Below are 58833 nucleotides of genomic sequence, written 5' to 3'. Positions count from 1 at the left end.
CCGCAATCCAGAACCCACTTATTTATCGCAAAGTGCCAACACGGCAATTTAACTTGAATACTGAGGTTTTAGTTTAGAAAAAAACAGTTGGCTCCGAGGCGTGCGTTACTCAGGAGTAAGCTTGGTGGTAGTCGGTGGCTTTGCTTTGAAGCAACCCATGCAACTCTTCCAACGGGTGAATCATGACCCTAGGAGGGTTTACTCAGAACAAGCCCCATTGCCAGCAACCGAGCTTATTCCCAGGTAGAGGATTGCGCTTTTGTTCTTCATATGAAATATCAGTGGGGTTTAACAGCGCTTAACAGGGTTACCTACACTGCTTCCCCAAAACTAGGTCTTAGGTTTAATGCTAATAATCGAGCCCAGCGGCCCAGGCCAGCCTGGATGTGTGTGGGGGGGCACTCTGTTTGTGTGTGTCCAAAGAGAGGGCTCTGAGTGCCACCTCTGGCACCTGTGCCATAGGTTCGCCACCACTGTCCTAGGAGCTGGCTAGACTTAACTTATGCTAAGTACTATTTCAGAATTGCTAGAGGTGACTATACCTTCCCAGGTCAGCCCATCATCTATGGCCCCATCTAACCACCTTTGCAGCACCTGAGCCTGGTCTTGGTGCAGGTAGACCTATGCTGCTGACTAAACAGCAGCCAAGTCATTTGACCAGGGGTATTTGGCAAGCACCAAGTTTGGTCCTGAGTGCAGAATTCAACATCCTGAGCTCGTCAGCATGTTCTCTCTCCCTTTTAAATCAAATGTCGCATCCTTGGGGCTGAGAAGGCAGAGCCATGCTTGGTGAGAACTCAGAATCTCATGAAGATGGGGCAGGCCCCCCTCAGGAGTCAAAGTACATTTTGCCAAGCTGGCACCTGAAGATTTCCTCAGTGCCAGATCATTCGTACAGATTGAATAATTCAGTTTTTTCAAGGGACTTGCGATTTTTGTGCATTTGTTCACTTTTAGCAGTCTCGGCTAAGGAAAGGAGTGTCATTCCTTGAGACAGTCAGCTTTCCCTCCAAGCTGTGGTGCTGCTTGTTGTATTATGCCTTTTCTGCTTTTTTTACTGCCAGATTAAGAATGTTTCTCCAAATAGGAATGATGCTGTTTTTAGCCATGGGATCAGGGACAGCCCACCATCCAATCAAAAAAGGCACTTTCATGCCAGCTTCCTGTCCCCTAGTGAAGCAATGGGGTTGAACACAAGAACCCCAGGAGTTTGTCAGGCTAGACGTGATTTGGAAGATCAAGCATTGCTCCCAACAGATTCTAGTGATAGTCCCATGAATCTACCTTATAATGAATCAGACCACGTGTCCATTAGAGTCAGTATTGTCTCCTAAGACTGGCAGCAGTTCTTGGGGTCCTTCATATCCTTACTGGTTATATTTTAAATGAAGATGCCAGAGATTCAACCTGGGAGATTCAGGTGTTCTCCCACTGAGCCTCACAACCCCTCCCCACTAGTCCCAGGCAGGTCCCTGATATATCTGTGCTCAGGCAGCAGGGGGGGGGGGGGCTTCTTTAAAGCAACATAGACCACTAGTTAATCTATCCTATACTCTTTTCCCCAAAAAGTGACAGTAAATATGTATATTAACCCACCATTTCCTGGACCTTCTTTGTAGTAGAATGCTCCACAGAGGCCCTGGTGCCTACCTAGTTCTTCTGGAACTCGGGCCTGGAGTTCTGGAGGCAGCATGGAAGACCATGTGCTTGCCCAGGGAGCTGGCACAGTCTTCCAGGTAATGGGAACTCTGTGAGATCAGTAATATTCTAAGCTTAAGAGCCTGCCCTACTTTAACAACTGATAGGGTATATACAGAGAAAGGGACAGAGGAATTGTGTTTATCTCTCATTTTTTTAACCCCTTGTTCTATCTGGTGCTGTGCTAAAAGTACACTTGTAAACATTTTCTTTTTAATAAATACTTTTTAACATTGGATGCTGGTAGCAGTTCTCTGTACCACATAGACGCCCACTGTCTTGGACATGCTATTTTAAATAGAGGACGCCAGGAGGAAGGCTGACAGTTAACAAGCAGCTATTCGTCCAGGGGTGCACCAGGCCATAACCCATCACTGTGGTACCCGGGAGGGGGGAGGGGGAGAAACAAAAGCTAGGCCTCAGAGTTGGAAAGGAAGCTGGGGAGCCCTAACCCTCCCCAGTGGAAAATTCCTACAGAGGTCAGGTGGTGGCAGCAGTTACCCTGGAGAAAGAGAGAGAGCCCCTCCCAAGAGAAGCTGACAGAGGGCTGGGTGGAATAGGGCCTATTGTCCGCTCTACTGGCAGCACTATCTCAGATAACTTAAAACGGATTTGCCAGAGATTGAATCTGGAACTTTATGCATGCAAAAAAGACGCTCTGTAAACGTACCAATGCCCTTCCCCAACTCCTTCCCACTGTTCCCTCAAGAACCAGACAGGATGGCAGATGGTTAAAAATACCCCCTCCGTTTTATTTGGAATTCTTTACTCTGCGCAGGTGATTGACAGGGCTTAAATACATTCTCAGCCAGAAACACTCATCTCCCGTCCTTACTCCTGCTAGGTAGGATGTTGCCCTCTACAGCAAGTCTGCAGCAGGGACAGGGTGGGCTGACTCAGTGCAGAAGGGTCCACCACAGCCCCTTTCTGACTACTTCGGCTGTGGAGCAGAAGCTACCAGGCTTCCGAGCAAGCCAGACTACATCTTTTTGGCTCCACCCTCACAGCCGCCTCTCTCTGGGGCCCCAGATCTCCCATTTCTACTTCTCCAACCTGAGAGCCACTTCCTGAAAATGGATCCACATGTTCTGGCCTGTCTCCTGGGCAGTGGCAGTGCAGTCTGATACAAACCAGCCTGGCTCCTGGCCAATGGAAGGCTCTGCTTCAAGACTGTTAACCTCAGCCACCTTTTTTGAACTCCACCCCGTATCTACCAAGTTTGACCTCTGATTAGTGGGATGACTTTCACTCAAAAATCCATGAGCCATCTTGACACCTCTTCCGTAATGCAACTTTCACCCCTCTCAGTATCTTGGAGTGGGCAAGGCTGCCCCCTAAAGGAACAGATTTTACCCCAGGAGCTCTTGGCCAGCTGTGAGGGAGCAGAGCTGTCCTCCTCCATGTTTCAAGCCCCATTGCGTTTTCGCTGTGCCTCTGCCCTCCTCCAGGGCTTCTCCTCATCTCCACTTGGGCCACACCCAGGTACACTGAAGAAACTACAGCACAATCCCATTCAGAAAGAGGAGGAGGGTACAGGAGGCAGCCTATTGGAGGTCAGAGGAAGTCATGGGCTGGCAAGGAAGCAGAGGAGGAGTGAGCTAGCAGGGTAGGCTTGGACAGCCTGTGAAAGGGTTGAGATTTGGCACAGCGGGTGGCAAGGGTAGTGTGGTAGTGTGGTCGGAGCAATGGGGACATTGGAAGAAGGGAGAAGGGGTCCTGCTCATCTTCAGTTCCAGGTGGCTCGGGTAAGACTCACAGATATGAATGGCAACAGAAGGGAGTATCAAAAATACAAAAGGGTCTCGTGGCCAGCTCTGGCCTGCTGCCCACCCCGAGCGAAGTCTGCTGGTTTCTTGGTTTGGCACAGGTTGATGCTGGAGGGGCCTGCAGCACAGACGTGGCTGGCGAGTGTGTGTGTGTGTGTGTGTATTCATGTGTCTGCACGTGTGTCTGTCCCACTGGCTTTATCAAGAACACTTAGTTTAAAATCTTTACAAAGGACCAAACACAGGCATCTCCGTTAGTGTTTAAAGAACTAAAGATCTGCTTTAAAAAACCTCTTTTGGAAAGAAACAACAGAAATTTTCTCCGCAACACGAAGAGTGTGGGGTAGGGGTCGGAGGGGTAGGGGACCAGACAGCACCTGTTGGACCCAGCACCAAGTCCAGGCTCTCCAGAACCCATCACCAGTACTTTGGGGGAGGGCCGTGCCAGACCACGCCTGCCTGGTGCTCCGCGGGCACGGTGCCAGCAACTCCAAGCAGCTGCCTCTCACGGTGACTCGGCTTGCGAGAGCAGTTCCCACGGCACTTTGATTGGTAAAACTCTAGTGATGACAAGTGAATGACAGCTGGATGACCATTTGGATGGTGCCTGTTAAAGCTCCGCCCCCCCTCCCCAAGCAGGGTCAACATGGCTCCAGAAGGCCCTCCAGGACAGAAAGCCTCAAAGGCTCCGGATCTCCTCCTGTGCAGGGTGTGGTCGGACTTGGGGGCAAAAGGTGGGGTGGCTCTTGGAGCACAGTTAGCCTCCTTTGTCCTGGCTGGGATGTACTCCGTTGGGCCTGGATGGGTCCCGCTACCCCTGCTGGGCACTAGGAGAGTCAAAGCACTTGATACAAATGAAATCCCCAAAGAGCGAGCCAGAGGAGCTTGCCACATCTGCCCCCGCAGCGCCAGGTCCAGTGAGCATGGCGTATGTGCATGGGACAGCGGGGCGCTTGGGCAGCTATACCCGCGTTGTGGAGTGTGAGTGTGGGAGCCCGGTATTGCTGAAGCTGCCAGCAAAGGTGTTGTAAGGGTGCAGGGTCTGCAAGCCCACCAGGGAGTTGGGGATCATGGTGATCGTGTTGGGCGTCATGAGTGGAATGTCGTCTGGTGAACGGCGCAGTGTGAGTGTGTAGTCGGGTAAGGCGGTGAGACGGAGGGCGTCGTGAGGCGGCACAGCCTCACAGTCCCCATGGTGCGTCTGGTTAGCCTGCAGTGACGGCATCTCCTCCTCTGGTGTGTGGCCAATGTCATTATTGGTGGTGGCATGCTGAGGGCTGGGCTGGCGGTGAGTGTCCTGTCGCCGTTTGTCCTTGCGGTAATACAGCGCGGCAAAGGCCAAAACGTTGAGGAAGAGAAGCGAGGCCCCCACTGCGATGGTGACGCTCAGCTCTGTCGAATAGTCACGGGGATTCTCGACGAGCAGTGTGCCCGCACCATCCTGCTCCGGATTCCACTTCTCCTGGGAGCCCTCGCTGGTGTAAGCAGTGGAGATGGCAGGCCGCTTGGTGCTCCAAGTCTTGCCATTGGGCCGCCGGGTGATGTGTGAGTTCTGGGTGGTGTCAGGTGGCGGCACCTTGGTCGTGGTAGATGTGTAATGAAACATGTCGTGCAGGTTGTACAGGTGTGGGACCAGGTGTTTCCAGAAGGCAACCTTGGTGGCCCGGTAGTGGTCCCGCACCCGTGGCTTGAGGCCAATGTGCAGGTAGAGCTGGTCACGGGGATTATACTTGGACCAAGCTACCTCTTCGAAGCGGTTGGCCTTTGTATGGATGAATTTGGTGTCTTGGGGCACAGGCTTGTTTGGGTCCCTGAGAGAAAGAGAAACAGAAAGAAAACCGTATGCAGCAATGTTTGATGGCCACTGTGGGGTAGGGATTAGAATACTAGAGACCCGTATTCAAAACCCCACTCTGGAATTTTGAAGCTTGCTGAGTTACCTTAGCACAATCATATACTCTTAGCCACATCTACCTTACAGGGTTGTGAGACTAAAATAGAGGAGTAAAAAATGATGTAAGCCCCTTTGGGTGCCCATTGGGAGAAAGGTGGTGTGTAAATGAAGCAAATATTTAACAACGTGGTCCTCCAGAGGGAAGAAGGCCGCATGGTCAGCGTAGCTTGAAGAAAAACAGAAACCAAGAATGCCATTTTTGCTGCAGCATATGTGTTTTTTAAAAAGCAAACTTGCAGATATAGATAATGTGAATGGTAGGCCCTATCCTCCTTCTGAATTACCTAGTGGATATACAGGAATCCAGTTCTGGGAACAGACATGGATGCCTGTGTGATGTCTCAAAGTTGCTTTTCTGGGACCACAATACTATATCTCATCAACAAATCATCTGACATGTATGCGGGGTGGGGAGGGGAGGAGACTCAGTTCTGCTGTGGCAAATCCATTTTAAAAGACTCGGCTAGATGTATGATTCTGCACAGGAGCTAGCAGTGGGGCGCTGCTGGAGTGCACAGCTTGTACACCATTAAAAAACCTTGCTATTCCAATTCCTACCCCTTCCTTTGTTGGATGCTGGATAGCACAATTAGCTAACAGAGCGTCAGGATCCTCAACTGGATAGCATCCCCTATGCAGTAGTTTAGACAGGTAGAATATAGAAGACCTGGGGGAACTGAACCTACCCTGTCTTGGCAAAGTTAGTCCAGTAGGTCATGACCACAGCACTCAGCATGACGTCATTCTTGGAGAAGTTGCAGGGAAAGAGGTCGGTGGGGCCAATCATGGGAATCCCAAAGACATAAGGCACCTCATCCCCATGGGCAGCGTCAGACCAAGCTGGTTTCATGATGCTCTGGCAGTGGTGATAAAAGGCATAGAAGTAAGTGGGGGAGCCATAGCGGGCGTGGAGATCAGCGGTCACCACTGATGGTTCCACCCACTGGTGGTCAGTGAAGAGAGCCACTAGTGTCTTGCGGCGTGTCTCAGGGTTGTCCCGGTCAGCCCAGTCAGTGTACATGAACTTGATGGTCTCGCGCAGAGTGTCTTTGCCCTCAGGGTAGCCGTACAGGTTGTCCACAAAGTTGGAAACAGAATAGTCAAAATCGCTGCCTGAGACCCCATTCTCTTGGTCTACTACTGACTCCACAAACTTGAGGCCCTCGCCCTGGTTGACACCAAGCATAATGTCATAGTTGAGAAACTCGCCTTGCTCCATCAGGATTTCTGGGTCATCTGGGATGACGTCCCCATCAATGACGGGCCCAAAGGCCACATGGTAGCGCGCTGGCTGGATGTCCTGCTCCACTAGTTCCTTGGCACTCTTCTTTCGCAAGCAGTCCACCATGTCCACGGTGTCCAGGACATTGCAGCCCACCTTGTCCGCCAACAAGCTGGTGTATTTCACAGGTTGGTAGTTGACGGCCCAGCTTGACAGGGCTGAGCCACTCTGAATAATGGCTCTCTGGAAAAGGCCTGCAGAGGAAACACAGGCAACAGCAGACATGAATAGTCCATCACACAGAATCTAATGAACTCTCCCATAGACTGAGGAAACCCTTGAGATACTCCATTTTCTTACCCACAGTGTGTGGGGATCATCAATCTTAGCCTCTGTAAGAAAGTTAAGATATTCAGGTTAGGCTGCCCGCAGACCTGTTTTCCTCATGACCTTTCTGAGAAACCTCCTGACAAAGCATTTTAATAACTCACCAGAAGAGGGAAAGAAGGGGACTGTATGGAAGAGCTAGACTGTCCCCTCTACGCAGAATCAGGCCTGTGTTGTCTTTGTTCTGGAAGCAGAGCATTCTGGGCCTGTGGCATTAGCATAAGCTTGCTCCAATGCCCATTAATCCATCACCAGTAGCTCCTATGCTTGGCAACGCTGAGTCCCATTCCTACCCAAGCCGCCTGCCTCTGTGAACAGTCCAGAGAGGAGAGGGCTGGCACAAATATAGTCCTTTCACACAAGCCTGTTCGAGGCAGGCAGCTAAAGGGTTAAGCCTGTGCCACTTAACCCTATGTATTCCAGTAAGAACAGTTCTTACTTCCTGCCCAGCTGGGCCCCTGCTCTGTGCCAATGTGGGCTTGGAGAGCAAGACATTCCCCAGTGGCACAAAGAAGCCTTTTTGCTGGAGGGAACATGAGAGGCAGGGGACGCTGGGTCTAGGAAGCAGGCCCACAAAGGCCTCGGGGCTGGCAGAGGAATGCTGGGCCCTGAGCCAATGCCTCTTCCAGGCGGCTTGCCCTTGGAATACAAAAAGGCCCCAGGAAATACAGCCACTGCAGCTGAGACAAGAGGAAGGGGGCAGGGGGCACTGTTCCCCCAGCTCCAAGAGGCCTGGGATCTTGGCCTCAGCTCCTTGCACTGATACCTGACACTCAGAATCAGGGCTATGTCTACCCATCCTGCCACCCCAAATAAAGGGGGAGACCTACTCTTTTCCAAGCTTGCAAGGAATATCTATTTCAGCTGCTTTCTGCAGAAAAGAAAAAAAAACTTTATCCAGCTGTGTCTTTGATTAATGTTAAGCAGTTCCCACCTATATTCCTTGTGAAAAGTGATGTGGGGGGGGGGGGGGAGAGAATTAAGTCAAGTTTTTCCTGTTTCCACTCTCGTCTCAGCCACACATTCACTTAAGCAAGCCATTTTCTCAGCCTTTCAACTTCAGTGTAGGGTTAATATCACCAGCCTATTTTACAGGGCTGTAGTAAAAACACCACAACAGTTGCATGAAGTGTTTTGAGCACTCACAACATTCCTGCATGTGACACATCGTCCTCCTACTCCAAGTTTCTTGGTGTTAAAAGTTAGCACCTCCTGAAGCAACGGACTCGGCAGTGAAGAGAATGAGCAGTGAACTGGGGAAGCCCCTTATCAATCTGTCTGTCATTCTATCTATGCCTCGTTTATGTTCCCTGCCTTGACTTATTCCTGCCCACTGCCCAGCATTTGAGCTCTTGTCTTTCTCCCCTACCTAGCCCTTGGCCCAAACGTACCCGCTTCAGCCACCTGCCAACTGTACATTTTTCAGCTGATGGCCCCGCACAAGCTTAAACCCCACCTATGGCCATGCCCCCACAGGAGGTCTCCAGGATCCTTCTGGAGCATGACAGGCCACCAATAGGCACACGACACCTGTCCACTATGACACCATCGGTTGGCAGACACCATAGATTGTCTTTGTCCTGCACCTTGGAAAAGCCAAGAAACATCCATCATCTGGACACAAGCATAGCCAACAAGGTATTATATTGTTCATTAGCGCTTAAAGTGGAGAACAGCACAAACATTCTGCCCTCCACTTCCTTGGTCATCCACCCATTCCAAAAGTATGTGGTGCTTCTCTCTTGGTGTTTGTTTGCTATGACTCATCTTGGGTTTTGGCCAGCTGGACTCACTCCTGACATCTTTGTGCCATCCCTGTATGCACATCTACAGTCACACATACAACTCTCTATTTCCGGTAAGCTTGCCTTTTCATGTTCAGGCTGTTAAAAATCTCCTTGCACAACCGCCAGGAGCTCAGGGGATCCGTCTGGATTGTCCTTTGCACCAGAATAGCGTGTGGGCACGTCTCTGAAATGGTTCCCTTGAACAACCACTAACTGTCTCTTGATCCCCATGTCTGGTTTGTGGTTATATGCAAAGGACCCACGTCAACAGTTCACTAAAAAGATGTTCTAGCGAAGGCCTTGTTTCCACCCCCACTGTGATGGAAAAGTACAGAACAGCATGATTTGCACTTTCATGTGAAATTCAGTATTGCACTTTTACCTTTTCCTGTGCACACTGGCTGCACTGGAGTGACATCTGTGTTGCCCAGTTTTGTTTTGACTTTCATATTCAGTACAAGGCATATTTTGGGTTCAGGTGCTTCGCCTTCACCACAAAAACCACACATTCCAAAATGATTTCATAGCCATCAAGTTGTGCAGCCTTCCGTCCTATCCAAAAGTTATGCTTGCCCAGGGACAGGTATAATTTCACTGCACTCTTGATACTCTGGATACTCTTGAAAACACAAGTGAAAATATATCTTCTGGATGTGAAAAAGGGCATAACCACACTAGTATAGCCAAACGCTTCTCTAAGCTGCTGCTGCAAGATTTCAAGGATTTCAAGTTTTCTTATGCCCCTCGGTAGCCTTCCCCAGTGCTTTACTATGCTTACGTTTGGAAAATACTTCCCAAGGTCCAACCTGTAACACAGCCTACTAGCAAAACAGTTCGTTGCAGAGAAATCTGCAATAGTCCCAACTTGCTGCTTCCACTGAGACCAAAGAGACAACCATTCTAGCAGACACAGGACCCCACACTGGCAGCTGATGCACAATGAAATTCTCCCTACTGCTCAGTAGCAAGCTATCCCAAGAAAATTTGATTGCTTAGGCAAGCTCTCTGTTCACATCCTACAAAGCGATAAGGAAAAAATATGAAGATGTGTGTTAAAATGGTCTGCATCTCCCCTCCCCCACAACCCTTTCTGCTTTCCCAGTACTGAACAATAAATGGTTGTTGTAGCTCTTGATGCAGCTATTTGGTATTTTCTTTACTAGCTGATTTTGCTTCAGTGCTCACAAAGGCCATTGTCCCAAACAGGCACAGGTTTGCACTCTCGGGTCTTCTTGGTCTTTGCAATGGTCAAGAGGGGCTGTTTTTGTTGGGGTAACACCAGAAGCCAGGGCCTATCTTCTGATGCATAGTGACGAAGAAAACACCCCAGCACTGTCATTTTTGTTCTGCTCCCCTCTGTGGTGGCATTCCCAGGCCACTGACAAACCCACAGCTGGCCCCCTTCTCTCAGGGCCTCTTCTCCAGGGCGTGACGCAGGGGCCCTGCGTATTTCCCCTCTGGAGGCTGCCACAGGGGATGCATATTCCTGCCAGGTTCATTCTCCAGCAAACAAAGGATTCATCCCCATCTTGAGCTACAAGCTGATAAAAAAAAAAAAAGGCTGCGCAAAAGTAGCAATAGAACAAGCAGAATCTCTCCTACTGCACAGTGATTAACCGGCATCTATAGGGCAGCTCTAGGGCCAGGCCTCCACTCTGCAGGCAGAAATCCAGTTGCAGCTTTAATACATTAGAGCAACAGAGAGAGAGAGAGAGGCTGCAGTTCTGGGTGGGTTGAGCATATGCGATGTCTGAGCAAGGGCTCCCACCTTCTCCCAGCACACAAATACGCCACTCCCTCCCCAAGCATTCTAGATGACCCTTGATTAATGTAGCCATCTGCCCTTGCTGCATACTCATCTCATTAATTCAGCTCCCATTTATCTATTCCACCAACACACACAAACATACCCGCACACCTCCAAAGATCCCCTGTAGCGAGAGAGAGAGACATTCTTCGGTACAGAAACGAGAATGCGCTTGTCCTCCCACTTGCAAGCCTGCTGTCAAGTGTAAGACATAAGACTGCCTTGCAGTGAGTCAATCTAGTGAGCCCAGCAGAGGAAGCTCTGTGTCAGCTCTGCCACCCAAGAGCCTCTTCATGGGCATGAATTGAACCTGGGTCCTGGTGCATGCAAAGAAGCAATGGCAGTTCTGTGATTTTACCAGCACTCCTTGGAACAACCAACTTCACTGGGCAAGGGCATTATACAAAGGCAGCTGAAGGGACTGCTCGCAAGCAAGAGGGGGGCGGATTTGTCTTTGGAATTTTGAGAGCAGCTGAAAGGCAGCTCAAGGGAAGGAGAGGGGACAACTGGAGCATGCAATATCCCACAGACGGAGGGATGGGGTCATGGGGGAGAACTTTCCCCATCATTTCACAGGTCCCCAACTTCTGCTCTACTGCTAGGCTATGGACCCTGCCCACAAAACCTCCTCTTCCATGGAAATGGTTAGCATCCTGCGTCCTATTCATTCATCTTCAGTCATAATCCGTTTGAAGCATTTCAGAGAAGCATACAATTACCCAAGGCAATCAGAAAGAAGGGAAGCCTTGCTGGAGAGGGAAAGGAATCTTTTGCTCTATTTCCCTATGGCTACCGATCCTCCAATCTCAAATAAGTCAATGGCCCTTTGCGCGCTTACAGTTTGCGGCATGGCTGTGTGCTTCACGGCGGGGTCTCACTGTGTTTCCTCATTTACACACGAGGAGGTGACCCGCAGCTTCCCCTGAGCCTAGCCACCATATCCCCTCCACCCTGCCAGACTGAAGTATAAGCTGCTTCAGGTTTAGTCAATTTCAACCCTGGGAAAATGCCCTTGAATGGTCAGGGGCATTATGGAGAAATAAGTTGCTTTCCCCTAAAGAGGATAAACACTCAGTCTTTACTATGTTAAATTAAACAAAACTAAGCAAAATATTGGGGGGGGGGGGCATCACCAATGAGGTCACTGACACTGTCCATTAGGGGCCAGTTTTGCTTGTACACAATCCAGTGGCAGTTGTACTGAGACAGCGTCAGCAAGGAGAAAATTGGGTTTAGCTGGTTCCCACACTGTGTCTGATGACCCAGTTTTGAGTTCAGTTTGCCTGTTTTGGGTAGCATCAGCCTCACCATGTCGAGTGAGCCAGGAGTTCCTACTATATATATACATAAAATAATTAAGCAAGTAAGAACATAAGAACATGAGAAGAGTGCTGCTAGATCAGACCAGCAAACCATCTTGTCTCACGCAATGGCTAACTAGTTGCTCCAGAGGGCCAACAACTGGGCACAGAGACTGAGGCGTCCCCTGATGTTGCTTCCTGGCACTGGGGATCAGGGGTTGACTACCTTTGAATGTGGGGGTTCCCTTTAGCCACGATGGCTGCTAACCACTGATAGGCTTATCCTCCATTAAGCTATCTAAGCCCCTTTTAAAGCTATCTATGCCTACCTCTTCTGACCACAAATTCCAAATGTTAATCAATCGTTCAGAAAATAAGTATTTCCTTTGTTCGCACCTGGAAGGCGAACTTCCAGCTCCAATTACAAGGACACTTGGAATGGATGGATGTGCCTTTCTGCTTGGCAGGTGCAAAGAACCCAGAAGGATCTCACAGTTGGCTTGTCCTGCAGCTAGTATCTTTTGTTTGAAAAAACGCCTTTACATCAGATTTAACCCCTCTTGGCCTTTTGCCATTTCATGGGCTATCAAGTTGCTTTTCATCAATGCAACTGACTTTCCCCCTTAGGCCAATTTTACAGCTGCCAGCATTGTGCCCTGGGCCGTGTATAGCTGACCCCATTTGCCTAACTTGGCCTGTGGGGGTCTATCTTGTGGTCTCCGAGCCTTGAGAGTTCCTCCTGAGAGAGAGACTCAGATGACAGACCTGGACACAGACTTTGTATTTTCCCCTGCCATCAGGACCCCAGCCTCTTTATACCCTTCACTGGTGCTTCCCCACCCCAACTTCCACCCCGAGGTCCTGGCCCTTCCTCCTGTGTGCCTTCCTCCTTGACTACTCTTTGCCTGCTGGGCAATACGTTGGGATAGGGGTGGCAGTCAAGCAGCAAGGCCCCCAGATGCGCACACCCCTTAGCTCCTTGCTGTCACCGTGCGCCTCCTCTTCCCGCGTCCATGACATGAAGTCCATGTTGACGTACTGTGGCCCTGGCCGGTGTTGCAGGGCACATCTGAAAGGTAAGAGAAATAGGTACCATCGTAAGATCCTGGTGTGATCTTTTATTCATGCCATCCATTGGAAGGGGGCGTCGTCTGTCACCAGAGTAAACAGATAGGCTTCAAGGTAGAATCCTAGCACCCCACAGCTCACTTGATGGCCAGGGCCTCTTTCTCTCCTGTCATGTAATTTCACTTGGCTGGCTGCCTGGCTCCTTACATAGGAGTGGGGCCCAGTGGGAGACAAGGGTTCCACCAGGCTTGCTTGAGTTTTTGGAGTATGGGGTCTCTTGCCTGTGATTCTCTTGCTGTTCTGGGTCCCAATCCCAGAGGTCCTGGGACTCAGCAGCCAGGAATCCCTCCAAGAAGTTGGTGGCTTCCTTGAGATCTCCTGGTTGCCCATACTTCACCCAAGAAGCCTGAATCTGGGTGGGCAGTGTGTGTAGGCAGTGTTCCAGTGCAACTTGCTCCACAATTCTCTTTTTGGCATCAGTTGTGGGATACAGCCACGTCTCAGCCAGGTCCCACCAGGTGGTCACACAGGTTTTCGGTCTGGCTGTCTTCTGGAATGTGGTGCTGCAGAACTGTTGGTGGTAGGTCTTGGGGGAGACAGAGTAATGATCTAATATGGCAGCCTTCAGGTGTTGTAATTGGCCGCTTCCTCTTTTGGCAATGCCTTAACATCCCCCAACTGGTATGGTGGCCTGAGCATCCCTGAACATATATAGTTTGATGGCAAAGGCCCACGGTGTCTGAGGCCAGCCTACCTGCCCCTGCTGTTCTTTTGAAAGCTTCCAGGAAGCCATCAATGTTGTTGAAAGGTCTCAGCTTGGTTAACAAGAAGTAGGGTAATTAACTGAGGCTGGGCGACCAACTGCTGCTCCCATGGGTCCTACTGCCCAATGGGTTACACTCCAAGGATTGGTGTAGTTCTTACATCAGAGTCCGTCTGAGCATCGTGCTGCTGCTGTGCCACCTGCTGCAATAGCTTCTCTTGATGTCTGACAAGCCATTGGCCAAACTGAGTCCAGTCCATTGGAGCCATCATGGTTGGCCGGGGTTGCTGGATTCTCTGGTGCTGGGGGCCCTTTCCGCTGCAAGGTCACCACTCACCTGGTTGGTTATCTCCTCCTCTGGTCTGTCTCCCTCACTGATGCGCTAGATGCAAGGGCTGGGCCTAGGGTGGTAGGCCATAACACTGATCAGTGTAGGCTCCACTCCAAAGGCCCTGGCAGGTGAGGGAGGGGCTGGTTTAACGGGCCACCACTACCAACATTCTCCATCAGAACATTGCGCTGAACCCCATCTGCCAGCCTCGGCCTGCAGGGTCTGTCCTGTGGCCTCAGTTAGAACCTTGAGAGTTTCTTCTGAGAGAGAGAGAGAGGTCCCTATGACTGCTGCCTGCCCTGACAAGGATTTCGGCTGGCCAGTCTTGGTAACCTCCCCAGCCATTAGACCCAGCTTCTTTGTAACCTCCCCCTGGTGCTTCCTTGCCCCCAACTTTCACCCCAAATCCTGCCCCCTGCCCTGGCCCTTTCTCTTATCATGGGGCTCTTACAACAGTGTTCTTCCCTGGCTGCTCTTTGCCTGCCAGAAACCTGGGTGGCATTAGGACCCTGGGACCTGACAAACCACGGCTCCTGCCTCTTCCTCCTGTGTTGGCAGCTTCAGCTGTGGCTCATCAGGTGGTTTGCTCTTCAGGTGCTTCTTTGGCTGAGGTCCTGCAGCAGCATCAGAGGCCCTCCTGCAGCTCCAGCCTGTCCTGGTGGCTCTCCATGGGGACAGTAATCCCCAGGGCTCCCGTCTTTCCTGGGTTGTTCCCCAGAGCATCCAGCAGCCTGTTGTGGAAGGTAGGGTCCTGCCCATCCCAGGGCTGGGTGGCTCATTGGGATGGGGGTGGGAGTCTGGTGGCAGGGCCCAGAACACCCAGTTCTTTAAACTGTGCTTCTGTTCTTCCAGTCACAGTTGTGGGCCCAAGAGTTTCTTATGTCCCCTTCAAGTAATTCCTGATGAGAATTTGATCCTGTCCAACCTCTCACGTCACTCTTGTGCCTGGTTTTTGTTCTTCTCTTCTTCTTCTTTTTTTTGCTATGTAAAAAGCCATTTCACCATCCATCAATCCTTTCCTGGACCATTCAGGCCAGAGAGGAGCTATTTTCCCATAGAATTTTGGCTCCAGTACTCCTAAGAATTGTCCTTGTTAAAGACATGCAAACTTTTTTTACACACATCTCAGGCATGGGTTGCAACTGAATCCAGCAAGGCAGAAGTTGTGGTATTTGGAAGTGCTGATGTTCTAGAGGGAATTGAAAGTAATATTAACTGATGATGAGGAAAGCTTTGGGGCTCTTTTGAATCTCTCATTATTATTTGATGAAGTAGATTGGGATAGTGATACAGAATACCTTCCTTCAGTTACATCTTATCTGTAAGTTATCTTCTCTCCTAGACACAGTCAGTGTACCTGTATTAATCCCTGTTGCTATAAACCTGGACTACAGTTATGTGTTCTCGAAGGGGCTGCCTTTGAGGACAATTTGGATGCTTTAGCTAGGGCAGGCTGCTTGTGGGTGCTAGACTTCATGAGGATTTTACACTGGTATTATAGATAACTGCTGGGTATCCTTTTGCTTCAGTTAAGTGCTAGTTTTTAACCACAAAGGATATCAACTCTGACCAACATGTAAAGGACCAACTCTCCTGGTACCAGCCTATATATGTACCTATATGTGTAAGGACCATCTCTCCTGGTACCAGTCATATTAGACCTTTCTACCAATCATTTTTACTTATCCCCTTGACCACACTTTCACACCACATTGCTGCCACTGTCATTGCACTATAACTATCACTTGCAACAGGATTTTTCCATGTGGATAAGACAATTCACTAAACAAAATGGCTGCCGCAGTAAGCAGTACTAATCACAACATGGCTGCCACAGGAGACAGAGCCAACCACAAAATGCCAGGGAGAGTTATGTATAACTATCATAATAACTGTTCAGCATTTAAGGCAGAAGCTCTGTCTGACAGAATGACTTTTAATCTACCCAACTGATCTGCTCCCCAGTGGCCAATCAAACTCCCTGCTGGGTGCTAGCCCCACCTTGGCCCTGCCCACTTACTACAAAAAACTTGACAAGCGCAAAGAAAGGTGCTGGCAACCATCATGTCATCTGTGGGTACCATGCAGGAGACTCCTGGGTAGACAATACTAATTTGACTCAGTATAAGGCATCTGGATAACAACAGGCTCTGCACACAAATCTTCAAAGCTTTAATTTTATAGTATAAGACAACTTCACGCGTACAATTTTTAAAATAAATTCTCAGTCCCTCTCTTGCCCCTTCTCCGCTTTCATACTGGAGTCTTTTAATTTTAGAAGTTACATTAAAAACAAAGTATGGGTGATTTTGCATCACTGCACCTCCTTCAATAAGATTCCTTGTTAATTTCCTCTGCTATTTGGAAGATAAACTCAGACCCTTCGTGATGCCAGAACACAGTTAATTCACAGTACTTCATTATCTCCTCCCACCCCGGGGAACACTTTTCACCAATTTTTCACCAGCAGGATGGGTGCAGGTGCGAGGAAGTCAGCCAACAAACTTCATTAAAAATAAAACAAAACCTTAAATCCTGAAATTCCAGGAGGACAACAGGCATTCAAATGGTAAATGCACACAGATAAATGCCAGCTCTCTTCATGTGTTTCCACAACCTGACTTTCAATTTGAAATGAGTAGAGAAGCCCAGGGATTGGGGGAGGGGTGGTGGTGGTGTAGCCTCTGACCAGCCACGCCACCATCCTGGTAGAGAGAGTACTGGAAGAATGTGGGGAGGGTTGCCCTCTTACCTTCCGAGTGGTGCGACAGGGTGAGCAGGCTAACACAGGAGGCGCCAATGCCTGAGCCAAAGACAGTGATACGCAAGGGGTCACCACCAAAGAAGACAATGTTTTCACTGATCCAACGCAGTGCCTGGATCTGGTCAAGCAGCCCGTAGTTGCCCTTGGCAGCCTGGTCCCCAGTACTCAGGAACCCTGTGGGCAAGCAGAGGGTGATTGTGAGAGGGTCCATCAGCTTTCAGATGACTCAGGCCCATTCTCCTCCTCTCTCTTCCCACACAAGCCATAGAGATAGGGCCCCATAAGATCTGATAGCAGTTGTTTAAAATGCCCTTTTGGAATACAGATCACCTAGTTGGAACCCTAAAATACAGAAAGGACTGAGGCACATGGGGTTCCCTCAGAAGATTGGTGAAGTCCTTTTCAGGTCCAAGATGATGAAAAGGTCCCAGCCAGGTTCAGGTGGACCATTAGAGCCAGCTGTGAGTGAAGAAGGGGCCCCAAGTCTTTGTTATGGAGCTTAATATATAAGCCACACCACTGGCTGTGTTGGCCATTTTCTGTGCCTGCCCAGCCATTTGTGGCAACTGGGTCGTCCTGATTGACCACTGTTAAGTACAAACTGCCATCTTGCTCAGCCTATAAACAACAGGTTTGCAGTAGGCCAGCCACTTAAAGCATCCACCTGCAAGCAGGAGGCATAATGTATGCTGGACCCTCAGCTGGAAAACAGACTCCATAGGGACACTTCCCACACACTACGGGAGTTCTGAGATACTTGATAATGTCTGATGCCTCATGCATTTTGAATTTATGCTTTGTTCCAAGCTTCTCTCAACAACATTTAGCGGAAGAGCATATCAATTTTTAAAAGCATAAACAAGAAACTCAGGCCAGCCCTGTCCTCCTTCCTTGTGATGTTCCAGCCCCAGCACAGAAGGGGTGGGGGGAATTCAAGCACTTTTGGAGTTGGGCCATTTCCTTTACAGTCCAGACTGACAACAATATAGCAAATTGCCTCCAATCACAGCTAGGAGCATTCTGGCACTCAAGAAGCCAGAATAGGCACAGTCTCCATTCTGGAACTGAGGAAACATACCCTGCACAAGATCCAAATAGTGAGGAAATAAACAATACTTCAGGACAGAACAGCCTGAGAACCCTGCAGCAAAGCAGACAGACCCTATCTGGGGTAGGAAAAGGTCATCCTCCCGACCAGCTCTAGGAAGCTGTGGAGTTTTGTCCCAGAGGGCTGGCGGTGCTGCCCCATGGGGCTTGCCTGTCTGTTTCCAGAGTGTGGCTGCACTCTTGTGGGGACACGGAATACTCCCATTGGTACATCTCATTAGTGGCACTCGCCAGGCAGAACAGGAGGAGGAGATGGGTAAACACGGTTATTCAATATTTAACTTCAGATCAATATTTGCTCTCCACTGAGCCAGGATGTGCTAATGAAACAGAATTCTCAAGCAGGGACCAGAGCTATGCTGCTCAGCTTAGCTTCAGTAAGGGGGAGAATTATGCTGGAGATAAGGCATAAGTAGGTAAGAGTCAGGCCGGAAGGATTTTTACTGAGAAAATGATCACAGAAAGATGAGACGGGGGGATTAAAACCCACGAGCCAGCATGGGAAATTTTTTGACAGGCACAGAAATGTCTTGGTATGTCAGCAAAGGCCAGAGTCAAGAAAACAGAGAGGGCCGATGTTCACATCTCATGGCATTCTCACAAATAATTATTTGGAACACATGGAGGGCCCATAAAGACAGCACAGGGGGTTGACTGGTGTGGAGGTGGAAATGGAGAGTCAAGCTCACTTTCGTGTACAGAAGAGCAGAATTTTTTTTCATTGTCTCTCTCTCCAAGCTCCTATTTATAGCAGAGTCTGCTCCAAACATAGAAAGGGAACATGACACTGAACAAACAACTGCATCTGGTCCTCCAGAGGAACTCCTCCTAGATCCAGGTATTTTGAACAGAGTTCCAACTGTGTGATGGCTACGAGGTGGACCACACACTTTATGGCCAGCCAAGGTCTCCTTCTCTGCTCACAGAGCTGTGGATCAAAGCAGGTCCAGTACTTGCTCCGCATCCATCTCATGCCACTGTAGGGTTACCAGACGCCAGCTGAAACTTGGAGATCCTCTGGAACGACAATTCATCTCCAGACTGCAGAGATCAGTCCCCTGAAGAAAACGCTTGCTTTGGAGGACTGTCTATGGGATTACACCCTCCAAATCCTGCCATCCCCAGACACCACCCCCAAATCTTCATTAATTTCCCATACTGGAGTTGACAACCCTATCCCACAGTCTAGCAGCAACTCTGACCGCACAACCCCCATCCTGATAGGTCTCTCTGGCTCCATACCCAGCACTCCAACACGGTAGTTGAGGGTGATGACGATGACGTTGCCGTAGCTGGCCAGCACACTGCCGTCAATCATGTTGCCTGTCCCTTCCATGTACGAGCCACCATGGATGTACACCATTACCGGTTTGGCTCCGCTGTCTCGGATGTCTGCAAGGGGGAGAAGCTAGAGAGAGGACTCTGACAGAACTTTGTGGGTGCTTCCAGCCCACTGGGGCCATTTGTGGGCAGTTCCTAGTAAAGGGTGGGGAAAGTGGTCTGGTCCAGTTCCATTCGTAGCACGCACACACGCACGCACCCCCACACAGAACCCAGCCAACAGAGACCCAATGCCATTGTTCAGTCTGGGGATTTCCAACCTTTCAGGGGTAGGCACAGCTCCCTCCCAACACAGCAAGGCAGCCAATGGGAGAAGACCCTGAGGGCTTGTAAGTGTTATGGGCCAGTCAACACCAACCTTCCAAGCCAGGCCCAGTGAAAGAACACAGCTGCTCAACAGAGACTGCAGACTCTGGGCCAAGATGGAAGTTTTTGCAATTATGTCTCCTGAGTGGAGGTGTGAAGTGGCTGGAGAAATTGAATAGGGGGATCCACCTCATGTTCTGCACCTCTGGAAGGCTGCTCAGTCTTGAGATGCTTATGCCAACCACAGACACATAAGAGGAGGGTGGAGAGAGCAAAATATGGGGGATGCAGAGACACTGCCCCCTTTTGTTGAGGAGGAAGGGATGCACTGGGAGGATATGAACAGACAGGTATGCAATAGATCTTGAAGGTGGAAGGAAAGGGCTGAAGGAGTTGGGCTACCTTCTTCTGCCCAGCAAAACTCCTCTTCTGACCAGATCTCTGCCAGCAGCGGGGCTGGTTTGCACCAGCTAGATTCTGTCTTGCTCAATCTTCATGTCTCTTTCTTTCTCTCCCCTTCCTCTTAGCAGGTGCTGCCCTTGTTGTGGCACTGAATACCCACCTGGGCAGCCTGAACTGGAGGAGGGAGGCTTCTGTGAGCCTCCACCACCCCAAGGAAGAGCCCCTGCACCACAGGAATAAGTCGGCCCACTCCAGCAGCACTGACTAGCCATCCCTTGCCTGTGTTTTCAAAGTTGCCAAGGTGGGCCAGAGTCACTAGATCCCCCTGTAGAACTTTGCCCTGAAAAGCAGTGAGGAAAGCAGCCAGGTCCACAGGGCATCTCAGAGATGGACTTTTTGTCAGTTAGATGAAGGTGCTATCACATTTCTCATGTTAACTAGGAAAGTCCAGTAAAGCCTTGAAGAAGAAGTTGGGCAGCCTAAAGAGCCCATGTGAGTGTACCCAGACACCCATTCCTGACAAAGTCGTGGTGTTAGCAGAGCAGCAGTGGTGTACATTTCTCCGTGCAAGCAAGCACGCTGGCTTAATTACACTCCTCAGTATTTAAAGAGCAGAAAAGTCTCCAGTAAGGTCACAGCTCAAAGGGGTTGGGGGGGTGGGGATCTGTTTTGCCCAGAAAGGCCAGGTGCTGGGATGTAGCAGGCAGTGGTGAAATAATGTCATAGCCCGCTCATCACTGCTCCTGACCACCTGCAATACCTGAGGAATCCAACCTCTTTCTCTATTTTGCCTGCTAAACTGAGATGTACTTTGTTTTTCACATACAAGAATGACAAAACTCTGAGGAATCCCACTGCTTCCAGCATATATGCTGCGTGTAATGTGAAGCGGGGGGGGGGGGATGAAAGATGCAAGCTCAGTGGCCTCTCATCCTTCTACACCACTGCATTAAGGGACTGCTTTGAACAACCACGTCTTCTGACCCCTCTGTGGTGCTCTTAACTTTTCTTCCCTAGTCTGTGGGATTCTGGGAAGGGGGAGGCAGAAGGAGTCCTGCACTGACCTCTCAGCCCCCAGCTGCCTGCGTGCCTTGACAAGTGTGGGGAATACCTTGGGATTTGCTCCCGGGATGAACTGGCTGTCCTGCTGCTCCCTGATGGAAGTGAATCCATCTTCAGGAAGACCTAGGAGAGACACCTGCAGAACAGCTAGCACTTGCAAAGGCTTCTCCAGGCATTTCGTGCATCCACGGTTTCTCAAACTGGGTCTGGATGGCATTTGCCTAAGGTGCTTAAAGAACTCCAATAAGAAGTTGTTGATCTCCTAGCAAATATATGCAACTAAATATAAGCCTTCTTGAAGATCCTGAAACACTGGAAATCAGCAAATTTGAAATCATTTTTTAAAAGTGGGGCTTCAAGGGATATTGGGAATTTATAAACTAGTTACCTGAATGTACTGATGAAGGCTTTCACGGCCGGATTCAACTGGTTGTGGTGGGTTTTCTGGGCTGCGTGGCCGTGGTCTGGTGGATCCACACAGCCCATGGTCTCGTTTTCCACACAGCCCAGAAAACCCACCACAACTAGTTACCTTAATGTTTGTCCCAGGTAAACTGGTGCAAACCATTTGCAACAACCGAATTATCAAGTATTCACCAGAACAAGAGGATAGAAGCCAATTATGCTGCAGATAATTAGGAAAGAGACTCAACACAAAGTCTGTATTGTGATGCCACTGAGGAGATCTATGAAGCAGAAGGTGCATTTGGAACATTTGGGAATATCTCAGGTTTCCCGCATCCGAAAAAAAATATCGTAGAATTGGACGCAATGCAGAAAAGGGAGATCAAAATATTTATAAAGAAAAGTTCCAAAATCTGAAGTATTTCAGTTCATATATTTAAGAAGGGATGATGAAAGGAGAGCTTTAGAGAGCTCTGCAATTATGCATTATGTCATGAAAGTGGACGCAGAGACTATTTTCTCTTTCTCCCAGAAACAAAAGAAAGAACATCACACAACACATAACTAATTTATGGAATCCAGTACTAGAAGATGTGGATGTGACCATTAGCATCGATAGGCTTTTTAAAAAGGATTAGACAAATTAATGGAAGATATTCTGTTGACTTTTAGATATGTTTGATAAATGGATCTTCCATGTTCAGAGGCAGTTGGCCAGTTGCTGCAGAGCAACAGAAGGGAAGGGTTTTATTGTCTTCTGTCTCTGTGGGCCTTATGGAAACACCTCAGTTTCTACTTGGAAAACAGCAAACTCAATGAATGTTTCACTGATCCAACAAGGCTCTTCTTCTGTTCTGCACTGCTTTTCAGATTAGCATGATGAGGCTTTTTATACACCCTCCCCGAGGCAGCTGATCAACCACTTTGCAAAATCCTGGCTGGAGCTCCCTTATTATGCAAAAATGATGTCAATCCAGACAGCCACTTATCTCTGATGATACTGATGGGTGGCTGGGAACAACTTCCTATGTGTTCTTGGAAGAGCAAGTCAGCACATAAGTGGGCTGCTGCATCCTCGCAAAAGGAGTACCAAATCCATGATACGTTCTTACTGTCTGAGGACCGTGCCCCCAGACTCCTGCCCTGACCAGGAGAGGGCCCACAAGGCCCAGGAGAAGCCCCAGGAGGAAGACTTACCCAGTCCCTGGGGGTGCATAGGGCGGCAGACTGCGCTGGAATGTGGCAGAGGAAGGCATCCTTCTGCATGGCTGTGAGATGTGCCAAGGATGTTGGAGTGGTCAAAGACAACCCCAGGGCTTCCCCCTAGCTTTTGAGTTACTGCTAAACCCTCTGGACGTTACTGAATTGCAAAACATACTGGGGCAGTACATTTTGCAGTGGCAGTGGACAGTCGTGGCAGTGTGAGGGGGCTCACATGGAGGAGCTCCACACTGGGCCAGTGGCTGCCGGATCTCCAAAGGCTGCACAGTGGGAGAGAGGAGGCCTGGAAGGTGAGTCAAACCATGCCCAGGGATGGCATGATGCTGCACTGGAAGCCCAGACCCTCAGAAAGGGACCTGGTGCAAGTCCAGAAACCCTACTGAGGCCTTTGCCTTCCTGGGGCAGTAACAGGGAGGAAATGGGGGCCCAGTCTGGCCAGAAAGGAAGAGGAGGATGCTCCAATGTAGCTACAGCCCGACTCAGGACCTGTTAGCTTTGGGAAATGGCCACTGCTGCACCCAGATGCCCTGTCTGAGGCTGGAGGAAGAGTTCCCCAGACCCTGGGGAGGGGTGCCCGGTGGTGCTGGGGCCAGGGTTAGACATATAGTAGTTTTCTCTGGCAGGTTAACGGACTAATATAATCACAAATAAATCTGAACTATTCCACATGCAACTTCATTCTCCTAACAGACTGACCATTGCCCCAGGACATTTTGCAATTCAGTAACGTCTGGAGGGTTTAGCAGTAACTCAGAAGCTAGGGGGAAGCCTCGGGACTGTCTTTGACCTCTCCAACACCCTCGGCACAGCTCACAGCCATGCAGAAGGATGCCTTCATCTGCCACATTCCAGGGCAGTCCAATCATTTGTACTGGCACACCTATTCTAGCACTGCACTTGGACTGCAGCCCCAGAGAGTTGCCTGTTCTCTTTACCAGACAGCACTTCTTATCCTAGAGGTGGCTTCTGATGACCTATCATACCTGCCTGTAAGAGAAAAATGGGTGCCTGCTTGCCTGCCCCACCTCTTGCGAACAGCAATGTGGGGTCAGTGCAGTTGTCCCTTCTGCAAGCAGCTGACAGCAGGCACTGACTGGCCAATTCTGCCTCCAAAAGTGAACACTCTGAGGGGTTCAGGGTGCTCATTCTAGGGAGAGGTCAGGAAGCACAGCACAGTACAACATCTGCCCCCCCCCCCTCCAGAGTTCAGCCTAATTCCCAAGAGTGGCCAAGAGAGAGAGAGAAAGAGAGCATGAGCAAACAAGAAAGGCAGTGAGAGAGACACATCACTGGCAGCAGGTTCTGGGTGCTCCTTTCCTGGGCCTAGGCAGTCCCCCTCCCACATGCATGCCCCCTGCAAACCAGCAGGCCCCTTGACCTTTGGAAGCCCAAACCCACCCTGGGTGGTGGTGGTGGTGGCGGCAGTAGCAGAAAATCTAGAAGGGGAAGCTTCTTTTGTCCAAATAGTTCCTTTCTGATGGCTGGTGGGGAAGAAGACTGGAGGGAAAGACCAACCCATGTGCCCTTGCCTTGCTTTACTGCCTGTTCCCCGTGCTACCAAAGAACCCAGCCCATCCCTCAAGCGAGACAAGGCCAGCAAGCCCCTAAGTGATCATATCACAGCTTCGTGCCCCCTTCCCCCACACCCATGGAAGAGAAGGACGAGGCTCAACGAGGGTCACCGTCCCCTTCCCATGCAGCCGCTCGATAGCACAAGGAGACAGAAAGACACAAAGAGCTGGGGACTTCCTGTGATGGCAGCAAATGGAGAGCGCACATGAGAGAGCGTGAAAGAGCAGGTTCATGCAGAAACAGCCACCTGGCGCACACAAATACCTTCGTCTTCATCCCCGTCATTATCCGCTAAGTCCTCGCCCTGTTTCTTAGCACTGGAGCCTGGGGACCAAACACGAGGAGACAGAACAAAAAAAGAAAGAGAAGGAAGGAAAACAAAAACAGGAAGAAAAAAAAGAAAACAAAAGAGAATTCAAAAATAGCATGATTGCAGAAAAGGTGGGCACGTTACCTGGGCAGTGTTCGGGATCCGCTAAGTATAAATTTGCCCCACTGACCTCCAAAAGCAGCACGGGGCAGGGGGGAGAACTGTCCACAGCAGCTTCCCTTCCCCCATTTCTGGGGGTGAGTTAGGATAAGGGGGGAAAGGGGGCCTTTCTGTTGCAGGGTGCCCACCTGGACAGCAGATAGTGGAAGACAGAATCCAGAGGGCTGTCCAGCAGCCAACCTGCTGCGCTCCTCTTCCTGTAGAGGAAATACCAGGACTGGCAGAGGAGGTTAGGATGGCACCTTGACAATGCCAAGGCGACAGTTTCCAAGAAACTGATGCTATGGAGCTAGCCAATCGTCTTTTGGAAGCAGCATGGAGTGGTGATTTGTGCCAATGGGACATGCTGCCTTGTGGCCAGACTGGGGAGATACCAGACTGGGGAGATACCTGCACTCAGAGTGACTGTTTACTTGCACACACAAGGGGAAGAAAAGACCCTAGCCTGCCCATCGCTGCAGGGTTTGGAAACTGTACATGCACAAGTCCAGTCTCTATGTGTGAATCTCTCTGGGGTGTGCATGTGTGTATGCACCTCAGCGTGAACATGCTTACATGCATGTGACAATAGTGGGCAATCCCAGAAAGGGACAGAGAATCCAGCATCCCATCTCTCTAGGGCCTCTCTGTCCATCTCTTTGTTATGCACAATTTGGGTGTTTGTAATGCTAGGATCAGATAGCACTTGGATGTGGAGGCCGAGGGCACATGAAATTTGCCATCAGGGAATGACAGTCCAAAAGGAACAGCAATGGGCAAGCCACCTCTCCAGACTGGCATCTGGCAAGTTAGGGGAGCTGATGCGCACAATGCTAAGAGTGGCTTTTAGGCTTGACTGCCTCTCTTCTGAATATTCTTCATGTGCTCTAAAAAGCTGTAAGAAGCAATTGCACAATCTAATCAGCACAGCCTCTTCATTCAGTTTTTTTAATTTTAAAGCAGGGGTACATGTGGAGGGGAAAGTTCACAGAGCAATTCCCTAGCTTCCTTCTCCTGGGCTAGCTCAAACTTTCTGGACAAAGACGGTCAAGGTGGCTCTGCCTTAATTGGCAGTCCTTACTGGAAGCAGCTGGGAGCGGACCCCTAGTTGTTTTCATCTGGTAGCAACTGCCTGCTAGAAAAAATATAAACTGAAGGACATCCAGCAAAGAGCTGTTATGGCAGACAAGCCATCAACAAGTACAGCCCAGAACTAGCCTACTGCTGTCACCTTCCAGGGACCAGGGAACTCCCTCTTTCCACCAGGAAGATGGACAGAAGGCAGTGCAAAGCCTTGACCTCTAAGTTTAAACATCCCTACAAGAACAAAGGCCAGCATCCTCCCCCTCCCCCACCACCACCAGGTCATGGTGACTTCAGCCTCACTGTCTTGGTTGAAGAAGGCCACCAATGCTGACCTGCCTATAGGCTTTGAAACAAACTACTATGATACTTCAGGCTGCAGACAGTTAGGGCCATAAACAGGCTAGTGGTGCTACGCTACCTTTCTTTTTCCAGAAAGCTATAATAGAAGGGCTGTCCATCTGCCCCCAAAGCTAGCATGATTCATCCCTGCAAGGGAACCTGTGCAGGAGGGGTCACTAGGCAGGCGCTAAGACTCCACAAAGTCAGACGGAAAGAGATAGGGTGAGAACAAAGCCTTGCCTGGACCAAACAAAGCTCTCCTGTCTCTGCTCGCTCAGATTCCAGGCCTGCATGGTAACCATGGATACCAAGGCAGACTCTGTATTTCCCATTCAAAAGCACAGAGCCCCCCCCCCCCGCCCGCCCTCCCACAGGGCCCTCTGTCCTGCCATTGCTGGGGACAACATCACCCTCTTCCTGCCTCTGCTCCCTACACCCATTCCAGGTTGGAATTGCAGAGGCAGCAGAGCAATCTATCGGAGGTGACAACAGTATGTTTCCCTCCACCATCCCTCCTCAACTCTCCATGCCTACCCACAAGCTGTGCCAGCAACATGGATCTGTGCGGTAGCTCCAGAAGAAACCAAGGAAATGCTGGAATTAGTTCTCAAGCTTGCCGTGCAGAGAAAAAGAGAGAGCGCGCGAGAGAGACAGCCTTGCCAGGGGACTGGCATTTTGATAGGCAAACACGGCTGCAGCGCTGATGTCTCCCAAGACTCAGCCACTCAGAGCCAGCCTGACATGAGGAAAGACCAGGGGGAGCCAGCAGCTGCACTACAGAAACACGCATGCAGGGCCCAGGCCTGTACAGCTTCAGATAGGTGTATTGACACCACCAGCACTTTTTAGTGTATTTCAAGTAGAGAAATATGAAACATTAGAAGGGTCAGAGGAAGCTGTTTTGTCTCTGCCTGGGTCCAGGGCCTGGAGAACTGATAATTCTCTTGACATCCAAAATCATCTGTGTGTATACTGAAGGGTGTATACCCTCTTTGGACCAGGCAGAAAGAAACAGTGCAATGTCAAAGTCCCTTGCCCTTCCCAAATGCAAATGCTTCTTTGGCAGAGAAGCTGACCAATTGATTGCAGTTAATATAACATGGCCACACCCCTCCCACATAGCCAGATGAAGGGTGTATTTGTGTTTGAATGCAAGTCATGTAGAAGGTGACTCCTAAGCTCTCCTGGATACTCTAGTTTTGGCACACATTGGTGGGTAAGTGCAACCAGAAGGCTTTTTAACTGGCACAGGATTTCTTTGTTGTTTTTTTCCAGCTTGTAGACTGATAAGCAAGACATGCAAATCTTTAAAGAAAAAAAAATCTTTCCAGAACAGAACACATGAGAACAAAGAGTACAGGAAGCGAACTGGGCATCTGGGACAATCCTCTAGCCACCAGAAGGTTTCTGCCAGGCCCCACAATTGGAAAAGTTTGTTAGCCGAGATGCATCACATTTTTATCTTTTTCTATCAGGAACTCCCTCCTGTGTTTTATCTTAAAAACTATCCTATGGTTGGTGTTGAGTATGTGAGTGTTTCAAGATCACCCAAATGAAGAGTTGAGACTGCTCCACCTGTCCTTGGTCTGGTGCTAAGTTCTGAATTGGCAACAAAGGTGCTCACTGTCTAACCCAAAAAGGGATGAGTACAAGCCCTCCCTCCTTCACTAAAGTCTTCACTTCATGCCTATTTTGTTACCCAGCCTGAGCCTTGGCATAGTATGAAGTAAGTAAGTAAATAAATAAATAAATGTGAAGGAAACCTACCTCTTTTGTTTCTCTGTCTCTCTGTGTATGTGTGAATACACACCTGCCCTCAAGGAAATGAGGAAGTAAAGTACTCTCTTGTGATACTCACAGATTTCACTGGTGAAGCACATCTCTCCTCGTGTGTGTGTGTGTGTGTGTGTGTATTTGTGTGCCTCTCCCTCCCTTTCATACCCACCATTTTGAAAGAACCTGAACAGGCAAACAAGTTGTCCTGGGACAACTTGGTTCTTGGCCTTAGCCTGCCAAGTAATAAGGACAACTTACGCAATTGTAAAACAAGATGTTATGTGGAGCCACACTATCTCTCTGAAGAATGCACAATTACTGTTGTCTTGGGAAAAACAAACCCAACCACCCTACTTGGAGGCATCTAACTATTCCTTGAAGAATTGAGCTTCCAGTAGGAATGCTTAGTTTAAAAATGTGCCCTGTTTTACACCTCTACAGATAAAGGAAACCATCATTGTTCCCCCAAGATAAAGAGGGACTGCATTACTTTGGCTTCCTTTACAACCTTTTAAAAATCCCATTAGTAATTTCCAAGCCAAGACTCTCCCTCCTGATCCTATCTCAGTGGGCATCAATGAGTAAACACTCCCATAGTACAAATAAGTCATCATACACGAATGAGTTGTGTCCCTCTCTCTGGTCAAAGTGTTCTTATGACTAGACCAATCATTAAAATATCAATTAGTAGTGCAGAGTAATGGCCACATCATCTCTTGGATCTCAGCTGGGATGGAAGATGTTTCTGCAAAGGAGCATCTCCGCAGATGCACCTGGGCATATTGGTAGCTGCCAAAGTCACCATGCCCAGCAAGAGATCACTTAGCTTATCATTCTACTATGAAATCTCTAGCTTCCATGCTAAGTGCCATAAGACCAGCCTTGTCCATAAATGGGGTATTTCTGTGCATAATTAAGCATGTTGTACATTTAAGGATCTGGAAAAGGAGAGTTTAATTATTCTACAAACTTGTTTCCTACACCTGCAAGTCCAAGAATAATAATACTCATGCGAATTAGGTTCAGGATCAACTCTGTGCTTTAAGGTTGTACCTGTCTAGTCACAACCAATGGGAACATCTGCAGGACTTAAACTGTGAGCCTCCATCCTGACTTGGTTGAAGGGTAATGGAAATATCCTGATAGTATTTTTTACCCAAGCATTCTCCATCTGGAAGCTGGCACTCCATCATTAAAGTTAAGTTGAGTGCTTGCCAAGTAGGAAGGAACAGGGTGCGCAAGCTATTCTGGAGCTCTGTGGGTACATGCTGATTTGGCAGGCGTTCGAGGGACCAGAGATCACTCTAACGGTCGGCACTGGAAGCCTCTCAACACTTCTCTTCACTGTAGGCAGGGTGGGGCCTAAACAGCCCTGAGAGCAGGGTGAAGTCATTGAAGCAGCTAGTTGTTGGCACCATGCAAGTGGGAGTGGCCTGCCCAAAGGTCACATGCCAAGGCTCCCAGGAATGGGCCCCCACAGGGCAGTCTCAGTGCTCAGAGAGAACCCCTGTGGATAGGTAAGGGAGAAAGTGACTGGGAAAGCAAAGCAAAGGGCCCAGAGAAGAGAGCCCAGAAAAGGGGGAGCCAGAGGAAGATGCTTATAGAAGCTCAGAACTGGCTGGTGATGGATCCATGCTGAACATCTATAGCAGGAATGAGGAAAAAACCATCCAAAGGGACCCCAGAAGCAAGGTGGACAAGACGGAGGGTCTCTCAGAGTTGTGCATGGAAGATAGAAAAGGTAGGTGGGTGCAGCTCAGTGCAGAGATGTGTCAGGGGCACATAAACATACTGAAGGAACTTGAACCAACAGCTCTATGCAGAAGCAATGCCACTAGACAGAGATAATAAAGGACAAAAATGTATCATAAGGCTACAGCTTAATGCTGACAATGCCTCCAACTGGAGTGCAAGAACAACAGACTTTTTACATATATATATATTTCATTACAAACTTACATGGGAATGTATTGTCGAAGGCTTTCACGGCCGGATTCAACTGGTTCTGGTGGGTTTTCCGGCTTTGTGGCCATCGTCTCGTGGATCTTGTTCCTAATGTTTCACCTGTATCTGTGGCTGGCACCTTCAGAGGTGTATCACAGAGTGTTAGGAACAAGATCCACCAGACCACGGCCACACAGCCTGGAAAATCCACCAGAACCAGTTACATGGAAATGTACACAAGTTTACAAGTATGTAACAAAGCAGCCATCTATACAAGAACAAGCTAGCTGGAAATCTAGACTCAATGCCAACCTCATAATGAAACTTCAAGGCTCATTCTGTAAAAATGATAACAAAAATGCAGATAAATAGAAAAGTCCACAAGGAAACCCCCAGCCCAAAATATAAAATGTTTATACTTACAAACTGAATGGTACTAAGAAACACAACTTATTACAATGACATGCAATAATCTAAAAAAAAACCCCACCAGTATGTACAAGTACAATCAATTTATAACCAAAACTTATAATGTAAACAAACAACAATAAATTTAAAAAGTTTATAAAGAATACCAAAAGAGACTGGGTTCTGCTAGCTTGATTCCCACTTCTCCCAAAGTGTTTAAAGGAGCCAGAATACAAGGCGAATTATGCAATCCACAAAGAGGAGAGAGAGAACAGCCAGGTGCAATCATTCCCCCATTACAAAAATGGTCTTCTTAGACAATTAAACCTGGAAACTTTCAAGAGAAATTGGAAAAAAGTTAACGATTATTTCATTCGAATGGATAGTAGAAAATATTCAGTGTTAAATATATGTTGAATATCTTTTCTTTTCTTTTCTTTTTAGATACAATAATAATGAGATGCTCAAGATATTATCTCCATGTATTTATTAGTAAGGAAAATTATGCAAACTTGTCAGAAAATTGTTCCAGCCCGTAAACTAAGCATGGAGACTGTCACAGTAATCTAGATGAAAGTCGACTATACAATATGGAACCCACTGGAGCAGCTTAATTTTTTGGCTAATTGCTTGTTTAGGTATCCAATGCTGCTGGGGAATATGGAACAAACAATCACACAAGTGTATGTTGGACAGTTAAGTGCATCTGATATGTTTTCCTTTCCTTTTCTTCCTCTGTATTATGGTCTTTTTTTCCTTTTTTATACACAAGTTATGAAATGGAATGTACAGAAATGGAAATAAACATTTTCTTTAAGCAAAAAAACCACACAAAACAAAAATGGTCAAAAGTCAATTGACTGATTCAAACCGGAAGGGTGGAGTGTATTCAAATAAAATATAAAAAACTCTTGAGGCAATGTAATTTGCAATCCACATCCTCCTCCACAACAGAGATAAGGGCTAAAACTCCAAAGCGTAGTGAATTCCAAGGATGATTCATAGGCAAAAAATGGTCAACAAGGAAAGTGTCCTTAATTCCATTCCTGATATGAGAAGAGTGTTCAAATATACTTAATTTCAATTTCTCCATGTTATACCAATATAATATTTTTTACAAGTGCAGACTATAAAATATACAGAATTTACAGGATTGCAGTTGGAGAAACTAGCCAAATCTTTGAAATAATTAGCCTCAAGGAAAGACACACTCCTCATTTCAATTGCTAAAGAACAGGCAGCACAGTTGCCGCATTTAAAGTGACTTCACACTGATAAGAGTTTTTTCAATTGCTTGCTAGAGTCTGAGTGGATCAGAATATCTCCCAAATTCCAGGTTCTTCTAAATGTTATTGAAGGGGGAACAGGACAACCAGGGAGATCTTGGAGAAGTGGCCAATACCTAAGAATAATATTTTAATACCTGAACTTAATTCAGTAAACTCAAAAGTAGATACAATCCTAGCTGTATTAGTGCGAGCATTTGGAGTAAACAACGCTTCCCCAGATGCACTGTCAGATCTCATTCTTGCTTTATGGATGATAGACCATATCACATTGCCTATTCAGTAGTTTAACCTCTATTGTTTTAACTGCCCTCTTATCATCTTTCTTAGATGAGGAGTTCCATATAGACCAGAGAAACAAACCATAAGGAAGGTTGTTTTTTAAAATGCCACGGGTGGAAGGAGATATAAAGGAGGTATGAGTTCCTATCAGTGTCCTTCCTAAACAAAGCAACCTGAAATTTATGATTACTGGAAATGTACATCACTAAATCCAAAAAAGGTAAAGATATCTCACGACTAGTGGCTGTAAATTTTGTGGTAGGGTGGATAGAATTTTACCATTCACAAAATGGATCCACCACAGTAGGATTAGAAATAACAAAAAAGAGGTCATCTATAAACCTTTTAAACTATAGAATATAATCAAAAAAAGGATTGACCTGAGCTGTCAAAATATGATCTTGTTCAAAGCATGGCATAAATAAACAAGTAACAAACGGACCTAAGGAGGACCCCATGGCCGCATCCCTTTCTTGAATATAATATAATTTTTCATAATGAAATAATTATTTTCCAAAACCAAATCTAATAAATCCAAAAGAAAAAAGAGGAAAAAAAGGAGGAAATAAATCATCTCTCTGATTGAGAAAATGTTCCACAGCTGAACAAGCCTCTTCAAAGGGATGTTTGTGTATAAATATATGATATCCACTGTAACTAACACAACTCCTGAAGGAACATGAAATCCTTCCATCATTTTAAAAAAATGGCTTGTGTCCTTAATATAAGTGGGTGTTTTTTTAACAAATGGCTGAAGGCACATGGGTTCCCTCAACAAACTGAGCATCAAGTAAGAAACCTACCCCCAAGACTATAGGTCTACTGAGGGTGGGGGTTGAATGGGTTTATGAATGTTGGGTAGACAATATATGATAGGCATCTTGGGATGGTCCCTGATCAAAAATTTAGATATTGTATAATTAATGTAACTACAAAGATTACCATCAGTCACAACCAATTGTAATTTATGCTTGGTTATATTGAAAGTAAGCATATTTGAAAACTCTTCTAGTATCAGGAATGGAATTAAGGATTCTCCACTTGTTCACCATTTTTTGCCTATGAATCATCCTTGGAATTCACTATGCTTTGGAGTTTTAGCCATTATCTCTGATGTGGAGGAGGATGTGGATTGCAAATTACGTTGCCTCAAGAATTTTTTATCTTTTGTTTGAATACACTCCACCCTTCTGGTTTGAATCAGTCAATTGACTTTTGACTATTTTTGTAATGAGGGAATAATTGCACCTGGCTATTCTCTCTCTCCTCTTTTTGGATTGCATAATTCGCCTTGTGTTCTGGCTCCTTTAAGGACTTTGCAAGAAGCGGGAGTCAAGCTAGCAGAGCGCAGTCCCTTTTGGTATCCTTTATATATATATGTAATGTATTGTTATTTGTTTACATTATGAGTTTTGGTTATAAATTTATTGTATTTGTACATACTGGTGTTTTTTTTGTAAATTTGCCTATTTCATTGTAATAAGTTGTGTTTCTTAGTACCATTCAGTTTGTAAGTATAAACACTGTATATTTTGGGCTGGGGGTTTCCTTGTGGACTTTTCTATTTATCTGCATTTTTGTTATCATTTTTACAGAATGAGCCTTGAAGTTTCATTATGAGGTTGGCGTTGAGTCTAGATTTCCAGCTAGCTTGTTCTTGTATAGATGGCTGGTTTGTTGCATACTTGTAAACTTGTGTACATTTCCATGTAAGTTTGTAATGAAATATATAAGTAAAAAGTATGTTGCTCTTGCACTCCAGTTGGAGGCTTTATTTTGTCAGCATTAAGCTGTAGCCTGGTGGTACATTTTTGTACTACCTTGTGGTTGTGTACCACCCCTTTTGCTCACTAGGGCAAAGATGGCACACAGAGCCAGGCAGTTCCCATGGCAACTAGAGACAGCCAGGTGCTGGCCACACACCCTACATACTAAGTGGGGAGGAGGGAAGAAGGGGGAATGCCAGCAAAGCACCATTTTGTTTGGCCAAATTTCAGCAGGTCCTCAAACAAGGTCCTAGGGCCATCAGTTCCTTCATCTCTGTCAACCTCATCAGAATGCCACCATATAAATTGATTAGCAAAAACAGGTTCTACTGAGCAACATCTGACAGCCTTAGAAGATGGAAGCTTGGCCCTGCCAGTGGGAAAGGGAAGGGCAGATGGACCTCACTTCTCTAACCATCCGGAACAATCCAGGGATAACTGTGCCTAGTTGGGAAGACTGGAAACCCTACATATTTTGCCAGTTCTAATAAGAGTTGGGAAATATCCCCTTGTACTGAAAAGAGAGCATTTGAGGAAGCTCCCCAGAGGCTGGCTTGCTGGCCAGGCAGATAGAAAGACAGATAGAGACAGACAGGCCCGCAAGAAACCCCAAAGGGAGGCCCTCCACCTCCCCCCGGAGAACAAGGAGGGGGAAGCTGCAGCAGCACGGGGCAGGCCAGGCGCCCCCTCGCTCCCACTCTCTTTCTTGCTTCTCTCTGTGCCCCTCTGCCAAGCTCCGGCTCGCTACCTACCTCCTTTCCTACATATTTTCTTGTTGGGCTTTCTGGCGCATTCCTTGGAAATCCGTTTTACTGTAAAATGAATAAAAGACTACAAAATAACAGGAGGCTCAGGACGGCGTGGGCATGCAATCCCCTCCTCTTCCCCACTTGCCCGCCCGCCCATCCATCCCCAACACCCCAGCCCCCCTTCCCACCTTAGGGACTGACCGCAGGGAAAGGAGAGGGGAAGGGGGCTGCTGCTCTGGGAGGAACACTCTGGAGCCACGTGTGTGCTGGGATGGGAGGGAAGTGCTAAGCATGAAGCCCCCCACCTCGCCTCTGGGGGAAGGAAGGGAGGGGCAGGGGTTGCCAACTCTCCCCAGTGTGGCTGTACCGGTAAGAGGCTTCCCCACCTGATGGGCTCCCCTCCCCCCTTGTGGTGAGTCTGGGAAGGCCTTCCTGGGGCTGCTACTTACCATTGGTAGGGAATCCTCTGGAAAGGAAGTGTTAGAGAACGGCATCCAGCCTCACCACAAAAGGGCCAGGTCCCCCCTGCACTGTAGTCCAGGCTGCCCCGTGCACACCCACCTGGCTTATCAGGCACCAGGAAGAGAAGGAAGCCCTGCAACTCGGCCTTCTGGGGGAACGGCACTGCTGTCCCAGTACGAGAGAGCGTGTTTTTCCCAATCGGTCACTGCCCCGCAACTAACATGTGATCCTTCAGCAAGGGGAGGGGCATAGACAGAGAAGGGAAAGGAACGGACAACCCCGAAGCAAAGTCAAGACAGAACCTGGCCCTTGGTGCCCCCAAACCAGCCACTCGCTGTGAAGGTCTGAGGTCAGCCGGAGAGTTTTCTTATCTTTTGCAACACAAGAGAGGAGCCCATGATGATGCCATGGCAGGGGAGGGGCATAATGGGGAGAGGCAGTGCACATGAGAGGGAAAGAGCAGAGAGACAGAAAGAGAGGAAGAGAGAGAGGAAGAGAGAGACAGCAGGAAGGCACAGGGCACAAGCAGAGTGACCAAAGAAGCATCTCCACAAACAGACGGCATGCATCAGGCAGGGGAGGGCAACGCTGGCATGCTGCAACCGTGTGAGACCAACCACTGAGAGAGAAAGAGAGAGCCACGTGTCCTGACAGCACCCCCACTGGGGACTCACCATCCTCTGTGGGGATGTAGATGTTGAGATACAGGCAGTCCTCGTTTGGATCTTGGATATAGGTAGCCACAAAATCCAGGTTGGACGTGAACCAGATGGGCAGCATGATCTCAGGCACGGCCGTGTGGATGTTCTGTGGACACACTGGGGAGAAGTGGGTGGCATTCCGTATCCCTGACCAGGAGGAAGGTGGCTCTGGGGGCATGAACCGCTTCTCCCCAACAGGAGGCGCTGCATAGGGCACTCCCAGGTACTGGTCCACAGGGCCCAGGATTTCGCTGGGCAGCGGCACCCGCACTCCACGGAGCTTCCCGTAGTGCGTGTTGACGGTGGGCGAATACACCTGGCTCTCCATCTGTACCACGGAGGAGGCAAAACTGAGAATCCACAGGGCCAGGCGCACTTCCCACCCGACAGCTGCCTCAGGCACTTGCAGAAAGGGGAAGAGGAGCGGACATAGGAGGATTGACCGCCACATGGTCTGGGAAGGGCGGCACTGGCAGCCAGGCCTCAAGCAGATTCCTGGGGCTCACAGAACCCCCATGATGGAGAAGGAACAGAGTCTGCAAGGGGAGATGGCAGGCAGAGCAGTCCTAGGGGTGGCTGGGGGGGGGGGGTCTTCAGAGCCTCCGGATTGCCCACAACAGCTCCTGTGCAGAAGGAACAGATGTTCTGGCAGCTCTGTAGGAGAGAAAGAGAAGAGAGATAAAAAAAGAGGAGGTTAAGAGTGATGGGTCTGGCTGGGGCAGCATCCCCTCCATTAGCCAAACTAAGCCATAGTAAAGAAATTCTGGCTGATTACCCACAGGGCAGCTGCCATGCACTGGCAGCTGGCATGTGTCAGGACAAGAAATCTTGTCCGGACGAGCTGCCTCCCTGTGGCACTCCGAGAGAGGAAGCCCTGGCATAGTTCCTCCTGCCCCACCTGTGCTTCTCACTTTGCCCATGGAAAGCAAGAGCACTTCTGCTTTGCACCACAGCGGGGCAAAGGCAGGGCACAGCCAGCCATGGGTAATCGGCCTCTATGAACTTTCTCACATGGCCAAGGACAATGAGCTTTTATAAAATCTGGGCAGACACACAACCCTCGGGAGCAAAATGCCCAACATGCCATACACCTCCTCCCCCCAAAGTAGTCAAGGTGTTGTAGCCCAAGACATAAGGAAGTGGTCACTCAGGGCACATCCCTATATGCTACAAACTTCAACAGTTGCAATAGGTATCTCATCCACAAATAACTGCTGGGAATTGCAGTTCGGTAGCAGGAATTTGTACACTCAGAGCACACGATTGCAGAAACTATGACCGAGAAACGACATCACAATTCAAGGGGTTTAGTGTAGTGAAGACTGAGCAGACTGTCTCAGTCTAATTAATGGTTCTGGGTTCAAGCATCTCACTGGCATCAGACCCTCTGCTGCTAGAAGCAGGAGGCAAAGTAGGATTGCCAATTTCCAGGTGATGGCTGGAGATCTCCTGATCTCCAGGTGACAGAAATCAATTCACCTGGAGAAAATAATCACTTTAGAAGGTGGATGCTAAGGCATTATACCGCAGTGAAGTCTCCCCTCCCCAAATCCTGCTCTCCTTAACCTCTATCCCCCAAAAACCTGGAGCTACCAACCCTAAAGGCAAGGTAGGATTGGAACTATTGACCCCCACCCAGCAGATACCTGTATAGATGCTAGAAATCTGCCTGGAAATTGCCATTTTGGTCCCGAGAGTATTACTTTTGATTTGGCATGCATTGCACTAGGGCTATTCTCAGCTAGCAATGTGGAGAGAAATGCTCAGTTGCTGTTAGCTTTGCTTCACGTGCCCCAGAGTGAAATCAGTTTAAGCCTCCTAAGGAAGATCTAAGCTCAGCCACCCAAAACAGAAGTCATGAGGTCTGGAAAGTATCAAAGGGTGACTCCTTCTGAGAGAAAAAAACACAACAAAGCAACAGCTACAAGCTAGACAATTTGTCACAAAAGCAGACCCTGCCAGGTTCTTAGGCAGCTTGCAAGTTTTACACAGAGGGAAATCTCACTTACCCACTGGCTGGATCAATATCTTCCAGGCCAGCCTTCTGGATTGCTTTTTATAGAACAAACAGGTTTTGTTGTCCATGAGGACTGCACAACTGAAGCTCTTGGTTTCTTGTATTCAGGCAATCAGCATTACGCCCCCTCACTTGAAACCAGTCTGACAAACCCTCACCCGGGTTCCCTTCTCTGATCACAGGAATTAGTCTCCTTAAGCATTCTGAGCCAGTCCAGATCAGAGGTTCACGATTTCCATTTTTCCTCATAGATTTTGGATAACATCCTTTCCTTTTAAAGCTCTCCGAGGGAATGAGATGTATTATCACACGTCTTTTCGCATTAAAAATACACAGTTCAGAGACAGAAAGGAAGAGAAATCATATTTTTAGACACATTCGCCTTAGAGGTTAGAGCTTTCACAATTCACAGGGTTCTTCAGCAGACAATGGTTTGCCACAGGGGTCAACTTAACACACACACACACACCCAGTCTATAATGGTGAATCTGCATTACAGAAGCCTGCACTAACCGGACCCTCTAAAAAAAACTTATTTAAATTTGTTTAAATTTTAATTTCATGCTGGTACTGTTTTGGATACTGGCAGAAACTTGGGTTTGTATTAGTTTTATCTGACATTTGTGCTTTGTGTTTACTGGTATTTTGCACATTCTACATAATACTGGCCTGCCTTGCAGCGATGTGAAAGGGTTTACCAGGAAAATAGGTGTGATATGCTTTGAGCATGAAGGGGAAAGCTCTGCATAAATGCTACTTATTATTGCTACTGCCATGGTTGCTACCAGGGAGGATTCCTCTGTCCCCCAAGCCCCGCCACAGCCTGTGGGGAACGTTTCCTCTTCCACCAGTGACGCACAGCCTCCTGAGAGAACCACTTGCCCTGTGACTGGCACATTATCCTCCTCGACAGCTGAGAAGCAAGGGAACCAGGTCAGTGTGACACACACAAGGGAGGTGATGCCAGAAGTCACAGGAGGCGGCCCCCACATGGCCATGCTGGCCCAGGGCATAGCAAGAGGAAGCCTCTCTGCTTTGTGAAGGGCTGGTGCAGACGAGAGCCTAGGAGGGCTGCTGAAGGGAGCTGCTAGGAGTGGCAGCACTTCCCCTCCCCTCGCCCAGAGTCACTCAGCAGCGTCTTTTCCTTATATAAGGTGGGAAGACCAATCCTTCCCTTCAGTGCAAGGGCTGCAAGGACGCAGGTGAAGAGAAGCCCCCTTCGGCATCAGAGCCTGCAAACTGAGCCCCCACCCCCCCCTTGAACGAGATGGGGCTGCGTCCAATGGCAGCTGAGGCAGGGAGCCCACCCTCTACTCTCAGCCCATCAGGGCAAAGCAGACGGAGGCTAAAAACCAAGTCATGCAGGACTGACTGCAACTAGATGGCTCTGAGATGTGGGCGGGAGGGAACTTTCACTCCCCCTGAAGCAGGCAAATGGCTCTTGGGAGGCGCTCAGGAGGGCTCTGCTGAGCCGGCTTCCCAATTACTGGAGCATGAAACAAGGGCCTGCCGCAGAGGCAGCTCCGGGCAAGATATTCTTACTCACTTCCAAAGCGACTCACGTGAAATAAAAAAAGAGGAGGGAGGAAGTCACGGAAGAGATGCAAAAAAATGAAGACTACATAGAAAAAAGCCTACGCAGCCAGGGGAGAGTTTTTTTTCCTCCAGACAAGACTGGGCGAGCAAAGCTTTTGCAAAACTCAGAATAACTCCAGAGAAGGGGGCACCACCTCCTCACAGCTGCCGTGAGGTTGGCCAGAGAAACCAGGAGTGCTTCCAAACAGAAGGCTGAGAGAGCACTGAACATCACCACTCAGGACACCCACAAGACACATGGCATCTGGGCCCATCCAAATGGCGCAGCCCCAGCTAAGTGGCTGCAGTATCAAACCCGCAAACCAGAAGGAACCTTTTCCTGGAAAGAGCTCCTTTGAGCCCACCTCTGGCTTTTAGCTACAACTGGAAGTCTGGACACAGTTTAAGGCAAAAGTGTGAAGGCAAAAGAAGTGGTGAGCCACAAGATGCCAGCAAAAACTCTGGCCAAGGAAAGGGAACTGGGCCAGCAGGACACCACGCAGCACAACACCAGAGATTGTTTCACTAACTGGGCTAGGCTTTCTCTTTCCCAGCAAACTACATTTCGCGGTTTGAATGTGCAGGAAAAGTCATTTCCTGACAATGGGCTGTGTCGTCTGGGTAGGTTAGTGATGGCCGCACCGTCTACTTCAAAACCACAGCGTCTGGAGAAGTCCTAAAATGTGGCATCGTCTGCAAATTTTACTACTTCACAGTCATTACTTAATACATGAAAGGAGGGGGAAAGGAAGAGGTTGATTGTGATTGCCCCTTGCAAGATGAACCAGCTGTTCCAGACAGTCCTTTAATTAATATTTTGGGAGCATCAGTTGATAAACCACAGAAGGATGTTTCTCTTTTAATGCTGCTTTTCCTTAAATTTTCAGAATTAACTTCTCACTTTGCATATAATTCCAGTGGGGGTGGAAACACTTTCCTGCTTCCTGGTTCTGCACAGCACTAAGCATCACAACTCAGTGCGCTGTTATAATGTCCAGCTAGGAATGAGGAGAACAAATACGTACTCAGCCACAAAGTCCACTACCAGTTACTCTCAGACTAACCTACCTCACAGAGCTGTTGTGAAGGTAAACTGAAGGAATGGGGAGGGGCATGTATTCCACCCTGCGCTGCTCAGTGGACGCACTGGACTAAAATGTTAGACATTCAACTGAAAGTAGCAACCAAGTTAAAGGTTTTCCTGAGCTGCTCAAGGCAGGAACTCTCTGGTTCTGTGCTCACGCTCAGTTGGGAGATTGCCAAGAAAGATGGCCAGTTAAGATGGCTGCTTCAGGTTTGTTCTCCCCAGTTTAGTCAAACCCAACATACTGGCATGCCATCGTGCAAAATGGCCCATGGAAAGGAACGTTAAATTTAAGGCGGCTAATGCCAAGCAGTGGTGGCGAACCTTTGGCACTTCAGATGTTATGGACTACAATTCCCATCAGCCCCTGCCAGCATGGCCAATTGGGGCTGATGGGAATTGTAGTCCATAACATCTGGAGTGCCAAAGGTTTGCCACCACGGCTGGTGAATGCAAGTCATGGGAGGGGATTTGCTGCCTCTCGTTCTCACACCTGCAGATGGAGGGCTGAGTGACATTTGGCCTAGGCAAGCTGATAGAACAGCACTCTTCTCTTGCCAAAGTGACACAATTCACTTTGATGGCCAGTGACACCAACCACATGTCACTAGCGGCCTAGTTACGCAGTAGAAGGTCAGAGGCTTTGATCTCAGGGTTACCCCAAGGCACAGGTGTCAAACTTGCAGCCCTCCAGATGTTATGGGCTACAGTTTCCATCATCCCCTGCCAGCATGATGCTGGCATGGGATGATGGGAACTGTAGTCCATGACATCTGGAGGGCCACAAGTTTGATACCTATGCCCTAAGATGATGAGAAAAAACCCCATCAAGATTCGAAAGGCGACTCTGCTACTTCGTCCCACCCCGCACTGGCCTGCTTGAGTCATACATTGGCTACCTATGTTGCTTTAAAAATCTGTCAACTCTCATCATCCCTGCATCTCAAGATGGATAGTCCCTGATCTCTTTCCTTACAGGCAGAGAGGAGGAAACCTTCACCCCCAGATACACACCAGCAGCCTTGGTATCTCCAGCTCTGGTGCACCAGCTTGATGTATACAGAGCTGTCAAAGCCTAGCCAGGTTTAAGGCAGCCTGACCCTCAGTCTCTCAGTGTGTTTGCAGCTAAGCTGTGGCCATATCAGAGTCTGAGAAAGAAGCCGCTTGGCAGGCCAAAGGGGATGCGGGATTGGAATGCTGGCTGGAGTAAAAAGACATGACAAGAAAGGGACGGAGTGGGGACGGGCACTTCATAGAGCCAGTGCGGCATGGCAACATCCAATCAAGCTTCCATGGAACCTGGGTCTCCCGGATCCTACTCCAACAATCTAAGTACTACAATCGTGCTGGAATAACAAAAAATATATATAATATTAAAATCCCATGTGCACCAGCTCCTACCTTTAAAATCTCCACAAATTTCTAGGCCAAAAATGTTTTTACCCCCCACCCCCAGATCCTTGCCTGCGTCCCTGTGCTGGGATGCCTGATGGATGCAAATAGTCCCTTCTTGGCAGCAGCAATGGGGTATTCCTCTGGCTTCTCACAGCTCTGTGAGGCAGGATTGCAGAGAATCCTGCCCTTGTCTCCAAGCCTTGGCACTGGCGCATAGTGAGCAGCTGCTCTTGTGCCACAGCGCCAAGCTCTGCCAGGAACAAGCCAGGGCTGGGCAGCAAGCTACCAGCACATGGAGGAGTCTCTCTTCTCTGGGTGGCTGAAATCCTGAAAGGATTTGCTCAGGAAAAGCCCACTTTGAATACCATCCTGGCTTAAATGAATCTAACAAAGATTAACCTTCCATGTGTGTAGATGCCATATCTGAGTCGCCCCAGCCTCTTTCCTTTGCTGGCTTGCAGAAGAGGAGTCTCAACATGGCACTGGCAAAGAACCAGTTGTGGGTGAGGACAGCTTGTGTCACCAGTGACAGCCAGAGCAGCACTTCCTCCCTGGATCAATCTTGCACCAAACATACCAGGGGAACACAGGCAGGAAGTCAGCAGGAGGTCCAAGGCCAGCCCAAGAGTTTTGGTTCCCCGGATAAATGACCTTGCCGCAAACACTCAGCACTGCAAGGAAGCCATCGGACCATCTTCCCTTGAACACCCTGCATGGAAGCTACCCTCACTTACACTGCTTTCACGTGCGCCAGGGCTTGCTGCAGTGCCACAACTCCCAAATGGGGTGGATTGATGTTAGGTCTCGGAACCTTTAGCCAATAAACAAACTCTGAGGTATTGATCAGTAGCGTTTGTTGATGAGGCATCGAAGCACCAAAACTTGGCAAAGTCAGTTCTGACATATCTGGCATTGGCCACCCCCTTTATCCCTGTTGCAAGTCCCCCCCCCCCCACTTTCCCAAGAAATTGTGAAAAACAGCCCCTGGAGTGGAGGCGCCCCAAAGTCAGTGGCAGATAGTAGAAAAGAGCCACCTGGCTTCCTGCCCCACGAGATAGCGGATGTAACTCTTTTTCTCATGGGAGCAGGATGTCAGGGGAAGCCTAGTTATCTACAGAGCATGTGAAGCCATAACGTGATGATCAAGGAAAAAAATTCCCAAATGGCAGTGGTTACACATATATTTTAGCAGAATTGATTTGTTGTTTTAAGTAGTTACATTGGAATGCGTATTAATCACATAGATACTATGCCCCTGACAATTGGGAGGCACTGAAAAGGGCCCAGTTCTCCCCCCTGGTAAAAAAGCAGGCTTGAGGCAGGCTGCACAGTGAGGCTGGGGGTGCTTCTGTTTGCCATGACAAACCCTGACAGTATGGAAAGGCAGGCAGTGACAGGACTGGTTTTGTCACCTCTCCACCTTTTGAGTCTTTGTGATCACCTAGGCCAGTCCAATGGACAGCCTGGCTCTTGGGAGAGCCGTGCTATCCACAGAGGTGGCAAGCAATAGCACACACCAGCATGACCCCCAAGTACACAGCCTGCCTAAAACCAAAGGGCTGGATGAAAGCAATACTGTGCAGGGCAACCAGCAACAAATTCCAGACTTTGCCCACAGGAAAAGCCCTCCTTGTTCTCAATTATGATTGCACTGTTGACATTCTAGCCTAAGGCATGCATGGGCAGAGCCTCCAGAAAGCAGGTCCCATTTTCTTGGGGAATGATGTGTTAAGAAGCAGAGTAGCTCTGGGCTCCAGCCCAGCACTTCAGACAGGTCTACTGCACAGAGAAAAGGAGGTAAGAGCCCACCGTTCTTCAGAAACAATGGGAGCATGACCAAATAACATGCCTGCATCTATCAGTGGGCAAAAATCAATTTCTCCTCCTCCTTCCCACACTAAGCTGAACATGCAACATCACACAAGGAAAGAAACAATTTCCAAGAAGCAATGGCAGCAATACTTCCAACCTTCCCTTCCAGGCAAAATTTTGTCTTGGAATAGCCAACAATAAAAGTTATTCTTGGGCCATAAAGGGACAGCTAATGAATGGGATCTAAAAATAAGCACAGTCACCTGGAATTCTCAGTTTTCAAATGGAAAAGCAAGTTTATAGCTTACGGGATCTGCAGCATAAAGAGTCAATGGTGGAGGACTCTACCATCCTAAAGCAGGACTCTGTAGACAGGGCAGCCTTTCCCACCACCTACCCCATGCCACCATAAACCCACAGAATCCAGAGTGCAAGTGATACAAGCAGTAAGCAGACACAAGCAAAGAGCCCACAGGGCCACACAGATCCAGTTGATTCAAATGAGCAAGTCCATGACACAGTCTCCCATGAAAAGAAAGATGCAGCACTGCTCAGCTAAGTCACCGGGGAGCGGGGAGGGGATTGTTAAACCTTGAGCACAGGACAAAACAAATCTACCAAGTCTAGCCAAGAGGAAATCTTATTAGGACAACAGCTGAGGATGTGATTCATGCTGTACCTGCTCCAAGATGCTTTTAGTCCAGCTTGCATTCATTTGCAACAAGGATGGGTATCATCACAGATTTGGTGAAGTGAGTACTGCACGCATGTTGGAAACCAGAGCTTTACTGTCCCCATTCAAAGTAAAAAATAATAATTTCTCACACTGCCACATTGTCTTTATGGCTGGAAACAGCAATTCAACCTCAAGTATAGGCAAATTTTCACAAACAAAAAGTGAGATTCTTGTCCAGAGGTCTGAGTTGATCCATCTCAGACTGCAGTTGGGCACTCCAATGAATGTATGCTCCTTCATCCATAAATAACCCCCCTTGTTCTAAGATAGAAAAGTGAGATGTCAAGGAGGGTTCTGATCTTCTCCTTGATACTCTACTTTTGTGTCAGGGGGTATGACAAAGAGTTCTGTCATGTGTACCCTCTCCATTAGCAGTCTGAACAGTCAGAGCCCAGATGCAGGCTTATACTGCCTGAATTGCTGCTTACAAGACGATACTAGGCGTTTAGTGGAAAAGCTCAGAAGCAGCGGTCCTAAGGTTCGGCTTCCCTGCATGGTGAACAGGTGGTAGCTGTCCTTTCAGCACCACATAGTCTTGTCTGTCCCAGAAAGCACAAAGGAAGCTTAAAGGGGTCTCTGTACAGAGGGAAGAGAATGGAGAACTCTGGAGTGCATTCCTTTCATCACCAGCACCCCGTCCCATATTTTGTACCAAGAGAATTAGCATTTCTGGGGATACCATGAATCATGCAAATCAGGCAGCTTTGCATTTATTCTGCTCTATGTAATTTATTCTGGTCCTGCTAAATTGCAGAAATAAGCAAAGAGAGGCAACAGATTATTAAAATTGGAGCCCAAACCCTAGAAACACTGCAGAAAGCTGTTCCATCTGGCTGCACTGCATACTAACCTGTATATTCTCTGTTGCAAATTAATCTGGTTCAACCCACTGAGTAGGAGAGAGAAACTTGAAGGGTTCCCAAAAGATTTGCCATTCAAAGGATCACAGAGAATACAAACTTGATGAGTGATTCCTAAGGCTCTTGCCAGCGGAGGAGGATGAAAACACCATACAAGCCTCTAATATTTGATTGTTATATTGTAATTGTTTTAGTTTTATGACTTTTATTTAATGTTGTTATCCACCCAGAGACCTTCAGGTATAGGGTGGGCTTAAAAGCACACACACACACACACACACACACACACACACACACACACACACACACACACACACACATACACACATACATACATACATACATGGGGACAAACTGCAAAGAGCCATTGCCAACTCCAGCACTCCGATGCTCAAATCCAGCGCCTTCACCTTCCAAAACCCCAGGGGAGGCAACCACTCTATCATCCTCACATATTACCTGGTCTGGTTTGTGGAACCTTTGGACAAGGGGTATATATGTGTTAATGTCTGGACTGGACAGACAGAATCAGGACTAAAAATTTCTGGCCAATCCAGGTACTCAAAAAACCTGGCCCAGAGACTACCTACACCATCCACTATTCCTGCATGATATGAAACTTCATGAGGGTTGTTCAGCTAGCTAGCTGGCAGGCAGGCAAATCAGGCAAATGCAAGCCTTGTGTCAGCAGCCAGTCCAGATTTCATGTATGAGGCTTCTCAAGAGTCCTGTTCCTCACCAGTCCCAGGTAGTCTACAAATTGAATTTCACTAAACTTGAACTAAACATAGATGGGACCAGGGAGCCTTTATTGCCCCTTCCCAAGAGACACCTGCCTACATGCTTCTTTCCTGTCCCTACTGGAAGTCTGGTCTTCTGGCCACCTGTGCCTTCTTTCCTTGTACACCCACCAACTGTAGTTCAGGACCACAAACATGAGTTGTGCCAAGCAGACATCAATGCAGGTAAAAGTTTTCCCAGGCTGCATTCAAGGTAGGGGACAGTTATCACAGGCCCAGGCTAATGGCCTTGCCTCTCTTGATTCTTAGATTTGCCCATCTTCTCATCTCACTTTACACAGCAAATATTGCTCCAGGGCTGTTTCCTGGCCCAGCACAGGCCTTTGGTCAAAGCTGCAAAACCCAGTACTGATCCTTCCCCAAGCCTTACAGTGGGGGAGGTTACAGGACATCCTCTTTTTGCAAAGGTAGTCTCACACTAAGTGAAGCAGCTCTGAGACCACAGAAGACTCCTCCCTTTCCCTGCCTTTGTATTGTGATGCTAGGCTACAGCCCACAGATCCAATAGCATGGTGAGTAGGAAGTACCAATCCTGAGGACAAGGACACAAGGGGAATCCTGCAGACAGATTGGGGGCCGGGCAGTGTGGCCAAGGTCCAAAATGACCACTGCCAAAGCAAAGGCAAGACTGAGAGGGCAGATTTTATGGCCTTGCCAAGTCTAGAGATACATAAGCAGCCAGGGTGGGCAAAGTCATCTTGGGAGGACACCGTTGTTTTGGGGGGAAGAGGAGGAAGAAGAAGAAGAAGAAGAAGAAGAAGAAGAAGAAGAAGAAGAAGAAGAAGAAGAAGAAGAAGAAGAAGAAGAAGAAGAAGAAGAAGAAGAAGAAGAAGAAGAAGAAGAAGAAGAAGAAGAAGAAGAAGAAGAAGAAGAAGAAGAAGAAGAAGAAGAAGAAGAAGAAGAAGAAGAAGAAGAAGAAGAAGAAGAAGAAGAAGAAGAAGAAGAAGAAGAAGAAGAAGAAGAAGAAGAAGAAGAAGAGGAGGAGGAGGAGGAGGAGGAGGAGGAGGAGGAGGAGGAGGAGGAGGTGGTGGTGGTGGTGGTGGTGGTGGAGGAGGAGGAGGAGGAGGAGGAGGAGGAGGAGGTGGTGGTGGTGGTGGTGGTGGTGGTGGAGGAGGAGGAGGAGGAGGAGGAGGAGGAGGAGTTTGGATTTATATCCCCCTTTCTCTCCTGTAGGAGGCTCAAAGGGGCTTACAATCTCTTTGCCCTTCCCCCCTCACAACAAACACCCTGTGAGGTGGGTAGGGCTGAGAAAGCTCCAAAAAGCTGTGACTAACCTAAGGTCACCCAGCTGGCAGGTGTGGGAGTGTACAGGCTAATCTGAATTCCCCAGATAAGCCTCCACAACTCAAGCGGTAGAGCTGGGAATCAAACCTGGTTCCTCCAGATCAGAGTGTACCTGCTCTTAGCCACGGCTCTTAGCCACTGCTGCTCCCTCAGTTCACATCCCTGAGTGCTTTACTAAAGCACAGATGTGTAGGCTCATGGCTTCTGTCCTGCTGGCCTCTTTGCTCTCACCCTCTCTCTGGACTGCTGCAGGTTCTGTGTTGCAACTGCAAGTTCAAATGGGCACAGTAGTTGTTACGTCTTGTGCATAATGAGGCGGGAGGCTGGGTGTGCCCAAGCCTAAATTCTACTGGCAAAAATAACTTGACAACTCAGTGAAAGCTTACTCTCCTGGTGCCGATGCCAGGCCTTTCTCATGCCTTTGCAGCAGATGCCAACCCTACTTGCTCTTCTAAACCAAGGCAATTATATCTGACATCTGGATAGCTGCCAGCCTCAGGCCCCCATTCAGGTGGGTTTCTGCTTGTTCACTTCAAACAAGAGAAGCAGCACTTGCTCCAATCACCCTCAGCAACATGGAACTCAATCCAGCCAAAGGCCCTTCCCGTGTCACCAGTGGTTGCTTCTTTACAGAGGTTGCTTTCCTTTTCTAGCCCTCTTACAAATGTCTCCTACAAGCGCCAACATCCCAATAATTTGTTGTTGCAGTAGGCCAGACTAGATCACACATGTGAAAGGGTGGAGGAAACAAGGAAACGACGACAATCTGTGAATAAGGTCTATGTTCACAGCCTTCCCATGTGCAGGGAGATAGGGAAAGTTTGCACATTGCATGTTCATCTCTCAAGAGCAGAAATGACCAAGTGACTTGCATGCATGAATGGAACATAATAGCCTAAGCATGAAATATAAAGCTTCCGTGACAACTATCAGCACTTGTATTCTGCAAAGAATGTGACACAACACAGTCACTCCAAGGGACAAAATTCTCAGACCTTGGAGCCAAGCTAAAGTCTGCAAGTGTATATGATCAGATGGGTCTCTGTTGGCCCTCTTGAGTCACCTGACCTGCTAGTAAAGGGAGGCTGAAAAGGGAGGGAGGTCTAGAAATTTAATAAATAAACAAATTAGTGGCTGCTATGCCACCTTCAGCCATCTGCAGCATCAGTGCTGAAGATCAGCATTGAGAAAGCCAGCAGCTACTTCCTTTGGCAGATTTCCAGAGAGTGATGTGCCCAGTTCCTACTGCCTAGATTCACAGCTCAGGCCCTACACCAATTCATGTCAACTCAGGTGAAACATATTCCACCGAGAGCCACCAAGGGAAGTACATGTGTGTGCAAACAAGCCTTGAGTCATCAGCCAGTTACCACATGCAGAAGTTTACCAATATGAGCATTATAGCAGGGACACCAGTCCTGGCAACATTCCAAATGAAACCTGGCACAAAATTCACAGGTCTCTCAAATTTAATTCCACTGTTGCAGCTCAAATAACTGGCCTTATATTTGAAAACATTTCCCAAAAGGTCTCCATAGTCAAAGCACGGCAGTTCCTTGCCATACTGGACCTCCTTCATGTCCCTGATGGCTTCCAGTCATCACTGACATCTTACACAGTGGTGCTGTTGCACAGTCTCTGTCTCTGTCTTTGGCCTCCACATCTCTCCTTACCATTTCATTCCAAACTTTGCCTGGATTCCAATAGTGGGAGAGGCATGCCAGCAAGCAGGTTGACACATAGGCAAACTGGTTCAGTGTGCATGCATCCATGTATATGTATGCTTCAGACTCTGAAGCATACACAAACATGAATGCATGCATGCTGAATCAGTTTGCTTATGTATTTTGTGTCCATCTGCTTGTTCGCATGCCTGAAGTTCAGAGAGGTCAGTAACTTCTCATAATACAGAACATCGAGGTATCCAGCTGGCTTGGCTTACTTGTTAACATCCAGGTTGCTTTAAACCACTTCTATGGAACATTTATACTGCACATTCTTCATGTGCAGTACAATGTAGATGGGGAACTGAAGTTGAGAAACCGGGAGAGAGTGGCTTGGTGAAAGGTAACTCTGTGCAGAAGAAAGATTTGAACCAGAGGCTTCCAATAAGCTCGGGCACTTGATTGCATGACATTCCTGGGGTGGGCCATTTGGGTGCCCACAGTGAAGGCAACTTTTTGCAGAAGTTTGTCTTTTGGAGCGCACACTCTGGCCGCTGCACACAGCTGGGGCCACATGGAGCAATTTAAAGGCTCCTCCGCATGGTGCCTCGCAACGCATCAACCAGTCCTCCCCCTCCTGAGGCAATGAGATAAGATACGCTCTCAGGCCAAATGATCTGCAGTCAGGCAGGCCGTGGCCTTGTCAGCAGTCAGGAAGACTACGCGGAGGGGAGCTTTGCTTCCCGAGAGAGCAAGCCTGAGAGAGGAATAGCAATGCTCACTTTGTCCAGCCATCAGATATTTAAACTGGCATCAATAGCCCTTCCTGGTAGGTGCCAGTTCAGACTGCAAGAGGGACTAGAATACAACCAACATGTGCCCAGCTCGAAACACAGTCTCCTGCCACAAACGTCAGACACTCCTAAACCCCTGGCACACCAGTCCTAACTCATCTCTGCCACCATCCCATGGGGAAGCAGAGATGTCTGACCCCAACAAGAGATACCTCTGATTCCTTGTTGCTCACACTGCTAGCAATAAGGGGAAGGTGGAAGCCAGGCAAATCGGTTGGGAAGGTCCTGTGGGCACACTTGGCTGCCTCCTGAGAGCTCATAGGACCAGCATTTCTGTGCCATTGAGAATGCAAGGATCTCTCGCCTTCGTTGTCCAGAGAAGCCTCCGTCTTCCCAACAGCACAATGGGTGGCACAGCCCAAAACCACAGCTAGCATGGGACACCAACAGAGACCCCATCTACAGAGAAAGTTCAGTTCAGCATCTTCATCACTTAAACTTACTGTCAGTTCTGGAACATGGGGAGCATTAGGGAGGACTGGAGTATGTCAGAGCAGGTACAGAGTGCCTTTCCTTCACTTCCAAGAATACACTGGCAGTAGCCAATGTTTGGAGGGAAGGACAGATGAGATTCTAGGCAACAGGAAGTCTTTCACACAAAAGTGTAACTGATTGAGATGCCAGAGATCCATGGCTGAATGAATCCTCCCGGGGATGTTCATGCGCTTATATCAGCCTCAGAGGGACCTGATTTGGATCAAGGCATGAAAATGCATCAATGAACAGAGGGGCTCGACTTCCCTCTTGTGTTATTTTGCTGATAAAAATTGGCCTTTTACTATAATTATCCATTAAAAGGAAAAAAGACAGACTGTTTGTCTGCCTTGTTGCCCTGTAAGATTAATTACAGCCTTGGGGAAAGGGTTCGATGAAACTGTGGGGACAGAGGAGCTCAAGTCCCTCTTTCCTCCCCACATTGCCTCATTCTGAATCACTCTCTGTGTGGTTGACTCTGGCCTGTTGAAACCCTTGGGAGGAACTGATCGCAGAGCTCTCAGTGTCACTGAAGACTATACAAGTTACTAGTCCACAAAAATGTCTACGGTTTTGCTTACATAGCCCGTTTGAGCCTTTCTAACAGGATAAAAGAGAAAATATGAACATAAGGAATCCCGCCCCCCCATTTTCAAGTACTTTACTCCCTGGTCTTCCGGAGCTGATTTGCACTCAACATTGGTGACAAGGAAGGAAAACAGGCCAAGAACGCTCAATTGCAGCACATAGCTTTCACTCGGGATGGGAGGAGCCCTCTTCTGCTCAAAATGTGGCAGGGCTTGAACATATGACATGGGAGATGTCACCAGCAGAACTCACAGAAGTTGAGACACTCCCATTCCCTCCTGCCCTATGCTTTGCCTAGACCAGTGGTGGCGAACCTTTGGCACTCCAGATGTTGTGGACTACAATTCCCATCAGCCCCTGCCAGCATGGTCAATTGGCCACCACGGGCCTAGACTGCCTAACAGTCAAACATCTGAAAAAAGTATATGACTCCCTGCCATTAACAAGATACCTCCTGGCTCTTACCTGTTTGGGTTGCTTGCTTCCATTAAAAGATCCCTGTATTTTATACTATGAAGCTCACTGCTGTGCCCACTCAGGAACACTGTCCCAACCTTACATTTGTTTCTTAATGAGCCATTAAATGGCCCAGCCCAGTAGATACTGCAGAAAGCTGCTTGGAGCAACAGAGTTTCAGTGTCTCCAGGATACCTGGCAGGATTGTCTAGGGAGAAAACCACAATTTTTCACAAATTGTGAAATTTTCCGGATACTCCTGAAACAACAGGCTTCAGGGTGTGAGGGTAACTGTGGCCCTTCTCTGCTGTCCATACAACTGTGAGTTGCATTAGGGACTGCAATTAAGAAAACCCTCAAGGGGAAGAAGACACCCAGTCCTTCCTTCATCCCAGAATTTGCCATCCCAAAGGCCTGGAGTTGTGGCAAGTGTTCCTTCTCTCATTCGCTTAATTTAATTGTATGCAACAAATGGGAGAGAACCATTTGAACACGAATGCACGAATGTGCTTTATACTGACTCAAAACATTGGGCTATCAAGGTTAACGCTGTATACTCTGAATGGAAGCTGCTCTTCACATTACCTGCTACTCAATCCTCTTAACTGGAGTTGATGGGGATTGAATCTGGGACCTTCTGCATGTTAAAGAGAGCCTCCCCCACTGAGCCAAGAGCCAGTTTCAGAGGGTAGTTGGTCTGCAGTGTAAGAGCTAGATTAGAGTCCATTCTCATCTTAGAGACCCAAAAATTTTTTGGCAGTACAAGTTCTTGAGAGTCAAATATCTCCCTTCGTCAGATCTGATCTCTGATGAAATAAGCCTTGATTCTCCAAATCTTATACCTTGAAAATCTTCCTGGTCTTTCAGGTGCTACTGGGCTTCAATCTCTGGCTCTCCCTGTAACTGGAAACTCCCCTAAAAAAGGAAACTCGGGATAAGATGCTGGCCCAGAGACAGCAAAAGAGCTTGGCCCAGCCCAGCCTGCTGCAGAAGGCAGAGCCAAGCCTTCCCTTGCAGCCAGGTCCAACCAGGCCGGAAGCCATCAGTGGGGATGAGCATCTGTTGCCCAGAAATAAGTAGCCTATTTCAATGGTGTCCCTGGCTTCCAGAGATCCTTCAAGCTGAAGAAGCTTTTTCATGTGAAACGAAAGTGGAGAATTAAGTCGGAAGGGAGGCAAAGAAGCCCACCATGACCACTGTTTGAGGATTTTTGTGTGTGCTCACTACAAGGCAAAACAGGCCAGGCAAAAGAGCCATTCGCACAGTCAGTCAGTGTGGGCCTCCTGAAGGGTAACAAAATGATCCTCTCCACAAGCCGAACCAGATCAAACATCCAGTTGACCCCGCATGCCCGAGAACCAACAGGCACATGTCCAGCCTGAGGAGTTTTGGCTCCCCCCACTTCTGGTGGGAATGTCATGTCACTGTGTGGGAACGAGCCCTAATGCTGCACAGACTTTCTATGAAAGTAGTCCTCCAAGGGCCGATCAGCAGGCACCCATGATGCCCAGGCTGCAGCAGGGACCAAGTACCTGCCCCCAAGGATGCCCTTGGTACCTGATTCTTCTCCACTTGCCTCTCTGGTCCAGCCCTGCCCCTCAGTCCACTGGTTTGCCAGTCTTTTCCTCACCACCCCATCTTGCACATCAGCACCATCAAGCCAAGGCCACCATGTCAGGTGCTTGTGGAAGTGAGACACTGTTCGAGCCACAACAGCTCGTCCTCAAGAGGGGCTCCCCCAGCTCTGAGTAGGAGGCATGCAAGGCACACTCTGCCTACACAGGGCTCTCTTGCTGGTCCACAGACAACCCACTCCCCCCCCCCGCCAGCCTCGCAAGCACATGACATCTGGAAGAGGTGCCAGGCATGAGCCCGGGCTCCTTGGCGCAAGGGCAGAGGCTGCCCTTCCAGCCCACCGTCTCAGGAGCCGGCGAGCTCAGCCCGAGGCTGGTCTGCAAGAGACCGGGAGGAGGCCAGGTTTCGTGGGCGTCCCCAGCCAACTCAGAGCCGTGCCGGGAAGGGCCCCGCTGCCTGCCTCGCCCGGGCTGCCCTCACGTCCGTCCGCCACGGGCAGGCTCCCACCGAGACCTCCCCGATGAGGGCGTCCACCCCGCCGGCAAAGGCCCCACCGTCCGGCTAGCCCTGGGGGCGCCCAGCGGCGGCGAGCGGCTCCCCGGCAGGCTCGGCTCGCAGGACGCCAGACGATGCCCGCTGTCGGGGCTCGCCAAGGAGAAGCGGGGGGAGGCGAGGCGCGCCGGGGACGCGCAGAGAAGAGGCCCGACCCAGACACCCCCCCCGCCGCCGAGAGGACGCACGCGGAGCGGACACCCCCCACCCCCACCCGCTGCTCCAACCATCCGGAATCCCGTCTGCGTCGGGGGAGGGGAGGGATGCTGCTGCCCACCTCCTCGGCTGCCCGGAGCCCCCCCGGCACGCGCCCCGACGCACAGCCAGCCAGGGAGACCGGGAGCGGCGCTGGCTGGGAGGGGGGGGGGCGGGCACGCGCCTGGCCGGACAGAGGCGGCTCCTGTCCGGGAAAGCCCCCCCATCTCAGCCCCCCTTTCTGTGCCTTATTTTTTTAAAAAGGGGGGGAGCGCTCCATGCCATCCTGCTCGGCACCGTCTCCATGGCAACGCCATCGAGGCCGGGCGCAGCAGCAGCCCCCCCCCGCCGCCCCCGCACTCGCTCCCGGCCAGACGGGCCTCGCCGGGAGGGGGCCGAGGCTCCCGCCTGCTGCAGCCCGAGGGAGGGGCTGCCCGGGGCTCCCCGCCGGCTGCCACCCACGGAGCGGGGCGCCTCCGTCGGTCTGGCCGCGCCGGGCTCCCGCTCACTTACCCGGCCCGGAGGAGCTGCTGCTGGGGCGACGGCGGAGGCGGCAGCCCCGGGTCGGTCATGCCGGGCGGGCGCCAGCCGGACCCGTGGCGGGGGTGGGGGTGGGGGGGCGAGCGAGATCCTGCAGCCGTCAGAGCCGCCCCGCCGAGCCCCGAAGTCCCCGCCCCGCGCGCAGCCCCGCCTGTTCGTGGTCGGCTCCGGGCCGCGCGCCTCTCCGGCTGGCCGGCCCCGGGATCGAGCGCGGCGCGTGCCCGGCGGGGAGGGGGAGCGTGGAGGAGGGGCAGCTCGGTAACCCCTTCGCCGCCTCTGCCCAGCGGCCTCGGAACAGCGCCCCCCCCCCCAATTCTCATCCTCAGCTTCGCTGTCCGATATGGGGGGGGGGGGGATAATGCTTTGCAGGGGGAAGAGAACAGTTGCGGCTTTCCCACCCTCCGCGACCCTCCCCAGTGGCCCTCCTTCCTGTCCCCTTCCTATAGCTGCTTCCGCAGCCCCACCCCAGCTGCTCACCTGTAGCTGAGCCATTGGCAGGTAACTTATACGGACCAGGACAGCTCCATCATCGTCTGCTCCACTGACCCCTTCCCCCTTCAGCCTGGACATCTATTCCACCTTCCTCCCCACACTACCTCCCTGGCACCTGCCCCCACCCCACCCACACTGGACTCAAGAGCGAGTGCTGTGGTGCAGTTGCAGCTGGCATGCCCAGGAGCACAATGGCTGTGCCCCTTCTCTCTCAGGAAGCTGCCTTGCCAGAAGGCTCACCTTCACTTCTTGCCCTCCGCATGGTGTCCTGAGATAGGCATCTTGGCATTTGGGCAATGCCTACTTTAGGGAACCCAAACTCTGTCTGATCAGATGCCAGAGAAGAGAAGAAGAGTTGGATTTATATCCCCCCTTTCTCTCCTGTAAGGAGACTCAAAGGGGCTTTCAATCTCCTTTCCCTTCCCCCCTCACAGCAAACACCCTGTGAGGTAGGGGGGCTGAGAGAGCTCCGAAGAACTGTAACTAGCCCAAGGTCACCCAGCAGCTGGCATACGTAGTAGCGCACAAGCTAATCTAGCTCACCAGATAAGCCTCCACAGCTCAAGTGGCAGAGCAGGGAATCAAACCCGCTTCTCCAGATTAGAGGGCACCTGCTCTTAACCACTACACCACGCTGGCTCCTGTTCAGGGTCAGCCTTCCATTCAGAGCAGGTTGCCTCTGGGCCACACATCCCCAAGTGACTCTCCAAGTCTTTCCCTGAACTCATGCCTGGCTGTGCTGGGAGAAGCAGGGAGGGAGGCACTGAACAGCCAACTCCCAGACAGCAGTCCCATCTGCCAAGTGCATGAACCATCCCCCTGCTTGCAGGGTACTGCAAAGCTTGTGGCATTCACAGTTGCTATCTCAGCCAACCAGCCAGGTATTCTCGTGTGCAGTTAGACACCCATGCCTCCTTTAGCTGGAGGACTAAAGACAGGGGAGTTGGAGGACTAAAGACAAGCGTTTTGAGACCCCAGACTCTGATGAGCCGAGGATCCTTTGGGATAAAAGATGGGTCCTTCTTCCCACTTGCCACTAGTGAGAAATGACTAATGTAGCACTTTCACCATCTGGTGGCTGGAACGTGGGTTATCGGTTGCCAGCAGAGGGAGGGACGCATCTCACCCAAGGCCCTTCCTAGCTGCTCACCCAGTCTCTTAACTGTTCTGTTATTTGTTTCTCACAACAACAAAAAATAAGGACTTGAGCAAAGGAGGGGAAAGACCCAGAGACCTCCTGCATCTCACAGTCTTGTTCCAGAGACACACTAGTACTGACCCCCAGCCAGACCTTAGATGTTTTGGAAGAGCACAGAAGACTCTGCCATTCCACACGAATGGTCTGTGTGGATGCTCCAACTTACTGGAACAAGAATGAAATTCAGGCAAGAAAAGACACAGACAAATTCCTGGGCAGGTGATGTCACCCACTTTCCTGACAGTGGGATCAAGATTGCATTCAAAAGAAAGCCAGTCATTCTGAACCAATGAAAAGAATGGCCAGATGCTAAAGTCTCGGCAGTGGGGCTGAACAAAGCAACGCCTACATCCACAAAACACCCGCCAACTGCTAGAAGAAACAGGGGGAGAGATTTCATCAGGGCAGAAAAGAACTGTGCTCAGCACCCAAAGGAATGCACCTATCAAAAGAGTCGCTTGGGTCAAAGTGTGGATGATCCTACCCGCTTAGAGTTGCAGTTTCTGGCCAGCAGGAACGATGTGCTGGTGTCAAGATAATGAACGTGGCCCAAAGTCACTAACCCAGGAAGACTCGCTCCACCAGCATAAGCATCCAGCTGCTGTTTCTGGTAACAACCAATTAACCTTCTCTTGTCCATTTCCTGCTCTGTGGATTGAGTTTATTTGGACGTCATGTGAATCTGTGCTTTGTGATCCACAGTTGAAAAGTGCCCAGTTTCTGCCAGCAGTTGCATTAGAAGCAATTGACTCTCTTGAGCAAAGGTTTGCAGTCTATTGTCCTCATGAGCCTTCCTGAGTCTGAGAAATGCCTGTCCGGCCCAGAAGAGGCTGACAATAAAAAAGTATAAGCAAACTTCTTCCTTCTCAATCTTACCTTAGGCTGGAAGGCAAACAGACACACGCAGACAGCTAGACAGCTGTTTTTAAGCTCTCCCACCAAAAGCCAGGGAGTCTGCAGTGCCCCAGGGCAGTCTCACTTCTTTTAGGGGCAAATCTTATCATCAGAAACAAAAGCCTTGGAGCAAGCAACCTGCAAGGTCCTCAAAGGGATGGACAGATGCCAGTAAGGTGGTGATGTGAGCTGTTGGCTAACACAATGGAGCATGCTGAAGGAGTTCTGCCAAGTCAGAGTTTGCACAGTACTTTGCAGAAGACACACTTGCAGGCCGTTTCCGTCACCTTCCCCAGTGAATGAGAAGGGCCCTTTACAGCTCTAGATACCGAAATATTTATTTAGATATCCTGCTTTTCACCCCAAAGGGGATCCAAAGCAGCTTACAACCTCATTCTTCTCTGCTCTCTTTATCCCTACAACAACCACCCAGTGGGGTAGGTTAGGCTGAGAAAGAATGTCTAGCGCCCAAGGTCACCTAGTGAATTTCCCTAGCAGCAGAGTGGGGGGATTCAAACTTGGGTCTCTCAGGTCTTGGCTTGGCACTCTATGTAATATTGACTCAGCTCCTGAAGCTTTTCCAGACCAGACATCCAGACCATTTCAGGGTAATCTCCAATCCCAGACCACAGTTGAATCTTAGCGTCATTCTTTTTTGATCTAAGGTCACACCTCAGCTCAACACCTGTGTTGGGTTGGTTCTTCCTGCTCTTTGTTGAATGAGGTATCCCTATTCAGACCAGGTCTTATTACGAGGGCATCTTTTCTGGTTCTTCTTTCTCCTGCAGTAGGACCCAAGGAGCCTGAGGAATCTTTCCTGGCCACAAGTGAACTTTGCTCCCTTGCAGGTTGTATCTAAAGGTAGTGGCTTGTTACAGCATCATATGGAAGGTACCAAAAGCTGTTCCACATGGCAGCATTCCAAATGGGGGCATAGCACACACTTCTTCACATGGCCACCTTCCCCTCATCCATGTGCAGCAGGTCCATGCCAGTGTGAAGTATGTGCTGCCCTGGCATATACTTCCTGGACATTACTGGGTCATGATCTGTTTGCACCTGCTGTGTGGACCAGTGCTAGATGGAAATGCTATTTGGTGGCCTCCCTGTGGGTGCTGTAATGTTTATAATAGCCCAGAGCATTCCGTCCCAGACACCTGAGGAGGAGGAGGAGGAGGAGGAGGAGGAGGAGGAGGAGACGAAGACGACAACGACTTGGGTCTAGCAAAGCTTCTGCTTTGTGTGCAGTTTGCTTACAAGCCCCATCACAAACCAGATGTCATTCAAGGTCTTTCCTTGTTACAATTGGCTTCCTTTCCCCTCCAGCACCAAGATGACATTCCTGGGCACAGGACTCTAAAAAGGTCTGCTTCCTTTTCTATCATAGAACTGGATAGGAAAGGCCAGAAAGGCAGTGTATTTCCTTCCTGCCCGCATAAGCCATGGATTGCAGGGCATGATGTGGGGGAGGAACCTTGCTGTTTCTTTCTGACCTGATAGTTTGCACTGACTTCTGCAATCTGCTGAGCCCTCGCTAGTGCTAAATATCATCAAGGCTGTCTCTGCTGTTCTGTCAGCCTGGTTGCCTTGGGTAGACCAGGGTCTCACCTCCTCGCACTTTGCAAATAGATTCTGCCTGAGTGGCGGCAGCACCTCTGCCTCCACCAATTACAGGTCCTGAAGGCAGGCCCCAATTCCCTTGCAAGGCCTGCTAGCTGGCTATCAATTTTGTCTTCTCCCAAACTTGGCTACACTGCTGTCGCAAGAAGGCAATCTGCTTTGGGAGGCAAGTGTTCCCCTTTCGGACAGAAAGCCATTCTCAGGCATCAGCCACAGCATAAATTCTGTGCTAATGCAAAGTCTCCCCACTCTCTCTTTCACTGGCATGTAAAGACAAGAGCAGCCCAGGCCAGAGCAGATGTGGAAAGTTCAGTCTGCTGAAGAAGTCTCTATAACTGTATAGCAGTTGAAGAAGGCTCGATAAGCAGATGGATCCTGCCCAATACACAGGAAGGAGGTCAGCTCTGCAGTGTTGGGGAGAGGTCTTCGGAATACGACGTGAATGTGAAACTTGGCTCTTTTGGGCATCTATTGGGGTCTTGTAGGACAAGGGGAGATGATGAAGATCTTCTGAACATATAACAATATGTGCAAAGAAAGGATTCAGCATAGTTTGTTTTAGAGAAATGAAAATATGGAGGAAGGAACTGGCAAGCATGTCAAAATATTGAATACTACTGCTAAGCATTTATATAG

At 49.1% G+C, this 58833-nt stretch overlaps 1 protein-coding gene across 3 annotated transcripts; it reads right to left on the bottom strand.

Moving 5' to 3' along the window:
• Window positions 1–2429: 2429 nt before the first annotated feature.
• Window positions 2430–54181, bottom strand: NLGN3 (neuroligin 3). Of its 3 annotated transcripts, XM_048514126.1 has the most exons (8): window positions 53967–54181; window positions 35506–36186; window positions 34373–34432; window positions 24529–24588; window positions 19198–19347; window positions 16837–17022; window positions 6105–6894; window positions 2430–5275 (listed from the first exon to the last, which is right to left on the bottom strand). In XM_048514126.1, exons 2-8 carry the CDS (start codon window positions 35981–35983, stop codon window positions 4426–4428), a joined length of 2574 nt encoding a protein of 857 aa, XP_048370083.1. In that variant the 5' UTR covers window positions 35984–36186; window positions 53967–54181; the 3' UTR covers window positions 2430–4425. The 3 variants fall into 3 exon arrangements, with proteins under 3 accessions (XP_048370083.1, XP_048370084.1, XP_048370085.1); XM_048514127.1 differs by lacking the exon at window positions 34373–34432; XM_048514128.1 differs by lacking the exons at window positions 24529–24588; window positions 34373–34432 and having other exon boundaries at window positions 53967–54180.
• Between the last annotated feature and the right edge of the window lie 4652 nt (window positions 54182–58833).

Source organism: Sphaerodactylus townsendi, linkage group LG13, assembly GCF_021028975.2.
Source record: "Sphaerodactylus townsendi isolate TG3544 linkage group LG13, MPM_Stown_v2.3, whole genome shotgun sequence".
Classification (NCBI taxonomy): domain Eukaryota; kingdom Metazoa; phylum Chordata; class Lepidosauria; order Squamata; family Sphaerodactylidae; genus Sphaerodactylus; species Sphaerodactylus townsendi.
The sequence above is the reverse complement of the archived record's forward strand: the minus strand, read 5'-3'. Positions and strand labels throughout refer to the sequence as shown.

Coding starts and splice junctions, on each gene's coding strand:
- NLGN3 (XM_048514126.1), bottom strand. CDS start 35,983: ATGTGGCGGTCAATCCTCCTATGTCCGCTCCTCTTCCCCTTTCTGCAA. Junction 6,895..16,836: donor CCTGTCGCACCACTCGGAAG/GTAAGAGGGCAA, acceptor TTTCCTCTGCAG/GCCTTTTCCAGAGAGCCATT. Junction 5,276..6,104: donor ACTAACTTTGCCAAGACAGG/GTAGGTTCAGTT, acceptor TCTTTCTCTCAG/GGACCCAAACAAGCCTGTGC.